The sequence below is a fragment of the Mustela erminea genome, chromosome 14 (assembly GCF_009829155.1).
Source record: "Mustela erminea isolate mMusErm1 chromosome 14, mMusErm1.Pri, whole genome shotgun sequence".
Lineage (NCBI taxonomy): Eukaryota > Metazoa > Chordata > Mammalia > Carnivora > Mustelidae > Mustela > Mustela erminea.
In genome coordinates this window covers 16,908,565-16,969,512 of record NC_045627.1, presented here as the reverse complement: position 1 = coordinate 16,969,512, position 60,948 = coordinate 16,908,565, and the positions used below count along the sequence as shown (strand labels likewise).

Here is a 60,948-nt window from a genome sequence, read left to right as displayed (position 1 = left end):
TGGCCCTGCCAGACTCGCTTTCCTCTTTCCCCACCCAAAGTGTCCCTCAAGCTGACTCAGCCGCTCTAACAGGGAAAGGCCCGTGCCTGGTAGAGGGTTCTCCCAACCCACCCCTGCAGTGCGATGACAACCCCTCCCCCCATGCTATGTGACACCTGGTGTGGCTCCTGATCTTGCCTCCCTTCCAGCCTCCCCCGGGAAGGGCCTGAGGTCCAGACTGCTGCTCTTTCTCCAGCCGTCACCCAAAGCAAACAGAAGCCCCTTCCATTCCCTCAGTCAACTTCTCCAGAAGTACGGTGGCCTAACCACGAGCCGGTGTGGAAAACAATTTCTAGACGCAAGCAGATAAATATTCTATTTCAATAGTTGTAGATTTATTTTTGTGGATCCCGTCTATCTCGGGTAAGGAACACTGATTTTCCATTTATGGTGATATTACAACATAGTGTTTTCTTTTCAAAATAAAATCACTTCAGAAACCAAGGCTGTTGATTTAAAAACGTATATAGTTGGGACGCCTGGGTGGCTCAGTTGGTTAAGCAGCTGCCTTCGGCTCAGGTCATGATCCCAGCGTCCTGGGATCGAGTCCCACATCGGGCTCCTTGCTCAGCGGGGAGCCTGCTTCTCCCTCTGCCTCTGCCTGCCATTCTGTCTGCCTGTGCTCGCTCTCTCCCCTTCTCTCTCTCTGATAAATAAATAAAATATTAAAAAAAAAAAAAAAGTATATAGTTAAATAACAGGACGAGTGAACCCCAGAAACGGCAGAGGATTGAGAACTATTGCCTTCATCTCAGTTTCAGATCACATCACCTTGTCCCCTCTGCCCCCCCAGATCAGCCCCTCTTGGAAAGCAGTCCCTATTTTGCTAGGGGCCAGCAGGAGGTGATCATGCTTCTCATGTGTGTCTTCAGGGAGCCCCATATGCAGAAACAGCAGGAGGGGACTGTCCCCACCCACCACATCAGGAACACAGACAGACCTACAGAAGAGCTCCTTCTCCAACCCTTGTTACCCACATGTTCCCGACGTCATGGCTAGGACTGTCTAAAAGTTCTTTAATCCAGTCTTCGGATTCTGCTCAAGAGGTGGGCTAGGACCCCACTGCCCTCAGTGGGACAGCATGGGAGCTTGAACCCCACGCCCCACATCCCTGCAGGCAAGCTTTCCTGCTCCCTTCCCCCTGGGGCTCCAAGCACTTTGCCTTGAGCCTGCTCTTTCAGGCCCGGGAACACATTCCTACAGGAAGTAGTGTGGGAAAGGTGCTGCGAGGCCTTTAACTTGTCTTTCTTCCCATCTGAACTTTGACCCCAAGTTAGCACCCTGCACACCTCTTCTAGGAAGGGTCAGGACGGAAGTATTAACCAGTATTCACTGAGCCTGCCAGGGGCTGCTCATCTGTTATTTCTTTAACCCTGTAAGACATAATACGTTCTCAGGGAGATGAAAATGTGTCTGTGATCAGATTCACCAATTAACTCTCTCTCCCCTCACCCAAAAACCAAAATACATTTCTATTAATTGACAGAAACAGTGTTCAGGTTTGTCGCTTGACTGATGTGGTATTTGGCGCCCCCTACTGGTAGGAAGTGCTTTGGCGGCGTGGAATGTCTGCATCTTGCGCCATCTCCATAGGCGCCTTTAGGCCATTATCCAGACTTGCAGCTGAAAATGTAACAGTTGATTTCTAACAATCAGTTTGGGTACCCTAGGACTTCTTATGCTGATCATGAGCTCTGATGATACGTCATTCAGGATTCTTTAAGTTGCAAGAATCTGGCTTAAGCAAACATCGAGAAAGTACAGAGTTGGATAACTGGGTATTCCAAGGCTCCATCCGAGGATCAAATCAGTCAAGGATTCAGAGGACACGACTAGGCTCTACCACTCGGCATGGCTTCTGCTCGGCAGGAGTTGGCTCTGCTTGCAGCCGTGGCAGGCCCAAAAGCTCTCTACAATCGTATCAGTCCCAAATGTCACATATTTCCACTTCAAATCCAGTGGAGAATAAAACGTGTTTGTGTCCTACTGTTCTCAGCAAAGGTTACAGGGCTCATGCCAACAGAATGTGATGGGCTGGTTGCTGAACCAAACGGAGTTCCCTATCCTCTCCCTCCTCCCACCTACATACACACGTACAGGACCAAGGATGGTTAATTCTATGTGTCAACCTGGTGAGGCTACAGGACTCAACTATTTGGTGCCATTCTAGATGTTTCTGGGAAGGTATTTTTAGATGCAATTAACACTTAAACTCGCAGACTCTTGGTAAAGCCGAGCTCTCCGCAATGTGGGTGGGTCTCATCCAATCAGTTGAACGTCTTCCCCTGAGAGAGCGAATTCTGCCAGCACACTGCCTTTTGATTCAAACTCCCCTTTTTCCCTGGGTCCCCAGGCTGCCAACCTATCTTCCAGATTTCAGATTTGTTGGGCTTAATAGTCACAAAAACCAGTTCCTTAAAATACATCTCTTTCACTAGACAGTTATCTCCTATTGTTTCTGTTTTTCCTGAGAACTCTGACTAATACAGTCACCCACATCAAATAGTTGAAAAGAAGAAAGAGCTGCAATTTTTCTAGAGACAACTTGGCAGTGCTGTTACTAGGAAGAAGGAGAAAACATGTAGAAAAAGAATCACGGATGATCACTACAGCTAGGAATTATTACAACCAACTGATTGCTACTTACTAAGAGCAAGTTGGTTGACAACAATTTTTAAAACATCAGGTCCATGGGGAGAAAAAATAAAAGTAGTTTTGGTGGGGAAAGGGTATTGAAGGTTTTTTTTTCTCCCAACTTTCTATATAATCAGATACGTGTTTAAATGTTATCAGCTTGGGGCGCCTGTGTGGCTCAGTGGGTTAAAGCTTCTGCCTTTGGCTCAGGTCATGATCCTAGGGTTCTGGGATCAAGCCCCACTTCAAGCCTTCTCCCCCACCCCACCCCCCCACCCACCACCTGCCTTTCTGTCTGCTTGTGACCTCTGTCTGTCAAATAAATAAGTAAAATCTTAAAAAAAAAAATGTTACTCAGCCTGGGATGTTGAGTGGCAAGCCTATCTTTAGAGGAGAAGAACCAAGCTTTAACCTATATGGTGTGGTTTGAGTAAAACCAGGATGATTATCCAAAATATCTCCCATATCTGGTAGAGGGCCTGAAATTCCATTATTAAAATTGTATTTCTTTGCCATGAAGGCTTGGAGGCCCTTAAGATTGTGTTGTTAAAATAAAAATAGCCTTTAGAAACATCCAAACAGTTTTCCCTAGAACACCAGCATTCCTGAGGTGTTCATTCAGCAGGTGTTCCTAAAAGGACCCCCTGAAGAGGACAAACAAGTGTGGCAACAGTCTATATGATAACCCCCTCTTAGACAATACATATTAGCATAGTAAAGGCTCTGAGAAGTCTTGAATGAGAGACCTGTTTAAATTTTAAAGATCTAGAATATTCTAAAATCATTGGCTGTGAAATACATATCTCCCCACAAAGCACCTACTACTATCTCATTGAAGCTGAGGGTACTTGCTGGGGCAGGGGGTGAGGGGAGTGGTGGATGGAAAGAGCAGGGCCCAGGAGCAAAAATACCTAAGTTTAATTCCTGGCTCTGCTATTGATTAACTAACCAACTTTGTCAATGTTGCTTAAGCTTTTTTTGGCTACTGTTTTTTATTTGTAAAGTTAGTTTAATAAGCACCCACGTCTCTGGACTAAAATGATTAATATTAAGTAAGGGAGAGCCATTTGTGAAAGTTGCTGGTTCATAATTCACACTCAGGAGATGCTGATTTTGTCCATTGTCCCCTCTCTCTCTTTCTCTCTCCTTTTTCCCTCCCTCCTTCCTTCTTCTTACCACATTTTTTAATTTCGATGAGTTTTTAATTTAAGAATGGTTTTGGATATACAGAAAAGTTGCTAACAGTCCCCTATATGCCAACTCCCACCAAATTCACTTCTTTTGTGTTTCTTCTGTGTCAGAACAGTGGCAGGAAAGAGCCTGGCCCACCAGGGTCTGGCCAGGACTCATTAACAATAAACTGGAAGGTGAGGCAGAAATGAGCAAATGGGCTGTAAGTGCAGTGCAAACCCTAAGGTGAGTGAAGGCCCCCAAGAGAGTAACCTAACCCAGGCTTTGGGTGCCTGAATAATCTTCCAAAAGAAAATATCAACACATATCAGATAAAGGGTTAGTATCTAAAATCTATAAAGAACTTATCAAACTCAACACCCAAAGAACAAATAATCCAACCAAGAAATGGGCAGGAGACATGAACAGACATTTCTGCAAAGAAGACATCCAGATGGCCAACAGACACATGAAAAAGTGCTCCACATCACTCAGCATCAGGGAAATACAAATCCAAACCACAATGAGATATCACCTCACACCAGTCAGAATGGTTAAAATTAAGAAGTCAGGAAATGACAGATGTTGGCAAGGATGCGGAGAAAGGAGAGCCCTCCTACACCGTTGGCGGGAATGCAAGCTGGTGAAGCCATTCTGGAAAACAATATGGGGGTTCCTCAAAAAGTTGAAAATAGAGCTACTCTATGACCCAGCAATCGCACAACTGGGTACTTACCCTAAAGATACAAATGTAGTGATCTGAAGGGGCACGTGCACCTGAATGTTTATAGTAGCAATGTCCACAATAGCCAAACTATGGAAAGACCCTAGATGTCCATCATCAGCTGAATGGATAAAGAAGATGTGGTATATATACAATGGGATACTATGCAGCCATCAAAAGAAATGAAATCTTGCCATTTGTGATGACGTGGATGGAACTAGAGGGTGTTATGCTGAGTGAAATAAGTCAATAAGAGAAAGACAATTATATGATCTCTCTGACACGAGGAATTTGAGAGGCAGGGTGGGGGAAGGGAGGGAAAAATGAAACAAGATGAATCAGGGAGGGAGACAAACTGTAAGAGACTCAATCTCAGGAAACAGGGTTGCTGGGGGGTGGGGGTGGGGGGTTGGGATAGGGTCGCTGGGTGATGGACACTGCAGAGGGTAGTGCCATGGTATGGTGAGTGCTGTGAATTGTGTTAAGACTGATGATTCACAGACCTGTACCCTTGAAACAAATAATACATTTTATGTTAATTTTAAAAAAATTAAAAAGAAAGAAAATGTCAACAATGAAGAAGCCTGGCTAGAGGAGTGAGCCGGCCAAAGGGAGGAGGCATCGAGTGTTCCTGATGGGATGACCCCAATCTGAAGGAAGAGGGAAGAGAGGCAGCAGACTGAGGCTCAGAACTTGAGTAAGGTTGTCAAGAAATACTGAGTACTTCACTCTTGCCTGGCCTGGGAACTGCTTTCAGAATCACACTCTAGCGGTGTCATTATACAAACTTCCCTTCTGCAAAATTCTTGCAAAACCATCTGAACCCATAGGTCTATTTTTCCAAAACAATAGCGGCTTTGAGCTATTGAGCTTGCCTTAACCCAAGTACCAAAGAATTACAACTTTTTTAAATGCGAAAATTGGCCAGGAAATTATGAGTAACAAGGGAGGAGGAGTCATCGTGAACATTTCGAGGGGCTGGAGCTGCGGGATGGGTCCTAACTAGTTGGTTAGCTTTGTCCCCCTCTTGAGTGATACAGGTGAAGGGATCCCCCCTCTTCTCAATCCCCTGAGCGCCGTATCTGAACCTTTTCTTGGATGAATGTTACCTGGTACAGGGGTTCGGGGCTCTCAGGAGCCTCCCGGCGCAGCCACAGCTCGCGAGCTCAGCGGGGCAGGTCTTCCCGCGACGTTCCCAGCGAGCGGCCCAGGCGCCGGCTGGAGGGGCGTCCCGCAATAGTCCCAGGGTGTCCGAAGGTCAGCCAGCTGCTCCCGGGGTCCTCACCTGAACCCCGCCCGCCAGCCGCCCGCGGAAACGCCTCCGCACGGGGAATGCCCGTTTGTGCAACGAAGCCTGGCCGCGCCCCCCCCCCCCCCCCCCCCGTTCTTCGGCCCCGCGCCCTTCTGCGCCGTCCCAGGGCGCACCTTCCGCCGCTCCCCCCGCCCCGGGCGCTCCCCGGCCGGGCTTCCCCCTGCGTTCCGGCCCCGGGGCCCACCCGCGGAGCCCGCGCAGGTGCCCGGAGACTTCCGGGGAGCGGGAAGAGAGGCCGGGGCGGGCCGCGCGGGGAGCTCACTCCCAGGCCGGCGGGGCTCGGGGAGGGGCCACGCGGCTGTCGCTCCTCCCGGGGCAGGTGGCAGGCGGCGTTCGCAGACGCAGAGGCGCTGGTCCTCCGGCGGAGCGCTCCGCAGCCATGTGGGGGACCTGGGTCGTCCCGTGTCTGGTGAGTCGGCGCCCGCTAGGCGCGGGCGGGCGCCGCGCCTGGGGCGGCGGGCGGGCGGCGGGCCGGCCGCGGTCTGCGGGGCTTCTCCCGGCCCGCGGAGTGAGAGGGCCGCTCCCTCCCGGCGCCCCTCCCCGGGGACCGCTGTGCTGGGCGCGGACCGGGCCGGGAGAGGAGGGGGTCTTTGGGAGCCTCCCGGCGGCCCCGGGGCGGTGGGTGTCCGCGGCCGGGGACGGGAAGGGGGTGCAGCGAGCCCCCTGGGGACCCAGCCCGCGCGCTCCGCGGCCGCTCCGCAGCGCACACTTTGCCCTCGCTCTCAGATCTAGGGAAGAAAGCGGCCCCCGCTCGGTGGGGAAAATTGAGGCTTGAGGCCAAACCCTTTCTTTCTCGAAAAAGTTATGCGGGGGCTGACTGCGTCCCTGGAGGCTTGTTTACCTTCTTACCACCACTCAGAAAAAGAAACTTGTTCTTGTTTCCCTTCCGGGAATACTTCTCCTTAAGACTGTAAGTCACGGTCTCAGGTTTGTCTCTTCTCCTCCTCTCCTCTCCTCGCTTCTCCCCTCCCCTCCCCTCCGCTCCCGTCCGGTCCCGTCCTGTCCTCGCCCTTCCTTTTCTTCTTGCAGTCTTCCTCGCTTGCACCCCCTTGGTGGCTTCTGTTCCCAGGACGCGGGGGAATCCGGACCCCGCGGCTGGAGCGGTGGTACCTGCTCCCGGCGCGCACGCCCCCGCGCGCCTGCACTTAACCTGGAAGCCTGGGCTGCAGCCCTCACTTTGGGAGAGTCCCTAGCGCAGGGCTGCCGGCTTGGTGGCCAATCCAAGAGACTCAGGTCATCTGCGGCGAGCCGAAATCCCGAAAGTCCCAGGATTTTCATTTTATTGGGACTGACCCCAAGTTCTGAGCGCCATGATGGGACGGTGTATCAATGCCACGTCAGGCAGATGTCACAGCAGCCACAGGGTGAAGGAGATGTCTTCTTCACTTCCATTTCACAGCTAAATGGAGGCCAGAAAGCCCCAGTAGATGAGTCAAGGTCATACAGCTACTGTAAGTGGCAGAGCTGGGACTTGGCCAAAGTCCAGGCCAGTTTGTTGGTGGTACCTGGTTTCCAGACTACACCAAAAGTTGAGAGGAAAAAGGCATGTCTGGAACCATCTTATGATTGGGGGAGAAAAACAAAACAAAACCTCACTGGCTCTTTTGGAAGTAATGTGCAATATTTGGGTTCCTTTAGAAACTCTTAGAGAAAACTTAATATTCAAAATCGAACTATTTGTATTGCTCTGACCATGCTCTTTTTTTCCTGCCGGTAACCACTGCATTATTGCAGTGTTGATTGCTTTGGAAAATCTCTCTTAGTTCTTGGGACAGCAGTACTAGTAAGTGCAGCAAAATTATCAAAGCCCAGAGGGAGTTACACTTGTTTAACCTAGCATCTTTGCCAGAGAGTGTATTTAAAGCACGAAGGACACTGTTTCTCTGAAGCAATGCATACACACGCGTGTGTATATATTTATTATATACACTTATTATAACATCTATAATAAATATTTGTGTATTATGTTTACATATAACATATGGCCTAGGAGATTAAGAAATTTAAGATTGATTAAATAAAATTTATAAATGCAGACAAATAATTCTGAAAAAATCTGACATAACCCTGTCCCTTAGATAACCACTGTCTATATTTTATAATGTATATTCCATTTTGCCCCTCTAAACATGACTCTTCAGTTTGGTTACACAGAATCTTGCCTTGCACCGGCCACTTGCCCAATAGCACACCTGTATTCTTAAAGAAAGTTCCAGGCTGTCTGTTGTGTCATCTGGTGTGTCTTCTGCAAACACGTGCTTTTGTGCCTTTGCACTTAGCAGTGCTTACTTAGTAGTAGCAAGAAGATTCAAGTGTGGGTGGGATTGCTAATTACATGGAACACAGAAGCGGATTTTGTTTGACCACATGAATGGGCTATGAGTAGATGGAAAGGAGCTGCCTCATTCTCTCTTGTCCTCTTTGTTGCCCTGGTGCCCTTGTCACTGTTGCTGCCTATCCTCTCTTCTCTTTGTGGTTCTCTTCTTCCTGCCCCCGGGGCGGTCCTTTTTCCTCTCCTCTAGTTTCTAGCTGTTGTGTCTATGATGCCTACAAGAAATAAGTTTGAAATCCCCAAGCAATTCACAGATGTCGAAGGAGACTTTGAAAACGAGTCAGGCCTAATATAGACGTTTGTATAAGAAATAGCTGTAGGCATTGCTTCCTTCCTTCCTCTTCCTTCCTTTCTTCCTTCCTTCCTTCCTGGCACATGGCTCTGATAGGATTTTATTTGTATCGTTGAGGTCTGTGGTGAGGCAGTCAGTTCTATATACTCAATTTCTTCTACATTTCTTAGAACAGTTGTCTTCAAACTACAGTCAAGGGAAAGGAGAGGGCATTTGAAAAGAAACCAGTGTATTTATAAAGAATTCTCTGGAAAATTTTCAATGGAAAAATAAAGAATAGTTTATTTCTTTTTTTTTTTTAAAGATTTTATTTATTTGTCAGGGAGAGAAAGGGAGAGAGAGCAAGCACAGGCAGACAGAATGGCAGGCAGAGGCAGAGGGAGAAGCAGGCTCCCCGCCGAGCAAGGAGCCCGATGTGGGACTCGATCCCAGGACGCTGGGATCATGACCTGAGCCGAAGGCGGCTGCTTAACCAACTGAGCCACCCAGGCGTCCCAAGAATAGTTTATTTCTAATTTAATCATTTTCCTTAAACCGGAGTCAGAAACGTGAAATGGGTTTTTTTTTTTCTTAAAATGAGTTTTACTTATATCACAAAAGACTTGAAAAGTTTTTAGAATGAAACAAAAATATGAAATGTAATTTAAAACAATGACAACCTGGAGGGGAAAATGCCAATTTATAAACAATGGCAAGATGGGGAGGCAGAAATGAAATTGACACACGGAGCCCCGCAGAGCCACTGTGAGACTGTAAGAAGCCTCCTCTTGTCCATCTCTGATGTGCAGTTACCACCCCAGTGGCAAAATTAGAGCTTAATTTAGAAAAAGAGGTTTTATTTCTTGCCCTAAGTTTAGAGGGGGAGGGATGAAAAAGTGAGAGGCAAAGGGGCCTCAGGATTTGGATGTAAGACTCTGGGACACCAGGCAAGTAATTTACTTGTAAATAGCTCTTGCAATGGAAAGGAATTCCTCTGAAGGGTTCTAGAACGCTAAAGGAAAACCAGGTGACTCTAATACCACAGGCAGAAAAATAGCCAACGGTTTAAGAGATGTTTAAAAACCTGAATAAGGAAATCCCCCACTTGAAAACCCCTAGTGAGCAAAGTGCCTCTTGGTAAATTCTCTTGGGTCCCAAAAGTCCCTCACTGAGCACATGTTTTGTAATAGGTACTGAAGACTATTACCTTAGGATGAAAAATAATAAAAGGGCACACTTAAAAAGTGGATCCAGAAATAAAAAGCAAGTCGAAACCAAATTTAGGACAGTGAATCTCTTTCTTCTCTTTAAAGAGATAGGTAGAGAGAAACGGACTAGATGATGTGAAATAAAAAATGATTGAAAAAAGTAAAGTCCTTCCTTATTTTGTCACTTAAAACAAGCATTTTTGCTTGTTTTGTGGCCTCTTAGTTTTGTCTATACCTGTACGTAATTGCATGTTTGTTCAATGCTGTTTGTAGTCTGCTTTCTGTCACTTCTTTGGGACACAATTTTTATCTTATAATTTTTATTGGATGCATTTACAGGGAGGGTATTTATTCAATGAACTAGAATTTCTATTAATCTTATCATTTATTATTTTATTTCTTTTCTTAGTAATCTATTATTTTATTTTATTTTTTTTTTAAGATTTTATTTATTTACTTGAAAGACAGAGCTCACAAGCAGGCAGAGAGAGAGAGAGGGGGAAGCAGGCTTCCCGCTGAGCAGAGAGCCCGATGTGGGGCTTGATCCCAGGACCCTGGGGTCATGACCTGAGCCGAAGGCAGAGGCCTTAACCCACTGAGCCACCCAGGTGCCTGGTAATCTATTATTTTAAAGAAACCATTTCTAATTGTACAGGAATCTGCCTACATATATCTTATTACAAAAAAAAAAAAAAAAGCTATTTGTAGAACCATTGTCAGTATCTCAGTCCATAGTTTGTATTCTTTTTGCTATCTAGGTGTTTCTATTCACAAAAGCAGGAAAACAACATTTAATCACCTAGAAAGTCCTTTTCATTTCCTTTTTGCTTTAAAAGGAGAAATAAAGAAACTTTAGCTTCTTTTGTTTGTTTGTTTGTTTTTTTTTTTTTTAGAGATTTTATTTATTTATTTGACAGAGAGAGATCACAAGTAGGCACAGAAGCAGGCAGAGGGGGAGAGAGAGGAGGAAGCAGGCTCCCTGCTGAGCAGAGAGCCCAATACGGGGCTCGATTCCAGGACCTGAGATCATGACCTGAGCCAAAGGAAGAGGCATAACCCCCTGAGCCACCCAGGCACCCTGCACCTTTAGCTTCTTAAGCAGCTGTATTCCTACCACCAATTATTTCTCTTGAACTCAGTCTTAAACAGGAACAAATAATTGAATCTACTAGCCAACCTCTATTTTCTTTGATATGAGATATCAGTAATATCAGTAGTAAAGCTCCAATTAGAAAGGAACTGATCATTGGAGTGAAAGCTCCACCTTCACCAGAAGGAAATGAGCTGGTTCTCCCCTTTGATCTCTGCTCACTTCTTGTTTTGGTATGGACTTCGGTGCAACCAAGCCACTCCCATCGTGGGTGTTTAGAAACAGCGGTCTATGTTGGACCACTGGCCCGAGTTCCACAAAGTGTAAGGATGATAATGAATTTACTGTGGATTTAGGCATTTTGAGCAAGGCCAGCCTTACAAATTAGCAGATCTGACTGCAGCTCCCCAAGCAGATGCCCTCAGCCCAGAGAGGCTGGCAAGCCTACTGGAGGTTTTGTTAAGCTGCAAACTGGGCAGACTTGTGAAGAATAAACTTGGTCATGGAGTCATTAGTGACAGACTGTCCTTTGGTCAAGTCGTGCAAGAGTCCAGATGTACTCACATCTGTGTTCTGGGAGGCCATAAAAATACAAGATATGAGAAACATCGAAACTTGATTTTGGAGGGCAGAGGTCTTGGAAGAGAGAGAAAATACATACTCAGAGCATTTGCCCCTTGCTGATGACTGAGCTTTGGTTTTTAGCCATCCTCACAAGAGAATCCTTGGCCAAAGTAGACTGTTTTTCGGATGGGTGTCTTAACAGATTTAGGCCTGATTTCAAACACTGAGCAGACACTGCCCTAGACTGTGGGTTTTTTGTTTCGTTTTTAGCCTGCATGGTATTGACACATACAGTAAATATATATATATATAAAATATACACACACATATATATATATGTGTATATATATATATATGTAATACTATTTTTAATATTGGTTGCCACCTAAATGTTGGAGGATTTTGGTTTCTCTTGAAAAATGGAAAACCTAGGACCACTGGCCACATGGCCCCCACTCCCCTGCCCTTTGGTCCAGGTGGCTCTCTCCATTTCCACAAAGCTGTCCTCCCCTATTGCCTATGACATGTGGACACCTCATTCCTGTGCTACTTCTTTGGTCCTTCCGGGGCAGTTAAGGACTCTAGGCTCTAGTTTAGGACTTGGGGGCCCTCCCATTATCTGTTTCCTCCACCAAAGAGGACTTCTCTTCCTTCAGGCCAATTTTTGGGAAGGTTCATTACTTCTCCATGAGAAGTCAACTTCTGATTTGCGAGTGCGGACCCCAGAGGCTATTAGTCTGTTAACCTCTTCGGCTTCTCACATGTAAATACAGTGGTCTGGTGCCCTCAGATCTTCCTGGAGCTCGGTTGTCTCCAGTTGTGTTGAGCATCTCCAGAATTGGGAACTTGCTGAAGATGATCTCAGAGACCCTGATTCCATGTCTGCGGTGGGACCTACACTATTTTTTTTTTTTTTAATGCATCACCCCATGATTCTGAGGTCTACCACAGTTTTGAAGACTATTTTTCTCACTCTAGCACTAAACTCAAAATCTAATCCCAGGTAGAATTTTCTAGATTCCCACGTTTTCTTTTATGTATTGCTTGATAACTCAGAGGTCTAGCCAGTCCCTTATGCCCACTGCCTCAGCTCTCTCTTTCTCTCCTGGTCTCCCCAGAAACTGGCCTTGAGAAAGAAAGAAGACACTCCAGGCATAAGCTTCTCATGCGTATTTTTACTTACATGTTTTGAAAAAATAAGGAGGAATAGACTCTTCACTCAACTTTTTCATGTAGAAATTTTTTTTAATTTCTCTGTATTTCAGTGTTTCAATGATGGACCTACTACAGAAGGTCGCTACTATTTCCTTATATCTTACACCAATATACAAGAGATGTCTTTCATAGTTGGAAATGGCCTTTTTAGAATTTCTTTCTTCTCACATGTTCTAAATAACTGAGTGTCTGAACAGCAAGCAAGCAGAGTTAGTCAGTTGAGTGTCATTTCTTGGGCCATTAATGTCCTCAGCAGCAGAGGACAGAGCTTGATCTTGAAATAATTCACTGACTCTTCAGGCATCTGTTAGTCATTCTTGCCATTCTTGCATTTTTCATTGCCTCGTATCTTCTTTTTTTTTTTTTTTTTTTAAACTTGCTGCTTTTAAAAAATTATTTTCCTGTTTGCTTCGAGCTTCACTAAGAACAGGAAAAAAAAAAAAGTGATTTTTTTTTTTTTAAACTTCCTTTTCAAATCTTAGCTCATCTCTCAGGGCAATCGATTCTTGTAATCCGAAGGTATTCTCAATTTCTTCCCACAGTTCGCTTAATTCAGGCACTAAGATGTTACTGTATTTGAAACTGTCGTGTGAGATCTCCAGTGGTGTGAGTCCGGGCAATGGGTAGACAGCTCGTCAACCCAGGGTGAGGTACGGGGTGGGAGGCGGTCTTCAATTTCTGGGTCTGGCTCTGCCGGCTTCATTTCTTGTATTGAGTGCCCTGGTTGGCTTTGAAAAATGGTCCATCCCTGATGTAGATAACTAATGAATGCCCAGTTATTCTCTTAATTCCTCATCCACTGACACAAGGGACAAACTCTCTTGTAGGCCTGTCACTGAGTTTCAAAGGGAGTCAGTGCCAAGATTCTAGTCTAGGAAGACTTGGGGTTTCTATTTGTACATTTCAGACCCCCACTCCCGCAAGAGACTGCTGTCCCAGCGGGCATCGTGGCCATTCTTAGAAACTCAGCACCCCGAGTTTCTAAGTTCCTTCCCCGAGGAAAGGAAGTGTAAACCCCACTTCTTTCCCAGCTGCAGACCAGGGGTGCGAACTGTCTGCCTCTCTCTCATGCCAGCCAGAACCCCAGCCTTGAGGAGCCCTGCTACAGCCTTCTTACACTGAGACTGACTTCTGGTTCTCAGAGAGTTCCTGCTGGACCCCCTCCCCAATCCAAAATATGCATTTGTTTTGAAGATTTTATTTTTTTAAGACATTTTACTTATTTACTTGACATAGAGAGAGAGAGAGTACAAGCAGGGGGAGAAGCAGGCAGAAGGAGAGGGAGAAGCAGGCTTCCTGCTGAGCAGAGAGCCCAACGTGGGGCTTGACCCCAGGACCCTGGGATCATGACCTGAGCAGAAGTCAAACACTTAACCGACTGAGCCAGCCAGGCGCTCCTGAAGGTTCTTCGTATAATTAATACTTGGGCATTTTGTCAACAGTTATCTTTCTGAAAACAAATTGAGTTGTTGGTGCCCCTAAATGGAGTAGAAATAATTAGGAAGCTGATTTACAAACCTAAAACAGAGGCCAGGTCTGGGTCAGAGGTGCCGGCTTTCCCCCGGCCTCTCCTCACTGTGGATTATTGGACAGGTTGTTTCCCATACTCTGTGCTCAGCTTCCTCAACTGTAAAATAAGACAGTAAGAATTCCTCATGTAGAGGCTTCTTGAAACTACCACGAGAAGACATATATTAAGGAATTTTGTTAACAGGCCTGTCATAGGTCCTGGGGGAAATGGTAAACCGCCCTCCAGGGACTGGAGCTCTCACTTCACATTTTCTTTCTTTCTTCTTCTTCTTCTTCTTCTTTTTTTTTTTTTAAAGATTTTATTTACTTGTTTGACAGACAGAGGTCACAAGTAGGGAGAGAGGCAGGCAGAGAGAGAGAGAGGGGGAAGCAGGCTCCCCGCTGAGCAGAGAGCCCAATGCGATGCGGGGCTCAATCCCAGGACCCTGGGATCATGACCTGAGCCGAAGGCAGAGGCTTTAACCCACTGAGCCTCCCAGGTGCCCCTCACTTCACATTTTCATGGATGAGTCAGGAGAGAGAGAGAGTCGCATTTTCTAGATTTGCAGAAAACATGAACTTCCTGTAGATAACGAAAGACCTAAGACAGTCAATTTTCTGAAATCTGTCTTGCCACTGAACAGGTGCGTATGGTCCCCTTGCTCTGACATTCCAGGAGTCCACGAGACTGCAGCATCTAGGGGTAAAGGTTGACCATATAATCCCGCCATGACTTCCAGCGGCAAAAGCCTGATGACTTGTGTGGCTCAGGAGACGGAGATCTTTATTTATCTTCACACCTAGTTGGTAACGATGGTTTTGCTGAGGACGTGAGTCTCTCCCTCATCTTGATCAGGCCGAGTTCCTCTGGGTATGACCCACCAGGACAGCTCTTTCCTGAAAGCCAGCTCTTACCCACATTTCATTCACCACAGTGAGCACACACCCACTCATTCCGTGGCCTTCCCGGACCATGCTTTCTAACACAGCCCTACCCCACCCTTCAAACTCTCCATGCCCCCCAAGCTTGCTTCATTGCTTTACACAGCACGAATCCCTCCCTGGCAGAGGCCCTGTTTCTCTGGTGATTCATCTCCCTGCATGTGATGCTTCATTTCTCGTGTCCTTGTGACTCAGATGTGAGTTCGGACGTCTACTCCAACCTTAGCCTGGATGTTTTGTGAAGGTGTTTTTTGGTTTTGGTTTTGTTTTCTGCCACTGTCGTTTTTTGACGAGTTGACATTTCAGGTGGTAGACTCTGAGTAAAGCAGATCCCCTTCCCAATGCGGGTGGGTTTCATCCGGTCGGTCGATGGCCTAACAGCATAGAGACTGTGGTCCCCTGAGGAAGAGGAAGTTCTGCCTCCAGATCACCTTTGGACTTGAACTGCGATTCTCTGTGACTTTCCAGCCTGGTAGCCTACCGGATCAGATTTGGGACTTGCTTTTGGTCTCTGGAGAACCCTAACATACCTCACTAACATATAAACCCTATGAGAGCAGAGTTTTTAATCTGTTCACTGGGATGTTTCCAGCTACGTGTCTGGCACCTAGTAGGTGCCCAACAAAGTATTCATTCAATTCATTAATATTCCCAGCAGAATAAACAATCTAGGTTTCTCTGACTTTTTCATCTTTAAGGATGATGGAGATATAAAACTTCTTATTCCTCATTTGTTTCCCATTTGGTGATCACGTGACTTAGTTAATTCCCATTTTCCAGGGCATTCACTTTATCCATTTTCTGGCCTTTTCAGCTCTTCTGAAAATAAGTTCTCTGAGCAGTCAGATCATTTTGTCCTTTGTGGGTTTCCTGCCTTGTCACAGTCAAAAGCAGTTACTGCCTGGACGGTTTGGTTTAATCTTTGCATATTGCAAACTTGAGTTAATGCAATGATTAAAAAGCAAATACAAGCTCTTTGGAGCAGTGCTGGCCTCATCTTGGGCAGCAGCTCCCACATGCTCTTTGAACCAGCTTTCTTTTTCCTACTTGAAGACAGTTTTTGATGCTGAACTAAGTAAGAAACGTTTCCAGAAATTCAGCTCTGTGACCCGGCCGTGATCAGACACGAGCTGAGCTGCGTGCTGGTGTCTGCCCTTTGAGGCCAGTGGTGGTCCTGACTTTCAGTATTCTGCCCCATGCTTCGAATTCCTCAAATTCTGGATGGATTTTGGATGGTGGCTCTTGATTCCCACTGAGAAACTTCAAAACGAAAACAAAATGAGGGAGGGCATACATTTGCTTTAGACGGCTTGAGAAAGTTGACAGATGTGGAGTTTTCCAGAAATAGCATCCATGTCACGACCCATAAATGTGAAATGTGCTGCTGTCCTGAGCGCTTATCAGCTAAGAGAGGAATTGTGGACCTGCCTGTGATATTGTCTCAGGAATCCTGGATGGAATTAGAATACGAAGGAGGCTAGGGCCCCCCAGGGCCATAGGACACACACACACACACACACACACACACACACACACAGAGGATTGGGCATTAACTATCAGTGCTTTTCACTGGTCACTTTTGGCCTGCTCAATCTCTATCAATCACTTCTGAATTTAAGCTTGTACTGGTTTCTTCAATTTCTGGTGAGACACCAGAATCTAAAGAGGAGAGCTCGTGATATCTCCCTGTGAATCCCCCTTCACAGTAGTGGGGGCGGCTGACAGTAGGAAAGAACTGCTTCTACTCAGTCGGGTTGCTTAGGTTCAGTTTTCCATTATCTGTTGCAAACAAGACTCACTGGTCTCTTCCAACTGGGGAGAGATTTTTTTTTTAAGATTATCCCCAAATGCTTCCATACATCTTGGAGGGCTCATTTTTCTAAAGAACTCTAGTCTATAACTCATGAGATAATTCTAAGACAATATCACTTAGACCAACAGACTTTCACCTTCAGAAGAAAGGAAGCCCAAATATGGTTCTCCACTAAAAGAAGTTCATTTGGGCTTCTGGGTGGCTCTGTGGGTTAAGCCGCTGCCTTCGGCTCAGGTCATGATCTCAGGGTCCAGGGATCGATTCCCGCATCGGGCTCTCTGCTCAGCAGGGAGCCTGCTTCCCTCTCTCTCTCTCTGCCTGCCTCTCTGTCTACTTGTGATCTCTGTCTGTCAAATAAACAAATAAAATCTTTTTAAAAAATAAATAAATAAAAGAAGTTCTTTTTTTTTTTTTTTCCCCTGAGCAAAGGTGAAGAAAATCCCATGAGATACATTGTATGGTTGGTGAACCAGACAGGAGTTCATCAAAATTGTTTATTCTGTGGTTATGTATAAAGAGACAAGAAATAGAACATGCTATAAACTAAGAACCAGGCTTGGGAGAAATTATCACTTTTTATCTTCAAGACAGAAAGTGCCATCGTCACCTCCAGGTCAGGCAATGAGGCCACCTGGTTCTATAATTTGCCTAAAGTCAGCAAGCTGACAGTAGAGCTGGGATTCATGCTGCCATCGTTTTGAAATTTCATGGTTTTTTCCTACTTGACTATGTTGTTCCTCACTGGAACTTCATGACGATAACAATAATAGCAATTAATAAATTAATAATGATACCGTTTACTGGACATCTATTTATTATGTGCCAGAAATCACGCTAAGAGCTTTCAGTGCATTGAATGAGCACAACAAACCGTGAAGAGGAAATAATTCCCACTTTACAGATAAAACAGTGGAGAGACAGAAAATTTAAGTGACTTCACAAACCACAGCAACAAGGCTGGTAGGTGAGAGCCAGGGTTCGCTTTCGAGCCCACAGCCCTGGCTCCCACTATCCATGATGCTGTTTCCAGAGTAGTTTGGACCATCCCTTTTCCAGAGATGTGCAAGTAGAAGGATGGAGCCCCCCTATCCCATGCATTTAGTCTCTGCAGCCTCAGACATAGCCCCTTGGAGCAACTTACACCTGTGGTCCAAGTTGTCTAGTTGGGAAGGAAGTCAGTAACATTCTTCTCATGCTTTTCCTTAACAGGTATTTACCTCCATTGCTGGACCATGGCCTAAAGCTGTCAGTGCTCAAGCAACTGCTGTCAACTCCAAGGCATTGAGATTTCGTAAGAACATTACCAAAAGGGAGACGGGGTGCTGGGAAGATCAGCATGGTGAGAAGAGAGTCTGCTGTCAGCCATGTCCTGCCGGTATGTTCCACCCAACAGCCCACAATTAGCTTGACAATCAGGATGAGGAGGAGCAAACAGTGATAATGGAGAGAACGGTTCACAGTGCTTGCTTCTCCCGCATCGTAGCATTACTGGGAAGAAAAAACCACCAGGAAATTACTTTCCGGAGACTACCTGAGTTCAGCTTTACCCTGCTTGTTGGGGAGAGGAGGAAATGGAATTTGCAAATGACCTGTGCCCCTGAAGGGAGAGAATTTCTCTCTTTAACTCCATTTTTGAGGAGAGAGAGAAAAAAAAAAAAAAGACTCCTTTGTGTGTATTAAAGCTTATTGGATGCTCTGAAAGCAAGGGACCTCCCCCGCCTTGAGAGCCGTGTCTAGCCATTCCCTCCCATCAGAAGGTCTCTGAAGCCTGCAAAATACATTTGCATTTTTGCAGCTGAAACTAGATGAGCTAGAAAAGCAATGGACAGAACCCAGCCAATTTTTAACACCACAGTTTTGAAATGCAAACCCATTTCAGATCGGAAATCCTTCAAACACTAGTCGATTAGAAGCTTTGCAAAATGCAATGGCGCAAACCTTTTTTTCAACGTGGAGTAGAGCTGACTACCGTCTCCTATAGAGATCGTTCCCTCATTGTGAAGTACGAGAGGAAGACAAAAGGAAGGAGCTCGTGGGTCGCTGTGGATGAATAGAGCCGGGAGGGACTGTCCGTAGTAGGTTTGGTGGTGAGCATGGCAGGCTTCTAGCATTCCCACAGCTGAACAGGCTTAGACCCTGTTTATAAAGATTCTACCAGTCTCCTTTGGCCTCCTGTCCAGCTTTTAATAACCCTCATGGAAAATCTCCCTATAATCCAACGCATTTATACTTAAGCCTATTTGCATTTACTTTCTCCAAAAGGGAATAGACAATGGCTTTCTGGCCTTCTAATGTCTTGCCAAGCATCATCTATCTGCCCTAGGACTTGAGGTCCTTTGCCCTATTTTTAAAACCTTAAAATGCAAATTCAAACAAAGATAATATGCTTTGCCCTTCAGATGGTCAAGGACTTTTGTCTGTTTGCTTTTCTTCTGTTTTGCTTTGTTTTATTTTCCCCAGAAGAAGTGCTTTCAACCCTGGGGGGTCTGCTTTTGAGATAAGAACTCTCATGAAACTATAATTGGAAGGTAAATTGTTACAGTCTTTTAAGAAAGAAATTCGGATATGTGGGTTGGAAACTTGGAAATGTTCGTGCCTCCTGAAGTAGTAATAAATTGACGGGGAGAATGTCTTTAAAAATAGTCAAAGGAAAATACTGTATGCGTGACGTTCCATTGTGACACTCAGTGATGGGGGATCGGTTAAGCACATTTTGGAGTGTTCAAAAGTTGAATATCTCCATCGGTTATGTCACATTTTCTCATATATTTCTGACATAAGTCTCAATGTAGAAATTCCCTGAAGGATTTTTTTTTTTTTTTAAAGAAAGAAGGAGAGCAGGTGGAGGGAGAGAGAGAATCTCAAGCAGGCTCCACGCCCAGCAGGGAGCCCACAACAGGGCTCCATCTTACAACCCTGAGATCATGACCTGAGCCAAAACCAAGTGTCACATGCTTAATCGCCTGAGCCACCCAGGTGCCCCCTGCAAGGGATTTCTTTTTCTTTTCTTTTTTCTTTTTTTTTTTTTTAAGATTTTATTTATTTATTTGACAGCCAGAGATCACAAGTAGGCAGAGAGGCAGGCAGACAGAGAGAGGGGGAAGCAGGCTCCCCGCCGAGCAGAGAGCCCGATGTGGGGCTCGATCCCAGGACTCTGAGATCATGACCTGAGCCAAAGGCAGAGGCTTTAACCCACTGAGCCACCCAGGCACCCCCTGCAAAGTATTTCTAACTGATCTGCCTGCTGCATTAACTGACTCTGTCTTCTCCATCTCTAAGAATCCTGGGTGGTGTCCGACGCACACTACTTCTCTTTCTGCTTCTGTTCCCTCCTGTTGAATTGTAGGCTTATCACTATTCAAATTGCTTCCGAGTCTTTATGCTTACTGGTGTCATGATATTAACCTGTAATTTAATTAATGAGTGTATAAACCAATGCTGGACAAATGCAGAGAAAAGACAGATTTTACTTCTATATGAGCTTGTACGAATGCTTGGAGGATTTCGTTCCAGGTGAGCAGCTAAAAGCATTGTTGATGAATGAGCTAAGGTCAGAATCAATGGAAAAAAATCACAAAACCCTGGAAAGCCTGCCATACAAATTATTGGTATCTGTGAGGGTTTATTCCCATCAAAAAGAAAGGAAGAAAGGAAAAAAAGGGAGGGAGGGAGAAGGGGAAGGAGGCAGGGAGGGGTGAAGAGAAAGAAAAACAAGAAAGGAGGCCTTTGAAATAGCACCTACGTGAGGAAGAATCTGGAATTCTTACTACCTTTTTTCTTAGGCCATGAGACCGGCCAATAATTACACATTATACTTTGTAAATTAAAATATTTATGGTATTTTTTTTCAATGATGCCCTACAAGAACGGACAGCTTTAACTGATCAAAAAATCGTCATCGCATTAGCTTATGCAATCAGAAGGACTCTGTGGGACACCACATACTATACACGCACACACATGCATATTACATGCACATACGTTCACATGTATGATGGGTATACACGGGTAGGGATGTGCCACAATGAGAACCATGGATTTCTCAGAGTGGTTGACGTACAGCTTCTTTTTATACTTCCCGAACTTTTCCAAATTCTCCACATTGAGCATGGGTCCTATCACACTCAGAAACAATGTATTTTAAAATCTTACTTTCACGAAAACAACCACTCATGGATGCCTGGGCGGCTTAGCCGGTTAAGCTGCAACTCGTGATTTTGGCTCAAGTCAGGATCTCAGGGTCGTGGGATTGAGTCCTGCCTCGGGCTCTGTGCTCAGCAGGGAGTCTGCTTGAGACTCTCTGTCTCTCCTTCTCTGCCCCTGCCCTGCTCACTCTTTCTTTAATAATAATTTTTTAAAAAAGGAATTAAAAAGCAAAAGAAAATAACCATATGTTTTGATAAATACTTGATACATTGACGTTGCACACTTGGGAGGAGAGAAAACCCTGTTTACTCTCATTTCATAGGCATTGTGCTAGACTTTGTTCTGCAAAGTAATTCATTAAGGGGGCCAGTTCGTTTAGAAACCAGTATAATACCACTGGCTAGCCAACAAAATTGTACTTTGTTTTTATATTTATTTATTTATTTATTTATTTAAAGATCTTATTTATTTATTTGACAGAGAGAAATCACAAGTAGACGGAGAGGCAGGCAGAGAGAGAGAGAGGGAAGCAGGCTCCCCGCTGAGCAGAGAGCCCGATGCGGGACTCGATCCCAGGACCCTGAGATCATGACCTGAGCCGAAGGCAGCAGCTTAACCCACTGAGCCACCCAGGCGCCCCCAAAATTGTACTTTGGCTCGGTGTCCTTAAACACTGCTATGATGTTACACAGCCCCGATGTTCAATGATGTTCGATATTTGAATTTGGTTCTGGGTTTTCACAACTTACTTTGTGCTTTTGACACACTATCACCTTTGCTGACTACAATATCACATCTGTTTCAGTTTCATCACTTGCTTATGTCATATTTTGTTTTCTCGGAAAGAATGCGACGAGGTTGTTAAGAAAGTCATGTACCCAGGAGAGAGTGTAAATTGTTTTTGCCCGTGCCCACACGTGCGGGTCAATTCTTTTCAATTAGTTACACCATGAATAATGAGAGCCACGAGACTGGCTTTCCTCTTTGATTTTCCTTCATATCTTCTGTCTCTTTCTTCTTCGGCCTCTCTCGCCTTGCCCTAATCCAGTTTCCCCAAGGCACTTACCACCGTTTGACATCATACACTGATCTGGGCATGACCTGCTTCTTCCCCAGCAACTTGAAGCCCTTGCAGACCTAGGCTTTGTCTTACTTCCTATAGGATCTCTGGGCCCTAGAAAATGCCTGACACACACTAGACATTTAATAAACCCTTTCTAAATCAATGAATTTTCAGTAGAAAGCATTGTTGCCTACAGCTTACGAACACCAATACAGTGCCTCGCTTTATTTGATTAGTGAAGTGAATGCGAATATTATTTACAATCGTGTGGATTACGATAAACCATCTGATGATAAAAGTTGGCATTTATGTTCACACCTTCCCATCAAAACATGCTCTGTCCCTTAAAAGCAAAGGAATAGAAAGAGGAATGAATACAAACCCTTGCCTCCTTGCAAACCAAGTTGCTAGACGCATTTCTACCAGCACATTTGGTCGTTCTAACCCTTTAAAAGATATGTATTCCTATTGCTAATCATCCGATGTCTGTAGTCATATTCTTTGAGTCACTCTCTGAGCTTTTGTCTTGGGAGACTTTCTGTCTGGCGACATGACTTCTACACCAGCCTTCTCTTCCACTGTATTTCTGTATCATTAGTCTGACCGTCCTGACTCCCGTTTCTTTGCCATCCCCACGTATCTCCCACGCTGTTGCCTGTCGCTTGTGTTCCTCGTGTTCCAACGCTTGCTGTGTTTTTTTCTGGGGCAGGCACACGGAAGGAGGGTGACTGCGAATCTGCGGGGGGTGAGTCAAAATGTGTGCCCTGCCAGGACGGGATGGAGTACATGGAAGAGAAGCATTTTTCGGATAAATGCAGAAGATGTCGAATTTGTGATGGAGAGCATGGTAAGCATCTTAAAAATCGATCCAAAATACTGGTGTGGTACTCCAAATAGAGCCATTTATAATACAGTCTGAAATGGGACAACTTTCTCGGCTACTCTGGGCTGGGTTGGAATGGAGGAAGGGACAGGATGGAGCTGGCTGGAGCGAAGCAGGATAGGGAACCGCGCTCATCACCAGTCTAGACATTTCTGGGTCAAATCTAGGCATTTCTCCCAAGATGACTGAATATGAACCTGGTGAATAGGGTTCATCAGCTGTAATCAAAATTGGAGGAGGTTTTTTTTTCCCCACCTTGATCGGTGCCCTTGTTATAGCCAGCAAGAGCTCAGAAGCCTTCTGATACAAGGACAGAGCAATCCAAGTGGTAGGTGGGGTGCTTCCCCTCCCCCTGCTTTGGAGGTTGGTTTTCTCCTGATCATTCCAACTGGGGGCCTGAATTTTTATGCAGGTCTTCTATTGTGAGAGCCCAGATTCAAATGTAACAGAAACACTCCCAGTGTCATGTGATATCAAGAAATGTCTGGACATGAAATTTTCTTTCTGCTCTGACTGACTAGGTCAAGAGTAGGGTCTGATATTCTGCATTTTTTTTTTAAGATTTTGTTCATTTATTTGAGAGAGAGAGCAGGCATGAGTTGGGGGAGTGCAGAGGGAGAAAGAAAAGATACTCCCCACTGAGCAGGGAGGCCAGTGCAGGGCTTGATTCCAGAGCCCTAAGATCATGATCCCAGCCGATGTCAGATGCTTCAACAAGGTGCCACTGATATTCTGCATTTCTAATAGGCTTCCGACTGAGGCCAAGGCTGCTGGTCCACCAGCCATGCCCTAAGCAGCCAGGCTCTAGAGGAACAGGGGAACTCTTTAAGCAGAAGTGGGGTTGTGTTGGCTGCTGGACTGTCTGTCCACTTAAAACTCTGCTGGGATCTCTGATTTGGCATGTGAAGGCTCCCCGCATTGCAAAAAGTGTGCTGATGGAAGCAGGAGATCTCAAAACCTCAGGCAGCCCCTGCTCACGAGCTGCGAGAATTAATAGTCTGCAAACTGGTTTTCTAGGGTTGGAAGTGGAGAGAAACTGTACCCGGAGCCAGAACACCAAGTGCAGATGTAAACCAAACTTTTTTTGTAACATCTCTGGATGCGAACATTGTACCCCATGCACCACGTAAGTTTTCATCTTTCTTTGATCACGGTGCTAGATACACCTGGACAGACCACGTCTTCCCAGGGGGAAGCAACGCTGGTCGAGAGTCCAGAATTTGGGTTCTAGTCTTACTTTGCCTCTGAGCTGCTAGATAACTAGACGTCCAGTCTCCAAACGTTTATCGAACACCTCCTATGTGCTTGAAACTGCGCGCTGCTGAAGTTACAAGCAAGCCCCATTCCTGGCATCAAGGGTCCCAGGCGAGAGGCAGAGAGAGAGTCAAGAAAAGCAATGGTTATGGGGACAAAAACCAGAAAAGACATGTGTCAGGCTGTTATGAGTTCTACAGAGAACCTTCCAGCCCTGCCCGATGGGACGGGTGAAGGTAGGACACATGGTGGGAGTCTTGAGACAGGTGTGCCAACATGGACAGGACATTTCAGGTAGCAGAGGAGCATCTGCGGAAAGACAGATGGCCACTCCAGAGAGCAGAGTACCCGGCTGGAGGGTAGCAAGAAGCACCTAGGGCCAGACCACAAAGGGCCATGCCTGTTACACAGAAGAGCTTGGTTTGGACTCAAAGTTAGAAAACCTGATGGTACATCTCACTTTTCTTCTGATTAGTTGGGTGATTTTGAGCAGGTCACTGAACCTCTCTCTCTGAGCATCTGATCCCTCTGTCAGGGGAAGCAAATGGTATTCACTTCTCATTTCTGTGAAGCATGGACTAGGTGGTGTGTGCTGGAATGTAGCTTTTGCTCTGTAAGATATTGTGTGGTACCAATATAAACATTTAGGATTATATTCACGTGCCTCTCCTTAAACTTGTATTTTGCCTCGGGAAACGTTTAGGAGTTCACCTAGTTGACTTGAGAAGTAGGGACATGACAGGTTATGTCTTCTATTGACTAGAAATTTAAAATTACCTGCAGTTCACCTAGTCTTTCCCTTCTAGCCCTCCCATGGCTGAGAGTGCCCCGTGATGACGGCAGAAGTGGGGACTGCAGGGGAGGGACGGATGCACTTAAATAATAATGCTTTGGCCCATCAACAGCGTGGGTTTGAACTATGTGGGTCCACTTATATGCAATTTCTTTCCACCTATAAGTACAGTATAGCACTGTAAATGTATTTTCTCTTCCTTAGGATTTTATTGTTTTTATTTATTTATTTTTTTAAAGAGAGAGCATGAGCAGGGTGGGGAGGTAAGGGCAGAATGAGAGGGAGAGAGACTCCCAAGCAGGCTCCATGCCCAGCATGGAGCCTAGCATAGGACTCGATCTTCCAACCCTGAGATCGTGACCTAAGCCAAAATCAAGGGTCAGATGCTTCTCTGACTGAGCCACCCAGGTGCCTCTTCCTCGCGATTTTTAAGTAACATTTTCTTTTCTCTAGCTTACTTCATTGAAAGAATACAGTCTAGAATGCATGTAATATACGAAATGTGTTAATCGATCGTTTATGTTATCAGTCAGTCTTCTGATCAACAGCAGGCTGTTAGTAGTTAAGTTTTGAGGGAGTAAAAACTTATACGAGGATATTAAGCTATGCATTGGGGGCGTGAGTGCCCCAACCCCCACGAGTCAAGAGTCAACTGTAATAGTAGTTCTAAATACCTCATAATCTCAGTTCAATTTTCTTCTTGCCATAACCCTCCTTGGTATTGTAATGTAATCTCCTTGTTATTGAGGAGAAAACAGGATCAGGGTAGTTAAGCGACTCACCCAAGGGCATGGAGTTAAGGAATGGGCTGAACCAGGCTGTCATTCAGTCTGGCAATCTGACCGTCTGAAGGAAATCCCAAGGATTTTCCTCTCGAGGGTCCTGATCACCACTTGTTGGTGAGAGGCGAAACTTCTGAGGGCTGACTGGGTAGGCTTTTTAGGCAGCATCACAGGCAAGGGCTGTTGTCCGGTCATTTTATTGTTCAGTGGGACTGTTTTGAAATAGCAGTTTATGATTTTAAGACCACAATTTACTACCAATTTTAAATCTTTGTCTATTTCATCCTTTCTCCTATTTGTCAATATTTGATTACTTTCCTTTAACTCTTGGTATTTTTTGTTAAGATTTTATTTATTTAATTGAGAGAGAGAAAGCACAAGCAGGGGAAGGGGCTCAAGGAGAGGGAGAAGCAGGCTCTCTGCTGAGCGCAGAGCCCAGTGTGGGACTCAATCCCAGGACCCCAGGATCATGACCAGAACTGAAGGCAGACGCTTAACTGACTAAGCCACCCAGGTGCCCCAACTCTTGGTATTTTAAAGTATAGTTACTCTTTAGGATATTTTTCATCCAACATCCAAATTATGTTATGAATTTGTACTGGCTTTAGATGCTAATTTGTCAGTATTTGAGGGATGGTGTCTGCTAGAGATGCAAAGATGAATAAAATGGCCCTAGATTTAGAGTGTGTCATTGCAGATGATCAAGGAGTCAGTCTGTCCGGCTTTTTAAATTTCTTCTTTGTTTTCTTAAAGACTTTATTTATTTTGTGACACACACACACACACACACACACACACACACACACGCGCATCCAAGTGGTGGGGGAAGGGGCGCAGGCAGAGAGAGAGAGAGAATCTCAAGCAGACTCCACGCTGAGCACGGGAGCCGTATGTGGGGCTCGATCCCACGCCCCTGAGGTCACGACCTAAGCCGAAATCAAGAGTTGAACGCTTAAGCGACTGAGTCACCTAGATGCCCCTGTTAGTTTTTCTTTCTTTTTTTTTTTCTTTTAGGTGTGAACATGGAGTCCTTGAGAATTGCACACCAACCAGCAACACCAAATGTAAAGAAGGTTATTATTCCTTTTTTATGATTACATTCCCCTTTCTCTCATCCCTACTGTAAAATACGAAGAAAAGCCAATCCCTTTCGATTCTTTGAGAGTACTCTGTGTAATCTTAAAGAGGGCTTATTTTCACATTCAGTGTTCTGTTTCTACCCACAGGAGCCAGCTCCAGCTTTCTGTGGTTTTGTGTCCTAATCCCGATTCTAATCGTTGCGCTAATATGTTGGTGTAAGTTCTTACTTTGTTCAAACAACTGCAGATCGAAATAACTTGGGAAGTAGTGATGCACAAGAATTCCCCTCTGTCTCCTCCCCATAAGAAAGCTCATCCCAGGGAGGTGGCCCTGTGATACTGCTAAATTCCCGCCACTAAATGAACCCCGGAGAGCTGATAAGAACAAGATGATATCATCCCTTGGCTACTGTTTTTGAGCAATCATTCTGGAGCTCAGAATGGATATTCCCATTCTCCGTATGAACAAGGGTAGGTTATCACTCTGGCAGCAGCGGAGCCAGTCAGGGATCCGAAGGAATCCTTGCCGGCTCGTAGAGATGGCCCCATAGAGAGCACGAGAAGCAAGGATCTTCCTGGGAAAGACTGCTGGGAACACTTGCTGAATTCGCCTTCTCTGTGCCTCCTCGCTCTTGTTCAGTCAGACTCCATGGTTTTTGCCTTTTTACTGTTATTTCTCCACCTTAACTTCAAATACTGTGGCTATAGGGCTTATGCTAGGGTTACTTAGGAAAGTCAACAGGTGAGCCTAAATGGAGCATAACCATGATGAAAAATCCCCAGAAATCACTCCGAAAACACAGAGGGGTGTCAAGTCTTAGTAACTCGGAAGCTTCCAATTTTCCTTCTCTGTTGCAACCCATCACTGTTTCTGCAGACCAAGTGAGGATAAAGAAGTCACCTTGCCTTCAGAGGCTAAAAATACATGCTCAGTGCTTCAACACGATCTCTGTGCTCAGAGACGCGTCCACTCCTTTTCTTTGATTTCATACTGACTTCAAGGCACACACACGCTGTGTATACTGTAGGGATTTGTGGGTGTATGCCCTTGAATTTCTGAACTTTCAGTGCCAACTTTCCATATCCTGGGGCTTCTGAGTCCGGCCGCGGGCACACCCTCCACCCACTGCCCCCAGTTCTATTCTGGTGACAGGGAGTAGTGGTGACCATAGGGTAAGACAAAAGCCAGCTTCAGGCTAGGCCAGCGTGTGACCATTGGATGGCTCACTTACAATGGGACGTATCTCTAGAAGATTTGACCTCGTGGGGTGGGATTTCAGGACAAGGCTGCTTCTTGGGGTGTTGGTCACTTGAAGTTTCACTGAGTTTCTCCTTCCTTCTCCCACTTCTCTTCATGTGAGAGTTTGTTCTCCCAGGCTTGCTGTGAGGCTGAGACTGAAGTCTGACAGAAATGTCTTTGATTTTCCAGGGTGGTTGAGAAGGCACCGGAATAAAAAGACTGAAGACCTGGAATCCAAACCTTCAATTACTGTAGGTATCGGAACAAACATCTGCTTTCTTAAGAAAATGGAGAAAGTAGTAATTCGGTTTTTTATTTGCTCCTTGTTTTAAGACCTACATTTCGTGTAAGTGCATGTGCATGGGTTAGAGGGGCGACAAGAACGGACGAAGATTTGGTGCCCCGTTTATAGGAACACGAACAGCCTGAGAATTAATTAACAAAGAGTATGAGAGAGCTAAGTGAATGTTCCTTAATTTCTGGCAAGGCTGGAATTTTGCAGAATAAACTGAATAGGAAAAGCATCCTTAATCACGTCACCTAGCTAATTTTATACATCAAGCTACTGATTGTACTTCCTTCAGTTTTAAGGGAGAATTTGACAATTACATTTAGAAGGTCACAAATATATTTTTATTTATCTTGCTCCTTCCCTCTATTTTGGTCTCCCCCCAGGAAATGATGCCAATACAATGCGCAGGTAAGTCTACTATCATTGTATTTCCCAGGGATGGCTTCCTTGGGAGTTAACAGGCCAATTTCAGAGTAAAATAATGTTGCTAATTTCAGTGACACGTGGGGTCTTGCTGTTCTTTGAGCTTCTAGCTCACTCTGCTCACTGTCAAGGGTGTATCAGACAGTGTGTTTGAATGTATAACTAATACTCATCGTTAAGAATAAATCAGGTAGCAATGAAACACTATAGTCTGAGACTTAAGAGAATTTTCCTTCACAAACAGATATATTATAGAACTCCTGCTTAAACTGATTTCCCTAAACCAAATAAACTCATCTGTAGACTTGGTTATTACTGGTATATTCCTGGCCCCGGTATTTTCCACGATTCTCTACAGTTCTGCTTCTCTTTGCCTGAGAGTCAGAGAGAAGATCATAAAGTCTTTGCCTGCCTTTTAGGTTTGTGGGTCATAGATCATTAGATCCATAAAGAACATTGGAGGTGATCTTTTCCAACCCTCTTACTTTATAGACGAGAAAAGAAGATAGAGCTATGTCATAGATCTTGCCCATGTCATGGAGCAAATTACTGGTGACCTAGGAGGGGTTAGGGTTAGAACTTGATGGGGGGGGCGGTTTCTGTTTTCATTTTCCCCAACCAGTCTTTCAATCTCTAGGACTTAACCAGTATTCTTACTACTATTAGAAAAGAAATAAACATAGTTTTCAGAATTAGAATTTCATTTAGAAAAACAAATCTTCAGAGACTGCCTTCTATTTTTCAGACGTCGACCTGAATACATATATAAGTATTATTGCTGAACAAATGAAAATAACTGAAGTCAGAGAATTTGTTCGGAAGAATGGGATCAACGAAGCCAAGATAGATGAGATTAAGAATGATAACCTCCAAGACACAGCAGAACAAAAAGTCCAACTGCTGCGTAATTGGTACCAACTCCACGGGAGGAAAGATGCTTATTACGATTTACTTAGAGGCCTCAGAAAAGCCCATCTTTGTGAACTAGCAGAGAGAATTCAAGAAATGATCCAGGACAGTACTAGCTAACTTGAAAATGGAAACTTCAAACTATGAAAAGAAAAGATAAACCTTGGCCAAAAGCAAAAAGAATGTAGTATAACTCAGCCCTGAGCAGAGAGAAGTCGATAGAAAGAAAAATTAGGGTTTTAGTAGCTGTGGACTGTGAACATTGCTTGGCTTTTTATAGCGTGTGTGTTTCATTTGTTAGATTTGTAGAGCTAGTATGTTTGCAGGTTCTGAGGGTCTCAGGATTCTGACCTCAAGGGTGTTGGGAAGACAGAAATGGTTCAAAGTAAATTCAGTGTCACATGAAGAGTACAGGTTGTGTGCAAAGGACAGAAGATGAGGAACACACTCTAGTATCTAAGGGGAGGGTGTGGGTATGACCGGCATCGGTGTGTGTGAGTACAAATGTCTGCCGGCAGATTGACTCCATTCCACGAATCAACAGGAGCTGTGACTTTTGGTTGCCACGTCTCAATCGTTGGAAAGCCCACTTGGTTTCTGCATTAGCTCTCCGGCTCCACGACCGACTCTAGAGGCGGTACTACTTTCGCGAATTTTGCAACTCCAGAGGAGAGAATCTGAGACAAGTTTGCATGCACCTCTGAATAAAGAATTTGATAAGGGTCTATCTCAAAGATCTTTGCACAGATTATTGGCATTTCGGTGTGAAAACTTTCCGTTTTGAATTCACTCACGAAATGCGGACCTGACTTCTAATGCTTGAATATTTTCTACTTGAATGCCGTTTTACTGGATTGAGATAATCTACTTTTTTCTCAGGTGTCTGGACATTCTCATCAGGGAAGTACTCCTGGGGTGTTGTTGCCTCTCTGTTTTCTCTCTGATATGTATCTTGACTGTACACCCTCACAGCACCCAAAAGTGCTGCGTGAGAAACACTTCATGATCCCCTAAAACCATGGCTGCCCGTAGAAACTGCTAGCCTGCTTTGGGGAGACTTAACCGCTCTTCCGGAAGGTAGCTCTGTGATGTTATCAGGAACCCACAAACCCACCAAAGTCTTATTTTGTCCTGTTCCTCAGTGCTCAGTCACTCCCCTTGTGTCCTCTGAGGAGAGAAATGCCATTCGTACACAGCAAGGGGGAAATCGTCTTCAGGTTTTAGGGTTGTCTCTTGTGGTTCCCGGTCGCTTCTGGGGCAAACAAACCCCTCTCCCCACTGCTCCTTCCTCACTTTTTCATTTAAACACTTCCAGAAGTTTGCATTAAATATGGAGCTTAATAAATGCTATTTATATTTATATGGATGGAAACGGACGCTTGCTCCAAACTGACGCAGGCATTTAGAACTACCTAAAGAACTTCTGTGGTTGGAAGATATTTTTTCCTTATGTTTGGAAATACAAAATATTTAATTAAAATCACGTTTCAGACATTTATGTCTTTTCTGGTGGGGCCTTGCTTTTTATTTTTGTTTCCCTGTTCTCTAATGACAGCTTAATGTAAACTGTTTATGAATCTCGAATTCTCTCTTGGGTCTCTCAGAAAGTACCTCCTTTGTAAAGTCCTCTCAGTAGTTACATAATTCTCTCCATGGGCTGTTCTGGCCAAGAACACCTCTCCCAAATAGCACATAATTATTCGCTGTGGCAGGATACATTACAAAAGGATTATATTTATTTGAGAAAGAGAAAGAGCATCAGTAGGGGGAAGGGCAGAGGGAGAAGGACAATCTGGCTCCCTGCTGAGTGGGGAGCCTATCCTGGGGCTCGATCCCAGGACCCCGAGATCATGACCTGAGCTGAAGTCAGTTGCTTAACTGACTGAGCCACCCAGTTGCCCCAAATTTAATTTTAATAATAGATTCTATTTAACCTATTATTCCTGAAGCATTCTCATTTGAAGGTGTAACCATTATAAAAGTACTAATGAGGTAGCTAACATTCATTTTTTTCATACGAAGGCCTTCCAAATCTGGTATGTGTCTTATTTATATGAAAAGGCACATTTCAGTTTGGACAAGTCAGCCATTTCACGGGTTTGGTAGCTACCCATGGCTAGTGCTCTTGTATTAGATAGCTCAGATCATATCTCTGTGAGGGCAGGTTGAAAAGCCCTTGACCCCATGGCTGGTCCAGTCCTGCTACTTCCTGGGTCTCTGCGTCAAAGTCTCTTCATTTTTGTTTTGATTGACCTGAACGCTGACATCTTCCACCCCTATGGAATGAGGCTTTTAGGAATTATGCTATTTACAGTGCCCAGTACTTGGTCTTTGCCCACCTCTTGGAGACTTAACCCCTCTTGGGCACACAGTGATTAGCCTAAGACTCCAGAGAACCATGGTACAGATCTCCGGGGCCCTTGTTTCTGCGTAGCTCCCTTTTTTCCAGCGCCCGATACTGTCAGGCCAGCTAGCAGCCTCCTGAGCTCCAATCTCTTCTCAACTCAAGGAGGTGACTGTGTTCTGCTTTCAGTGTCCTCCAGGGCTGGAGAGTGCCCCTGGACAGAAATTCTGAGCCCTCAAAGGGCTCACCCCATCAGACTTGAGGCCACCTGTTGTCCAGTTTTCTAGTTGCAGACAGACAGCAGAAGGGCAAGTCTGAACCTCGTTAGCCTTTGTGGCCAGAAGCGGAAGCTTCCCTTTGCAAGGTGAAGTCCAGTTAGAGAGCATCGCGTGCCCACTCAGTGAGTCCCAGCCAAGAGCTCTGGGTTCCTTTGGGAGAGAGGGGGAAGCTGGAACAGTCCTTGGTGTTGGTGTGATGGCTCTTTGTCCCAGGGTCTCAACCCAGCATGACGGCTCACATGTCCACAATCACGGGAGCCATGTTTCCAAGTCTGACATGATGCCTCGGTTCCAAATCACCCTCATTCGGGTGAACCTGGTCTGGTCCTCTCTGGGATGGGCATCCTGGGGAAGAGTGTCAGTCACATGCTGCAGAGAGCAGGTTTTTTAGAAGGAGAGGTCAGACCGTAGGGCAAGCCTTACTTACTCAGTGAGGACCTGCCATGTACCTGGAGTTCGCTTGTGTCTGATTGCACCAGACCCTTCTTTGCTGTTGAACCATCATATTCTGTACAACTGTCTGGATAAGGCATACGGTCAACACAATCTGGAGAATTTTCCACCCTCACTTCCAAGTGGTGATTTATCTGGTTATAGAAATTTATACTAGCGGATTTGCAGTTTTCCCTCAGCACTTTGAAAATACTAATCCACTGTCTTCTTACATCTATGGCTGCTGAAGAGATGTTTGCTGTGGGTCTAAATATCCCTCCTCCGTAGGCAATCATTGTTTTTCTAACTGAAAACTTTCAAAGCTTCCCCTGCCCTTGTCCTTGGGACTGTGCAGTCTCACTGTGACGAGCTTCAGTGAGGACTTATCTTCATGTGGGGAAATCTTCCATGAGAGAGAGAAGTGTGAAATGTTTCACGATTTCTAGAAAATTCCCAGCTCTTTTCTCCTTCAGAAGGGTTTCTTCTGAAACTCTTAGCATCATCTGCCAAAGTTTCTTGAGTTATTCTTCCTATCTCTCCATTTTTATTTTTACTTCTTAATACAGTTGTCTCTCTAGGCGCATTTTGGGGAATTCCTCACTACTCTTTCCCAGTTAACTTTTTTTTTTTCATACTCAGTTATTCTAGAATATTCTACCCACTGAAGTATCTATTCTGTTGCCTGTGTCTTTTCATTCTGAATATTTCTGATGGTTTCACATTTCCCGCTGTACTTGTTCATTTCTACTTTTCTTCACAGACGATGTATTATAGTTGAACAGATCTTAGCACACCATTCATGTCCTTGGGGATCTTACGCACCGTCATTTCAGAGTCCTTTTCAGGAGTCCTTTGATACCTTTGATATCTCCACTTTAACTGTGCTGATATCCATGCTGCTCTTGCGGTTTGGCTTTTCCTGTGCGATTTTCCTCATGCATTTCTGAACTTTGTAGGTTCATCTTGAGTGGCCCACCCCGCATTGCCTGCCCTGACCTCTCCTTGGCCGCGCTCTTTCCTTGAATTATTGCAACACCTTCCTGAAGGGTCTCACTTTCACTCTTGCCCCTCCAAATCCACGCTCCAAACAGCAGCCACCACAATCTGATTATATCGCTTCCCGGCTCAAAATGCTCCACGACTCCCATTGTTTCTCGAATAGTCTACACTCGGGTACGAGTCCTATGTGATGCGGGCACGTGTGCCTTTCTAGCACCCTCCCTAACACCTTTCCCGCTCTAGTCTAACGCCTCAACCAGACCAGACCATCTATTGTTCCTCAGAGCTGCTGTTTGTCTTTGCCTCTGGGTTTTTGCCTTTCTGCTCCTTCCCCGTTTTGTCCCCCTACTTTCGGTTTTCTCCTCAGGTCTCAGCTTTAAATGCCACCTGCTATGGAATTCCCCTGCGCCTCGGAGGTATTCGCAAATGATGCCCTCTAGGCAGCCGTTTGTCTCTTCCTCGCTGGCCCACAGGGCACCTGAGGACAGAAATCACGATCGACACAGAGTAGGTATGCATTCAATCAATATTCTTTGACTGAATCAGCGAAAGAAGGCGTAAATATCTACCTAGTCAGTTGTGTTGGTTTGTAACTGCATTTTGGTAGAAAAATTATAATGAATGGCTGGTCACTCCCTCTACAGGGAGACATTTTTCTTTAAAAAAAAAGATCATGTCGTTATGTTATCACATGTAGCCGAGGCCCTTCGAGATGCTCCCCCCGTCCGATGCCTTCCAGCCTCATCTCCCACTGTCTCCACAACACCCCGCCAACGCCCCACCCATTCTCACAGCAGCGCTCAGTCAAAACGCTGCACCCTGCACTATGCCCCTGCCTCCGAGAAACGTCTCGCCGAATCCCTCCCCTACTCAAAGCTCCAGGGAAAATGCTAGCTCCACCAAGGGGCAGTCACCAACTCCCCCACAGCCTCACGTCTCCTGAAGTCACAGTGACTGCCTTCAGGACGTCCCCGGCCACCCCGGCGGGTGCCCTGAAATATCTGACTTGCGGTATGTATGCATCCGTCAGGTCCTTCGGGACAGAAACGGAGCATCTAGAAGGGCTTACGAGAGCAGGCTCTGAGGACAGGGCATTTGGATCTCTGCCATTCCTGTGTTTGGGACCGGGCCCCCTTGGACAAGCCAATTAACCTCCCTCGGCCCGAGTGTCCTCACCTCTAGAAGGAGAAGCGGATCCACCGCTCTGGAGTGAGCTTACCGCACCCGGAGTGCGTAGCCCAGTGTCCAGCACTGGTAAGTGCTGAACGGAGCTCTGCTATACAGACCTCAAGCTCCAGGGTTCCACGGGCCCTGCCAGCACTGATGCATCAGTAAGGTCGCCACGGGACCCTTGACATGGATGCTCCAGGAGACCACACGCAAAGCTAGTGATGTTTGGCCGTGCCTCGGCTGTCACACAGAGCCAGGACTTGGCCGCCAGCCCTGGGATTCTTGGCGCCACCGCTTTAGAGTAGAAAACACGTCTACTGCAGAAGACTGCCAAGTGGCCACTGGGAGGCAGTCAAGGAATATGACAGGGCAGTGGGTACAGGTGAGGTGAAAGAAGGTGCCTCCTTTCTCATCCCAACTCCCTGAGGCTGCAGCTAGGGCGACCAGACAGCAGAGCCCGGGATGCGGGAGACCTGTGCTTGCCAACCAGCAAGTAGCAGCCGAGGATTTCTTGTCCTCCGTGGCATCCTCGCATGTCCGCTGCCCTCCGTGCTGAGTGTACACCTCCCTCTCTCGATGGAAGGAACTTTTTTTTTTAAGTTTTATTTATTTAAATAATGTCTGCACCCAACATGGGGCTTGAATTCACGACCCCGAGATCGAGAGTCACCTGCTCTTCCATCTGAGCCAGCCAGGTAGCCCTAGATGGCAGGAACTTCAGATCTGTCTCCAAAACCTGGCACCTGGGTCCTCCTCAGCTTCATCCCAGCCCGGCCGATCACATCTGAAAAGTCTCCCCAGCAAAGCCAAGAAACACAGCTGTCTAGCACCAGGTCGAATGCCTGACCCTCCCGCGCACCTCTTCTTAGACCGCTTCGGAGGTAGGATTCTCTCTTCCGTCTTCGAAGGTCAAACATCACACTCTTCCGAGGCTTTGATGAAGGCCACGTGTCTGATGAAGCCCTCCCCGGGGTGTCGGGCTCAAGATGCCTTTTTGACTCTGCCATTCTCAGAGCTTGGGCCCCCGCCACTCATCAGGGCTGATATGCTTCCTCCCCTTTGGTAGAGCGGACAGGAGACCACTGCAAAAAGAGCCCACAGCGCCTGGCTCACGCCACCATGAAATCTGCTTTTCCAGCGATCACTTTCATCGGAACTGACACACAGTTACACAGCTTATCACCATAAAAGCAGGAAGGTAGGAGTTCTGCCTGGCCAGTCTCCCACATGTAGGGATTTATGAAAAATTTGCTGCACAAATGACCACGCAAATTAGAGAGCCAGTCAATCCCTAATTCATCGTGGAAGCAACATAAGGAGCAAAAGTGTGGGTTTTTTTGTTTTCTTTTGAAATTATGATTGTGAAGTACAAGGCAGCAAATGCATTCATTGTTTTTTCCCCTTAATTCTGAAGCCAGTGTAGTCACTTAGAAAATTCAAGTAATACAGGTAAGAGTAAGGAGGAAAGTGCAAGGTAACCTGATCCCACCGACCAGAGAAAACCACTCCCATGAATCTGTGGGTATCTACACACACAGAGAGTTCAATAAAAGTGACCTGCTGCCGACTATGCTTATAGTCTGGTTGTTATTCAACGATGGGTTATGCATGCTGTTCCATATTAATAAATATGAAACTCTCTTTTTAATATTTAAAAATATATAACATCCACTTAGGTGGCACAGGATTCTACCACTTTGAGGTATTGTGCTTTCTTAAGATACAAATGTTATCGTTTGCTTTGCTAAAATACGAGTGTTGCATAGGAATATGAAGATATTTAGTCACTACGGGCATTCACCCTTAAGTTCCTATTTGACTTACTTAACCTTGAACTAAAAGCTTGGTGGGGCGGGGTGCCACCTAGGGGGCTCAGTTGGTTAAGGGACCAACTCTTGGTTTTAGCTCAGGTCATGATCTCAGGGTCCTGAGATCGAGCCCCACATCAGGCTCCGTGCTCAGGGGACTCTGCTTGGGATTCTCTCTCTCTCCCTCTGCCCCCTGCCCTGCTTGCGTTCTCTCCCTATCTCTCCAATAAATAAATAAATCTTTAAAAAAGGAAAAAGAAAAGAAAGAAAAGACTTGGTGGGGAAGTGCAAGGAGACAGGGCCCTAGAACATGGGCACTGTGGAGGCGGTACCCTGGGAGTGAGGGTGGTTTGTGGGGATCTCACAGTGCGTCCGTCTCCTTTAGCTCCTGGGACACTCATTGCTGCCACAGTAAGGCAGGACACTGGCTCTGGGCACCACGAAGAAGCCACGGCTTATGGTCTCCCTGGAAGCCAACAAGAAAAGCCCAGAATTTATAAACATGCAAAAAGTTAGCCTTTGCTTCATACTACCACCCCCGGGCAGCTCAAAATGGATACAGAGATACTATTCTTACACGTAACAATACCCACTCATTTTTAAACACACACACACACACACACACACACACACACGCGCGTGCCTTGTTGTGCATCCTGTTTAGAATGGATCTGGTATGGAAAAGGAGTCCGTGCCTTGGGATTAGAAGTCCAGAACAAGAATCTTCTAGTAGTATTTACAAACCTCAGCTAATCCTGGCTTCTCCTCTGGTCTTTCACCTGGTTCAGACCCTCCTTGCTTTCCTACACCAACTGTTCCTCTTCAGACCAATTTTCAGTCTCTCAGTAGAAGGAGATCCAGTCAGGGGGCAACTGAGTTCAAGCCTAATTTCCCACGGACCCTGCAGGTGAGGGCTCTCGAGAGGACGCTATGGCCAATAAGCCAGCTCTTACCTGCAAAAATGGGACCTTTCCTAGGCTCCGCTCTCCAAACAGTTGTCCCTACCCCCACACGTCCCCACCCCCTCCCCCGGCTGATCAACGGGTATACCTGAGTGTAAACCTGAGCTCACTGGCCTTCTCAGAACATGGTGCAGGAAGCAGAGCCTTGGGACTCACATATACAAAAATAGGAACCCGGAATCTTGATGTTACAGGGGAAAAAAAAAAAAGTAAAATGCAAGATTGGTCACTTGCACACAGCCACTGCAGCTGGCATCCTGGAGAAAGTGGGGCCGAGGTGCTGTCCTCCAAGGGACATGCGGCCAGAATGGAGTGGGGGTCCGCTCCGGGGCAGCGGGCCTCCTGCCGTTCCCCCATAGGCCCTTTGCCTGCTGTCGCAACCCACAGCTGGGGGCAGTTCTCGGCACCTATCCCCGGAGCGGGTTATGACAAGAGGTGGAAAAACCCTGCCGTCCCCCTGGGAGATTCCCTCCCACAGAATGTGCTGGCCCGTGGGTTGGGCCCATCAATCTGGTCTCCTGCTTGGTCTTTTCACTCTGGCCCGGGGGGAAATTATGAGTACACAGCCTTCTTGAGAGGAAAACAACTTCCCTATCCAGGCCACTTTCAAGAGCTGGAGACCAGGGGCCGGAGACTTCAAGAAAGCCCAGTGCGGAGGGACTTTCCCCCTGGAGGCTGGCTCCTGCTCGTTCGCGGGCGCCCACCCCCCACCCCAGGTGAGCCAGGGGCCTTCCCTGCGTGGTGGCCTAGACCTCCACGGGTTGCCGCCCCTGACCCCCTTCGATCTGTTTTTCTGCACATCCTTCCCTTTTGGGGGGCCCTCACTCCCGATACAGAAGTCCCCACCCAGGGGTGCCCTGATTGATGCCAGGCCCTTAGCGGGGTCTGGAAGGTGCGCGCCACCGGCTCACCCTCCTGCCGGCTTCGGAAGCCGCCCCCGGGCAGCTTGCTCTGGGCATGGAGACATCCGGGGAGGAGTGGGTGGGGTCTACCGCAGGGGGTCATGGACAGGAAGCCGAAGCCCGAGTGCACTGCGCAGCAGCTGCGCCCCGGGCCGGGTCTCCTCCGGCAGCTGGGGGCAGCACCCTGTCAAACTGCTGGGACACAGAGCCCTTGGTAGCTGGCTGAGCCCCGTCTCCTCCTCCCCGCCCGCCATCGCCATCGTTCTGTTATCCCCAATTTGCAGATGAAGGAGGCAAGGGTTTAAAAGCTGCATGAGCTCATCCAAAGTTGCAATCAGTAAGAGTCAGAATATTCTCAAGAAATCAGCAGGGGGTTGTGAAGCAAAATCGCCATCTTTCACGATCTCTCCAGGACTCCACGTGTGTCTGACCTCTCCCTGCCCTTGAGGTTGGGGTTTTAGGGCAACAGGGCCTAGGCATCAAGTTTTTCGATCTCCAGCACCAAACAATCTCACAGAGACGCAGCTTGGGACATGGGATCTGAGGGGGTAAGGCTGAGGCTGTTGGGACAGGATGGGCCTCGCTTGCATGCTCAGGGAGGGAGGGAGTGCGTCAGTGCTTACCGCTCTCCCCCTGTGTGCCAGGCACCATGAGAGGCTCTGGCTTACAAACGCTAATCCTTCCTGGGGGCTCCTGTCTAGGGGCAGACATGACTGAGAGGGAACCACAGTTAGATGGCCAAGTGCAACTTTGACAGATGCTGTTGGAAGAAAAGGATGAAGGGCAGCAGGACAGGAGGGTGTGATCTCGTGTGTGAGGTCAAGAAAATGACCGTGGACCTGAGATCTGGAGGAAGGAAGAGGATATGAAAGGTTCCTGCGGCAGCAATGAGTAAGAGCAGTGGGAGGCAGAGGGGTGAGCAGGGCTGCTGAGCTTGGGGTGGAGCTCAGGGCTGGTGGGGGGCAAGGGCGGGGTGGGGGGGAGCAAGGGGATCCCTGTGGGTCTACCACCCCCAGCTTGCAAGTTCACCATCTGAAGCGAGATAAGCACATGTGAAGATTTCCAGAAACGAGGACTGAGAATTTGCACAGCTGCCTGGGGTGGCTTAAGCAGATTTTGTGTTATCTTGGAGGTAGACGGTTTCGTTTACCTGGCCAGATAATCCTGGCTGCTTTAGGGGATGTCTGGATAGTTCTGTGGTCCACTTGACAGCTCCCCATAGTGACTTCCACAGAAGTTGCAGAGGTCCGCATGCTGGGAGTGGAGGGGGGCAGAGGGGCGCCTCATCTCCATGTTCTCCTGGGGGTGGGGTTTGGGGGTCCTCTTCCTTAATACTCAGATGACACGCTGGTTTTGTCAAAAAGATTTTGTAACTATGGTAAAAAACAAAACAAAACAAAAACAACAAACCCAAACCACTTTTGAATAAAAATATTTTTAATGAAAACTAAACTTCTAGAGATACAGTATGTTGGCTCCAGAAAGTATTTCACTAGGGTCCCTTGGATCTACTGATTTTTACGTGGCCCTAAAGACCTTGCAGTGTCCTGCCCTGTATGAGTAAATTAACTTCAGCTAGGAGAAGAAAAGTTCTCGGTTACAAAAGCAAAGCACAAAACACCAGTCAGCGGGTCCTCCAGATGAGTGAGGCCAGCTCAACCCAAATCCATCCATGAAAGGTGCACCAAAGTGAGCAAGAGGAAATGATCCCCGGCTCAATTTAAAAAAAATAATAATTAATTTTCCCCCTCTGTCACGTCTCTCAAAAATGGCCACCAGATGGCACTGTTTCTCCAGTCCTAACTCCCTAACTGGGCCTCTGTGGCCCGGTTATCCCATAGATACACAAATCCCAGGGATTTGTTATCCCTGTGGAAATATATCCCAGTGGTTTCATAGTTTGATTCCCCGCTCCCCCCCGCCGCCTTTTTTTTTTTTTTTTTTTGCCAGCGTGGGGTAAGTCAAAGGTGAGATCTGAAATCAAGCAAATCCAGGTTCAAATTTTAGCCCTGCCACAAATTAACTGTATTGCCTTGGATTTAACATCTCTTGAGTTTCCCTTTTCTTATCTACAAAATGAAGACACATTTCACCTGTCCTTCTGATAATTATGTAGAACAAGAAGAAAATACGTCTTAACCATTAATGTGCATAAGAATGGCCTGAGGAACATTTTTAAATGCCTATTTGCAGGTTCCGCTCCCAGAGATATTTCAGTAAAGTCCAGTGTTGGGCCTGGGAATTTGCACATTACCAACTACTTTCAATAACTGTGATGCCGAAGGACCACAAGGCAAGGAACTGTCCTTTGCAAATAGGCTCCAATGGGAGGAGAAAGGCTAAGGCATAGAAGTTATTCTTATCTTCCCTTATAATGGCATTTATGATTTTCTATTGTAAATAAAAGTTCCACAGTCTCCACTGCACACAGATTAACGAATGAGGGCAGAAATCTCTATTTTGTTCATTCTCCTAGGTTCATAGCCAGTGTTTGAAATATTTCTCTGATGATTAACAGACCTGGGACAGCCTGTAGAGTAACTCTAGAAGTTTTACCCCATTTATTGGTGTGTTTGGGTCATAGGATTTGGCAGACTCAACAGAATTGTTTTGAGCTCTGCCTTTGGACCCCCACAGGATCCTTTTTGCTTCCAGATAAATGACCGAGTGCCTAGTGGTAATGGCTGAATCACGGCTTCATTCACCCTGCAGAAGCAGGCAAGAAGTTTAGCAATGAAGTTTCACAAACCTGGAATTTTCTATCCCTGTGGCTTTGGAAGACCACCAGAACTTCGGACAGTGCCGGCAAGGTTTTCACAATTTCTAAGCAAAGACCCAGGCTCCCCCTCCTTGGAGGGTGCACCCCTACTGTACTATGGCTCCAGCAGAGAAGGTCTGATTCAAAGTGTGAAGAAGCTGGCGAGAGACGCAGTCCGGTCCTTTGGCAACAGCCGAGGAGGAACAGCTCAGATTTGGATTCCGTAACCACAGCACGAGGAGGTGACTCCTTCTACTCTCCTCTTAGGCAAGAGCGGACAGGACGGTTAGCAAAGGACTGTGTTCAGACTTCACACTGATGGAGACAAGAAGGGGCTCACACACAGCTAGGGGATTTTGTCTCAGCAACTATTTGCTGAACAACTAGCATTTCTGAGCCGGGCATCATTCCAAGCTTCCCACGAGAAGCTTAATGCAATAGCTCAGGACTCTGCCGGGGTAGGGCTGAGATTCCAGCACCAGGAAGCAAGAAATAATCCGTGGGCTTGATTGCCCTTTGGAGGGCCCGCGAAGACCGTTTGTGGGATTGGCAGAACCCTGAATCCGGGTGGGAAGGGCACTCAGCGCGGCACGGTCTACACCCATCTTGCCAAGTGTGTGTTGTGCACGTTGTACTCTGCTCTGGGGCATTCTCTCCCCTCCTCCTCCAACTCTTGGCTTTTCCTATGCATCATACCTTACTCATTTTTCCATCGAGAAAGGATTTTCTTAACAACTTGGAATTTGGAAAGTCCCTTCCTTCCCTCCACCACCTGTTGTTTTTAAATGAGGTGAAATTCACAAGGCATAAAATGACCCACTTTGAAATATACGACTCTGTGGCATGCCTTATACTCCACACTGCGAGTTGTGCAACCAGCCACCTCCTTGTTCCAAAACATCTCGCTACTCCCAGGAAAACCCTGCACCTGTTCAGAAGCCCCTACTTCACTCTCCCTTCCATCTAGCCTCTGGAAACCACCACTCTGTTTTCTGCCTCTGAGGATTTAAAACTATTCCTTGTCATTCATACAACGTGTGGTTTTATATGCTTATATGGGTTTTTTTTTTAAGATTTTATTTATTTATTTGACAGAGAGATAGAGATCACAAGTAGACAGAACAGTAGGCAGAGAGAGAGGAGAAAGCAGGCTCCCTGCTGAGCAGAAAGCCCGATGCGGGGCTCGATCCCAGGACCCTGAGATCATGACCTGAGCTAAAGGCAAAGGCTTAACCCACTGAGCCACCCAGGTGCCCCTGCTTATATAGTTTTATTTGGTTTTATACATATGGTTTATATTTGCTCGCTGAAGTATACTACTCAGCACTACAAACATTCTAGTGAAGGTGCGGGTTTTAATCCCCGCACAGCCCCATGAGCAGATACAGTAGTAGCAAGTTACTGTCTGAGAGTAGCGATCTCAAAGGCTTTCCACTGTCTTCAGTGTCAAAGGGGGGTACATATATAATGTTGTCAGACTTGTAGATCCCAGAGCTAGTTTGCTTTGGATAAAGATCCAGAAATCAGATGATAACAGGCATAGCTCGCTTCCTGGCAATGAGAGCCAGTGTTAGAATAGGGAAGTTTACTGAGACGGTCTCCCGCGGGGAATGGGGATGGGGTGGAGGGTCTCGGGGGCACAGGGGTTTGAGATGGTCTCATGCTTCCGTGTACGGAGTATTATCACTGGTCCATGCAAGCACCCTTTCTACTTTTATTTTCGCTGCTGCATTTTACTCTCCAACTTTGAGGCAGATGTTATTACCCCTGTTTCATTTTGTTTAAAGATATATTTATTTATATGAGAGAGAGCACACGAGTGGGAAAAGAGGCAGAGGGAGAGAGAGAATCTCAAGCAGATTCTCCACGTTCAATCCCAGGATGCCCCCAAGATCATGACCTGAGCCAAAATCAAGAGTCAGTCACTTAACCAACTGGGCCACCCGGGCGCCCTATCTCCATTTTAAGAAGAAATGGAGGTTCCAAGAAGAAAAAATTTGTGCACATTCATACATCTTTCTGCTGACAATGCAGACTCCGTTTTTATACCCAAGAGAGATTCCTAAGTCATGAGCAATGTCATTTGTAGGAACGCTTAGTCACACCCTCACTGGAAGCCTACTGAGCTTTCGCTGCCAGCCAGCACAGCTCGAGATCTGGCATTAGGTGAGCAGTGACTGTCTCTTCCAGGAGAAGGTTCCCAACTGGCACTTAGTACAGATGACCAGACCAGGCTCGGTTCAGCCAGAAACCTCTGGCTATCCATTTTCATCGATCGCATGTGAGTGCACACACGTGTGCACGTGTATGAATTCTTTACTCTGTTTCAAATCGACAAAATGCAGTGGCTCCCAGTGAGAGCTAAAGTGGCCTTTTTTGTGTCCACGTGATTCTTTCATGATTGCCCTTGACACAGTGTTTGAGGTTGCTGCTGGCTGGCTTTAGAAGCACAAGTCCATACACATGCATACAGACCCTCAGTATTAGTTGGCGAATTCTAAAACTATGTGTTGAGTAGATATCCAGTGATATCCCTGGTACTCAAATTCTAGGGATACAATAATGAGTAGGACAGACACTTGAGTTTATCTCAGGGTGGAAATATATAGCAGGAAACATCTATGGTAATTAACTAAATAATGTATTCTCTAATAAGGAATATCAAGAAAAAATCCATGTACTATGAACTGGTATAACAGAGAATTTCATCTAGAATGAGGTGGGGGTAGGAGATCAGGAAAACGCTTCTCAAGAAAATGACATTCAACCTGTGTCCTTCCATATCTAAATGTAGCTCTACGTAGATATGAACAGATATTCACGAAAACTCAAAGATGACTGTCTCCAGGGAGTGGGCATTGGAATTATGTGGGATTATTCTTTTTTCTTCCATAGAAAGTACATTTTATTTTATTGAAGATTTTCTTTATTTTTGTGAAAGCGAGAGGGAGGTGGAGTGGAGGGGGAGGGGCAGAGGGAGAAGGTGACTCCCACCTGAGGATGTGGGGCTCGATCCCAGGACCCTGAGATCATGACCTGAGCCGAAGGCAGCTGGTTAACCGACTGGGCCACCCAGGCGCCCCCACAAAAGGTATATTTTAAAGGCGGTTCCTATGCAGATAATGGTACACGCACATTTGTTGAGAGCTATAGTCAAGAATAATTAAGTCATATCCATCACCGGCTTAAACCATCCTGATTTTGTGCCTCTGGAGCTATTTGATGTTCACAGAGGCACTTAGGTAATCTCAAGTTTCACTCCTCTAAGAAACGGATTGCAAAATATCCACTACCGACTCGAAAGTGGACAGTGTCTGCTGGGCACAACCTGAAGCCATCACATGAGGCCAGTTTTCCTGCACCACCAGGGAGCTGGCCTCTTCTATGAAGCACCCACACTGGCCAGAGCACCCCTCCTGCGTGGGGATGCAAGGGACGATACTGGCTAGAGTTTCCGCTGCTTGGAAGCTTGCTAGCTAGTGGACAAGGCGAGCCAGGTGCCTAGAATCCCATTCTGAGGACACGCGGTCTGAATCCTCTTATTTCTGCAAATGGCCCGGAATTTAACGTTGGTGGAAGTGAGTGTGTAAGAATCACATGGCAGGGTACATTTAAATTTTAGAGGACTGTTCTCTTGCCAGAGTGTGTAAAATAGAGGCTCAGTACAAAAATCTGAGCCCCTGGGGCACCTGGGTGGCTCAGTGGGTTAAGCCTCTGCCTTAGGTTCAGGTCATGATCTCAGGGACCTGGGATCGAGACCCGCATCTAGCTCTCTGCTCAACAGGGAGTCTGCTTCCCCCTCTCTCTCTGCCTGCTTCTCTGCCTACTTGTGATCTCTGTCTGTCAAATAAATAAATAAAATCTTAAAAAAAAAAAAAGTCTGTGCCCCTAACATAGTTCTCCAGGAATGAGTTGAGGATTCTCTCCCCCTCCATCTGCCCCTCGCCTCCCCACACACTCCCATTCTCTCTCTCTCTCTCTTTCGAATAGATAAATAACTTTTAAAATCCATGTCGAAAATGGATTAAATGTCACCTCCTTGGACAGCTGACACTGCTGTGCACCTTCCCAAGTGCCACGTCCTCATCCGGGGACTTTACAGACATCATTTCATTTCCACAAAAACCTGTAAACTAAGTATTGTACAAACAATGAAACTGAGGCTCAGAGAAATCAAATATCCTCCCCTCTCCTGAAAGCCCCTGTGCAATTCACGCATTTAAAATGTATAGTCCTTTTTCCCCCAATATATTCACAGAGTCGTGCAGCTATTACCATAATCTAAATGTAGAACATTTTCATCACCTCCCCCCAAAACCCATACTCACTAGCAGTGAGTCCCCGTTTCCTCCCCCGGGACCACTAATCGATTTCCTGTCTGTATTCAGGACATTGTATACCAGCGTAATCATGTACTATCTTGCCTCTCTCCACTGGCTGTTTTCACCTGGTACATTATTGTCAAGGTTCATCATGTTGTATCATGTATCAGAACTGTGTATCAAAACTTCCTTTTTCTTTTTTTTAAAGAGCTTATTTATTTATTTGACAGAGATCACAAGTAGGCAGGGAGCCAGGCAGAGAGAGAGAGGGGAGGCAGGCTCCCCACTGAGCAGAGAGCCCAATGCGGGACTTGATCCCAGGACCCTGAGATCACGACCTGAGCCTAAGGCAGAGGCTTAACCCACTGAGCCACCCAGGTGCCCCCAGAACTTCCTTTTTATGGATGGGTGATAATGCACTATGTGGATATATCCCCTTATTTATCAGTTGATGAACATTTCGTTGTTTACACTCTGTGGTGATTATGAATAACACTGCAACAAACATGCATATGCTAGTTTTCTGCAGATAAATGTTTTCATTTCTTTATCTCAGGTATATACCTAGGAGTAAGCAGAATTGCCAGATTATGTGGTAACTATCTCTGTTTCACATTTCAATAAACTGCCAAACTCATCTGCATAGCACTTTACAGCAAAGAATGCATTCCCAATCACCCCACATTATCCCTAACACTTGTTACCGTCTGTCTTTTTGATGAGCGCGAACTTAAGTGGATTTGAAGTGGTATCTCACTGAGGTTTTGATTTGCAGTTCCTTAATGACTAAGAATGTTGAAAATGCTTTTATGAGTGCATCGGCTGTTTGTACATCTCCGTTGGAGAGATTTCTATGCAAATTCACCACCATTTTTCATCTCCTTTCTTTTTATTATTGAATTTTAAGAGCTCTTTACATACTGTGACTGTGAGTTATTTATCAAGTATGTGATCTCCAATATTTCTCCCATTCTGTGGGCTGTCTTTTCACTTCTTTTTTTTTTTTTTTAAGATTTTTATTTATTTATTTGTCAGAGAGAGAGCAGAAGCATGGAGAGCTACAGGCAGAACAGGCAAAGGAGGCATAGGGAGAAGCAGGCTTCCCGCTGAGCAAGGAGCCCGATGTAGGACTTGATCCCAGAACCCTGGGATCATGACCCGAGCTGAAGGCAGATGCTTAACCAACTGAGCCATGCAGGCATCCCTATTTTTTCCACTTTGTTGAAAATAACATTTGCAGCATAAAAGTTATTAATTTAAAGCAGTTCACTTTGTTTCCTTCTCTTGTCATTTGTGCTTTTGATATTTTATCTAAGAACCCATTGTTTAACCCAGGGTCCCAAAGACTTGTTTCTATGCTTTCCTCTAAGGATCTCACAGTTTTATATCTTGCACTTAGGTCTGTGTTCTATTTTGAATTAATTTGGGGATATTGCATGAGATAGGAGTCCAATTTGATGTATTTGCACATAGAGATCCAGTGGTCTCAGTACAATTTGTGGAGACAATGATTCCTTCTCCTTCGACTTGTCCTGGCACCTTTGTCAAAAAATCAACTGATGATAAATGCAAGGGTGTACGTACGGACTCTGAATCCTATTCCATCGATCTATATATCTATCGTATGCCAGTACCACACAATCTTTATCACAGTATGTTCTGAAACAAGCAAGTATGCATACTCAACGTTGTTCTTCTTTAAAGATTACTTTGGTCATTTGGGGTCTTTTGTATTTCCGCATAAATGTTAATATAAGTTTGTCAATTTCTGGGGGGGAAAAAAGCCATGCAACTGCAAAGCAAATTTATACTTTATCTTCCTTTTCTTGGTTGATATTAGACTCCGAATATATAGCTTATTGGCAGACAGATATATTACTCAAGCTGCTGTGTTACTGAATAATGTTTCCAGAGTCGATTTTCACCACAGTATCATCACAACGAAAACCTAACTGTACCAATCAAAGATGGAAAATATCTGTAATATTATGGATTTCCAAAGCTCCTGGAGCCTAACACCTTACTTAGTGCTATACTTCAAAGAGTTTTATACCATCTTGGTGACTGACCACTGCATGGGAGTGAAGGTTACTGCTTAGAGTCTAACATTTGTGGTAAGAAAGCTAGCTGTTTTATTTTTAAAATTTTAATAGGTTGGGGCGCCTGGGTGGCTCAGTGGGTTAAAGCCTCTGCCTTCGGCTCAGGTCATGATCCCAGGGTCTGGGATCGAGCCCCGCATCGGGCTCTCTGCTCAGCAGGGAGCCTGCTTCCCTTCCTCTCTCTCTGCCTGCCTCTCTGCCTACTTGTGATCTCTGTCTAATAAATAAATAAAATCTTTAAAAAAAAATTTAATAGGTTGTTTCTAACTGGTGAGGTGAGTTTTTTCCAGTCTGCTTTCAGTGAGCACGTCTTCATAAATAACATATTCAGGTGAGAAGAGTTTTCCTACCAATAAAAAAAAAATCAAGGTGTCCATAATTGAGGCTCCTTTTTTTTTTTTCCTTTTAAACTATATTTTTTAGCACTCAAAGGTGTCCAGGGTCCTGTGATTTTGAATAATTACACAACAGGAAAGTTGAGAAGGAAGAATTGCTTATGTAATATTGCTTTCCTACTAATGGAGCATCTCATTTCCTAAATTCAATGCAGACATACCATGAGGTGGAGAATGCGGGGTCGGGGGAGGGGAGCCAAGCAGACAGGGACTCACCCCACGAAGCCAACAGTCAGGTGGGTGAGATCTTCCTCCAAGCCTGCTGATTTCATGCTGTGACTTGGAAGTTCTTCCCAAACCTCACTGCAGTCCCAGCGGCGTGACGGTTGCCAGCACATGGAGCCTCACATTTAAGACGGATATGGGCCCTGAGGATTGGATGGTGTGAATGAAGCAGCTGGATTTTATACATCCTTTCAGACTCCTTCATCTCCACTATCTCCCAGGACCCGAGCTATCAGTCCAGATCCCTAAACTCTGCATGTGCCCCCCACTCCAGATCCCAAGGCCAACCCCTAGCTTGCCCTGAGCGCGCTCACTCAGCTCTGACTGAGCACCTGCACACTAGGGAGTTTCCAGTTCTGGTCACCATTTCCAGCAGGGACCATCCCATACCTGGGGTGGGATCTAGCATCCCAGGGGGTCCATGGAAGGGCTGCGCTGACGTACTCAGAAGTCCAAGGGGCATTATCTCCTTGTGGGGAGAAATCTGACCACTGGGAAACATCAGTCAAGAGGAATCTGGGCAGAGAAACTCTCTCTCCTTCCTCTTTTCTCAAGGGATAGCTTTTCCTGGCCCCTCCAAAGGAGAAACCCAAGTAGATACGCCTGCTGAGTAGCCCTCCATGTCTCTCGCGTCTCTTGGCAACTTGTCACGGAGCAGGGAGCGGTAGACAGCATCATTTGAAGTGACTTCACCTCCTTCCTTGCCAAGAGTTCACAGACACACCTCAGCAAAGTTCAAGAAGAAATTTTCTTGCCGTTACTGTCTTTCTTGGTCTAAGCCTTTTCTCATGTAGTTTTGGGTTAAGAACTGGTTAAGACCAGGGAGAGAAGCTGTGATAAATTAACCAAAAACTCAGCCCTTGAGCAACCGCCCAATGTTCCCGGACAAGTCTTCGTTCATTAGGCTCTCTGGGAAGCAGGAAATGGTTAACACAACAAAGGAACACCCTCTGTTCTACTCTGCTGAGGAATGCTTTCAGCTGCAAAGTTCAAGCATCCTCCCCCTTTTCTTCTATTTTCCACATCCTATCTATCACCTATGCTGGTCCCAGGATTTACTCATGTGTTTTTAACCACTTCTGAGCTCTTTGTCCCATTATCAACTTCTTCAGACTCCAGCCACCACTGCTCTAGACAAAAATCCTCAGAAATGCTGGTCAACCAGCCTCCGGGGTCACCCTACTTGAACCCATCCTCCAAATTGCCCCCAGATCAGTCTGTCTAAAATATAAAGCAGATTGATTTCTCCTCTGCTCACAAAATCTCAAGAACTTCTCACTGCCTTGAGGGAGAGCCTTCAGGTTAGACCCATCCCATGACCGACCACCCCTCCTCCAGTAGCAGAAAATTACAAAACCGTATGATAAAGATTGAGGAGGGACAGAGGAACAGAGAGATAGCCTTGCACTCAGGTTGAGAAGTAGTCACCATAAGCAGATCAGTGTCTTTTCTGAAATCTACAAAGAACTTATCGAACGCAACACCCAAAGAACCAATATTCCAATCAAGAAATAGGCAGAAGACAGGAGAAGACATTTCTGCAAAGAAGATACCTAAATGGCGAACGGATACGTGAAAAAGTGCTCAACTTCACTCAGCATCAGGGAAATACAAATCAAAACCACAATGAGATACCACCTCACACCAGTCAGAATGGCTAAAATTAACCAGTCAGGAAACGACAGATGCTGGCGAGAATGTGGAGAAAGCGGAACCCTCCTACACTGTTGATGGGAAAGCAAGCTGGTGCAGCCACTCTGGAAAACAGTATGAAGGTTCCTTAAAAAGTTAAAAATAGAGCCACCCTACAAGACTCAGCAATCACACTACTGGGTATTTACCCTAAAGATACAAACGTAGTGATCCGAAGGGGCACATACACCCAAATGTTTATGGCAGCAATGTCCACAATAGCCAAACTACGGAAAAAAATCTAGATGTCCATCAACAGATGAATGGATAAAGACGAATGGATAAAGAAGATGTGGTCCATAGATACACTGCAATACTATGCAGCCATCAAAAATGAAATCTTGCCATTTGCAACGATAGACAGAACTACAGGGTATTATGCCAAGCAAAATAAGTCAGTTGGAGAAAGGCAATTATCACATGATCTGACTGCTATGTGGAATTTGAGAAACAAGGCAGAGGATCATAGGGGAAAGGAGGGAAAAGTGAAAGAAGATGAAACCAGAGAGGGAGACAAACCATAAGAGACTCTTAACCTCATGAACCAAACTGAGAGTGACAGGAGGGGAGGAGAGTGCAGGGTTGGGGTCACTGGATGATGGACACTGAGGAGGGCTTGTGTTGTAAGGAACACTGGGTATTCTATAAAACAGATGAATCACAGACCTGTACTCCTGAAGCACATAATCATTATGTGTCAATTTTTTTAAAAAAAGACTAAGCCTTTTTTATTAAAACAAAACAAAACAAGGGCACCTGAGTGGCTCAGCGGATTAGGCCTCTGCCTTCGGCTTGTGTGGTGGTCTCTGGGTCCTGGGATCCAACCTCGCGTCAGGGTCTCTGCTGGGTGGGGGAGCCTGCTTCCTCCTCTCTCTCTCTGCCTGCCTCTCTGCCTACTTGTGGTTTCTCTGTGTCAAATAAACAAATAAAATATTAAAAAAAAAAAAAAAGAAAAGAAAGAAAGAAAGAGTCCAAACCATGGACACTTTGACTCTTCTCTTTCTCCATAAGGATGTTCCCTCCTGTAGGTCACCAGAGTGCTCACCCCCACCCCTCCATGTGCGTGCCCCAGGGGTGGACTGGCCATGTGACTCATGCTCCTCTCCTCTGGGCAGAATGATAATTTCCTGTACCTTTGAATTGTCGTCAGCCTCGCCTCCAGACTTCTTTGTCCAGTGAAGTGTGAGCGGAAACGTGTACCTCTTCCAAGTAGGGCCTTTAAGAGCCCCACGGGTTCCTTCACTGCCTCGTCCACCCCAGTTGACTATGAGAGCATCAGGGTGCAGACAGAGGCTGCTCTTCCGGTCCGAGTCCAGAGCAGAGACCGTGGAGCAGAGCGGCGGTGGCCCCGCAGCCGACAAGCAACAGGACTGAGAAGTCAACCTCTGCTCTTGTAAGTCACCGTGGCTTGTGGGCTGATCGTGTTCGGGCTGGGACCCAGTCTCACCTAATCCATACCTTCCTTTACGGAGTGTTTCACCCCGAAACGAGTGGCTGAAACGTCCGCTTACAGGTGTGCAGCTGCAGCAGGGCCTGGGGAGGCGGGGCGCGGGGAGCTGGGAGGGGCTCGTCTCCGCTGCGGGAGCAGAAACCCGAGCAGCTCCACCGCTGAGGCCTGGAAGGGAAGACCACTCGCTCTGGAACAGAAGATCGCTCGCTCGCTTACATGCCTGGGGCTCGAGGCTGCTCGTCACGCCATCTCTGCTGGACTGTGACCACAGCACCATCATGCAGAGTTTTCGTTTGGCTCCTCGCCATCCTCCTAGCCTGGTGGCCGGGTCTCGACCACAAGCACCAAAAAGGAGCAAGAGAAAGGTCTACAAGCTTTTCTCCACCCGGCCTTGGAAGTCTTACAGAGTCATTTCTGTGTCGCCTCAAAACACACACACACACACACACACACACACACACACACACACACACACACTGGATTATTCAGGGCTCTCTAGAGAAGCAGGATTCCTGTAACAGCAGTATTTCTTCTGCGCAGCGGACAATACCTGACTTCAATCTGAAAGAGCGCTGTACCTGACCCGCTGTGGACTCAGAACGACAGCATAGATGCCTGCCGGCCTGCCTTGCCTTCCCTTCCTGCCCTGCTGATCTCAGACATGCCAGCCTTACCCCTGCACCAGCCAATTCCTTAGACCTCTTTCAGACTCAGCTTGGGATGCTCTCTCTCTCCTGTCCCTCCCCACCATGCTTCCCTCTCTCTCTTTCTTAAAATAATAAATAAGTACATCTTTTTAAAAAATGGAATCCACTCATGAGGTATTAAGGAAAAGTGGCTATTATACCAAAAAAAAATTTTTGTAGGGTTATAATGCGCATTTATTTTAAGATACTCTGATTATAAAGAAAAAAAAATCAAATCCATTTCATGGGAAAGAACCAAATTCTCACAGAACATTGAGATAAAGGGAAAGAAATAATTAGGAAGAGTTAAAAGGAGATGACACATCTTGGTCATTAAAATGGCTGTAGAATTGTAGAGAATATATTCTGACATAAAATAGCTTTATTTAACCCAATCAGCTAATAAAACGCCCTTTGTAGGAGCCGGAGTATCATCTAATCACCTCATGGGACGTATTTGAAAGACGTTAAGTTAGGAATTCAGAGGACAAGTTTGAAAAAACTAACAGCTTGTGATGAATATTAACTTGGACTCTTCCATTACCTTCGTAATTACCCAAACAGAAGGTGCATGTGGGTGTGCGGAAAGTCTAGCATTTCTGTGCCTGGGGCTCAGCTGGGGCTGAGTGGCCCTCAGCTCTGCATGCCGGTCCAACTTTTGACGGAGAGGTAGCTGTATTAAAGTCTTCAACTGTCAACCCAGAAACCGCAGTCTGTTGACATGGTAACTTCAGTTCCCTGGAAGGTAACCTCTGCTCATCTTCTAGGTAACCTCACCTTAACAGAATAACTCGTTTCTTTCCCTTCTTCCTTCCTTCCTTCAATCCTCCTTTCCTCCCTTCCTCCCTTGCTCTCTCCCTTCCTCTCCTCCTCTCTTCTCCCCTTCCTTCGTTGATAGATCCTGCCTTAGGCTTTTTTATAAAATGCCCCAGGAGGACCCCAGCCCCATGCAGACAGCGGCCCAAGGTCACTCCAGCCGTTCCTCGTCTCATCAGCAGACAGAGGCCTCTACTCAGGAGCTTTGGCAGAGGCCTGGCCCCTTCTTGATCTTGCTCTTGCACTGGAGCTGGGCCAGAGCTAAAGGGCAGCTTGGGTCTTGGTTTGAGCCTTGGCCTCAGATTTTGACTTGCAGAGCCCGAAACTCCTGGGATGGAGGCACGAGCATCAAGAGCTGCTGCCCAAGCTTGCGGTAGGCGGCGCCGGCGAGTCGAACGAGCTTGTGGCTGACACCCTCTGCGTGGTGGGCTTGACCTCTATGGGCTTTGTGAACCCCCTAGTCTCGGCATGCACACACTCATGGTCGTGGCATTGTATCTTCTTCAGACCCTCTTCTGTGGCCCTTAATGGTTGGTATAAATGGTTTTCAACCCAGTACAATTAATACTAAAGTATAAATAGAATATGAAGATTTACCATGTGTGAACTAGGCTTAAGAATAAGTTTTGTCATCCATGGACTAGCCTCCCAGTATGCAGAGGGCACCTGGGTGGCTCAGTGGGTTAAGCCTCTGCCTTCGGCTCAGGTCATGATCCCAGGGTCCTGGGATCAAGCCCTACATCGGGCTCTCCACTCAGCAGAGAGCCTGCTTCCCTACCTCTCTTTCTGCCTGCCTCTCTGCCTACTTGTGATCTCTGCCCAAAAAATAAATAATAATAAATAAATAATAAATAAATCTCTGTCTAATAAATAAATAAAGTGTTTGCAGAGATGGTCATACTTATGTAAAATTCTATGACCTGCAGGAACCAATAAAGGGCTCTCCATGGCCAAAGCTGGAACAAACTTGAGCAACAGAATAGCGGAGCATTGGATTAGAACCCAAAGTATAAAACAAATATCCACGAGTCCATACTGATACAACGAATGATGGAGTAAAAAGAACTAGAGGAGAAAAGACAACCCCTCTCTGCAGAAAAATTCCAAATAATTGATGTAGCTGCTCCCTACTTCTTACGTGTGAGCTGCGCATGGTAAGTTCCTTCCAAAGGGGAGGGTGTGGAAGTAAAGCTAGGAAATTGGACAAACACTACTTCGGCCAAGTGATCAAAGTCAACATCATGTTGACTTTGTTGTCATTAAGTCATTAAGCATGTTGATAGTGTGTAACTTGGATATGATGTGATCAAAAGGCACTTTACCTATGTGATCTTCCTTGCCCCCCCCGGTCTAATCTGGAGGCAGCATCAGAAAAATCCCACGTGAGAGACATCCTACAAAACACCTCACTAGCTGTCCTCAAAACTGTGAAAAGTCATCAACACATAAGGAAGTCCTGATAAACTGTCATAGCCAAGAGGAGCCCATGGAAACCCGTGACTGAATGCGGGATGGTGTTCTGGGTCGAGTCTTCGAACAGAATAGGGACAGTAGGTGAAAATTAAAGAAATATGAATAAAACATGAACTTCAGTTAATACTAATGTGTGACTCTTGCTTCATTAATTATAACAAGTGTGCCATACTGATTAATAATTGGAGAAACTGGGTGCTAGGTATATGAGAACTTCCTGTAAGATCTTCTCATTTTTTCCATAAATCTGTTCTAAAAACAAACAAACAAACAACAAAAAAACCCCATCTCTTTAAAAAAAATGTTTCAGGCGCCTGAGTGGCTTATTCCGTTAAGGCTCAGGTCATGATCATAGGGTCCTGAGATCGAGCCCCACCTCGGGCTCCCTACCAGGCAGAAGTCTGCTTTTCCCTCTGCCCCTCCCCACTGCTTGTGCTCGCTGTCTCTCTCTTTCCCCCCAAAAAATAAATAAAATATTTTAAAATATAAAATAAAAAAATAAAATATTTCACTGTCTTTCAAACATGAAACTCCCCAAAATGGAAACCTGAGGGCTGTCCCAGTCCAGCTTCTCCAAAAAAAGAATGTGTGGGTGAAAAAATTCGAGAGAAATGCCCACATGGGCTGTGCCCCCAAACTATTCTGCAGAGAGCCAGTCACCTCATTTCTTGAGTTCCTAACGGCTTTTCTGAACTTGAGATAGAAATGCCCCTTTGAGGATCTAAGCCTTATGTAATGGAAGCCTTAGAGGAAAGTAAGGAAGAGAGAGATGGAAAAATAAGGAATTATACAATTTCTTCTTCTTGTTCTCTGGCTGGTGTGTCTTACCTGTACGGCAACTTGTTTCTGCTAATGAAGTAGAGCTTTGCTTTTCCTTTTATGTTAAGACAGTTTTGTAACCATCAGACCAAACTAATCTTATTCCTTCTTCTCTCTTGCTGTGCTGGGTTTAGATTTTTGGGGGGTTTGCCTCACTGTTTCATGCTGGATTTTGGATTGTGATCTTAAGTGGTGTTCCTGATGCCAAGAATTTAAGAGTGCTGCAACTGGGCAAAAAGTTTGTTTCTATTTTGGAAAATGTAAATGTAACACAAGACCCTATATATTCTGTATATGTCATTATACAGATAATGTACATATAACACAACACTGCCCAGGACAATACAATAATAAAGCATTTATGTACTTGCTCCACAAGTATACAAATATCAGCCGTTTGTCATATGTGTCTTGGATATTTCAATAAAAGAAAAAAAGTTTAAAAATAAATGTCCGGCGGGGACCCTATAAAAATACTCTTAACACAAAAATTCCATTCTAAGAATTTTCACTTTACCTTGAATCAAGTAGGAAGTTAACATGTAGAGCTCCAGGAAACAAGAAATGAATATTATAGTGCAAAGCTCTGAGAAATAAAAAAATTAATAGAAATCTGTACTCTTAAAAGGAGGGCCAACAGATCACACACACATTTCCCCTTACAGTATCAGGAAGTAATTTACTACAAAAGAATAGGGAAAAACTACAACACAGCCTTGGCGCCGTCTTTCCTGGAAAAATACAATTGTGCACACACACACACACACACACATTTGTCCCAGTGTTAATCTTCCTGGAACTTCCCACATGACTGAGAAGTCGGATTTACTTTGCTTCTAATGCCTTTGGCTCTTACTATCTAAACACCACTACCTTATCATTTATTATCATATTCCTTTATGTAGACAACGGAGGGGTCTATTTCATAACTCCACAGTGAGGTTAGATCTCTTAACAAATCTTTTCAGACCAACTGGGTTGGAAATTCTTTAATAAGGGTTCAGGTGTCCTTATGACATTGGAGCCCCAGAGTCCCCAGATTTGCGAAGTTGTGCACACCCTAATCTTCAATAAAGACACGTTGCTTGATTGAGTGAACTGGTATTTTTAATGTGTAATCAGTGGTTTGTTTGCATTTTAAACTTCTCACATCAACTCAGAGCAAATGTCTTCTATTTTTGATATCTTCACTAAATTCTATTAATATTTAAAAGCCCACAGGTGCCTGGGTTTCTCAGTCACTTAAGTGGCTGCCTTTGGCTCAGGTCATGATAACAGGGTCCTGGGATTGAGCCCCACATCGGGCTCTCTGCTCAGCCGGGAGCCTGCTTCTCCCTCTCCCTCTGCCTGCTGCCCTGTCTACTTGTAATCTGTGTGTGTGTGTGTGTGTGTGTGTGTGTGTGTGTTTACAACAAATAAAACCTTTAAAAATTATTTTAAAAATTATTTAAAAGAGCATCTTAAGTCAATAATTCTGGAAGAAGCCTTCTCTGGCCCTCCAAAACACAGACACTGACATTTCTAATCCATGCAATTCCTTTGGGAATTCACCATGTATTTATGTTGAAATCGCGCTATAACTTACATGCTCCCATTTGTGCATTTTGTAGCCATACTATCGGCAATTCGATAGCAGACATCCCATGAAGCCTGCATTCTGAAGTGAGAGGCCAGCCCCGGGCCTGTTATGGGACCTCGATGCTGTGCTGGCGGGGGCGGGGGAGGGTCCCGTAAATCTTTGTGGAACAAATAAATAACTTAAAACTTCCTATTCTCGGTTTCTTCATCTATGAACCAGCTGTAGTTTATCTCACCTAGGGAAATAGTGGGAAGACCAAAACCAAAATGTATCAAATGTAATCCTATATAATATAAAATGTTTATTTCAGGGTACCTTATTGGCATTCGCCTGCCTTTTCGTCGGCCACAGATCGAGTGGATTTCCTTCCTGGGGATCCCCAAGATATCTTACCCTTTGCCTTTGAAAGGAAATAAACCTAAATCACTTTGAATTTCTTCCTTCACTGTGCCCCATGTACTTCTTCATGGTTCTTGCCATGAGGCATGGTTTTTGCTATGCCCATTGTGGCTTGATGGTGTTCTCCCCTAGATGCTCAAGCATGTCCCCGTCATGTTTACTGGTGTGACTCACGCTCACCGCTCACCTCACTGTGAACCTGACAACCTGTTTGCACCCTCTTCTGAGAATTATCACCTTGGAGCCATGACCTATAGGGCTGCACTCCTGGGTCACTTGTGGGAGTCACCCTCAAGACAAAAGGAGGCACTCTTTGCCCCCCACAGGCGCTTGTAATGGTGACTTCTTCCTCTCCCCTTCCCCCCACCCAGAGATGTTGAAGTGACACTGGCAGCGGTAGGTGGGAAATTCCTCTCTCCCCGAGGAACTGGAAAGTGACTGACTCCTTGGGGGCGTCTATTAACTCCTTCAGGACAGAACGCAATTCTAAAGGACCTTCTTCAGCTGGAGTTTTCTAATATTGAAGCCCATATGAATATTCGAGTGCATAAAAGTCTGTTGCAAATGCGGATTTCCCAAGCCCTCTTGCTGGAAGACTGATTTGTTAGGGGCTGTGCACAGGAATCTGCATTTTAATGCTATTCCCTCCCCATTCTGTTGTTGCTGAGGGCCCTTGGGCCCCAATTCAGGAAGAATCATTAGACCAGAGTCCCTTTCTCCAAACTGGTCCTCACCTTCTTGGGCCAAGTCAGTCTGAGAGCCGCATGGAAGACTAACAGGGCCAGAAGGATGACCCCTTCACGGTTTGGCTGGTTCTCGGGCAACACTGATTCTAGCAGAACAAGAGGCAAACAATAGATTTCATCATTCAGATCCCTGGGAGTTTACAAGATGGGCTCGGGACTCAAATATTCTGTCCAGTTCTGCACCACTTTTCGAGTGGTGTCCCAAGATCTGTCCCAGAGAAAAGAAGATCCAGATGGTGAAGGATTTAGAAACCACAACCCACGTGGCAGGTGCTGAAAGACCCGAAGGCTCTGGGGCCACGGGGAGGGGGACAGTTAGCTGTCACATTTCCCATGTAGCTTGTGTGGGCAGAGGGGTACTCAACCTGTGTGGTTCTGGAAAACAAAATGTATTTAGCCCAGCAGACCGTCCCCTCCCCGGATCCACAGCTCAATGATTTGTCACAAACATCACTGTGATCATGAAGACATCAATCTGTAGAAAAAATAAATTGAAATGATGATCACAATTTGGTTGAATCTTTGAAGGTGAGAATAATTCTTTCCTCTCTAGCATTTCCAAATTGCACTCGTCCTTTCCTCCTTCTGTCTCCAGGTCTTTGCTCACACAGTTTCCACTCTCTGGAGTGTCTTCCCTCCTACTTCTCCACTCTGTAACCTCCCATTTATTCTCTAAGTTAGACACCTCCTCTAGAAAGCCGTCCTTGATTTCCAGGCAGAATTAATTCTCTACGGCGTTCTTGCAGTTCTACATGTCTTGGGAGGGAGGCATTAGCTGTCCTTTTGTTTTGGATGATCTTTCAGAAGAGGCACATACAGAAAGAAGCCTTGGAAGATAGATACAATGTCTCCATCTGAAGAACTTGCTGCTTACTGTGTAGTAGAAAAAACTCAGAGTCCCTGAGCTGGAGGGACCTTGACTGTGAAGCAAGCCCCTCCTCGTGCAGCACCCACATCCCAGATCCCTCTGTGTCACGCTGGTGGGAATCACTGGACAAGGGGAAGTGATACAAACATGACATTCATATTTGTGTCATGAGTAATAGGGTGATAGAGTTCTTTATCTTTGACCCCGAAGTCTTCTGGGAGCTTCCACAAAACTGTCAGACTAATGTGTTAGCTTACAAGGAGGGCAAAATCTCAGACCCCTCATGGTTCTTGGTAAGTGGTCCCCCAGCTGACAGCTTTTACCATATATTATTCATCTCCTATTTTGAAATAATCAGTATATATTACGATAACTTCCAGGAAAATACCGTTTCCTTACTCAGCTTTGCCCTTCCAGGATCTGGTGCACGGCAAGTGCTCTCCTTGGAGAAGGGCTTACTATTTCAGGACAAGTAAGCTACACAATCTTGTATACATAAAGCTACTTACTTGCTTCCAAGTGTGAAGTGACCCTATTGAGCAAATAACGCAATCCATTAGCAGTGGGAAGATTTAAAGTGGTTTTGCTAGTGCTGTGTGCCGTATGTGAATCAGTGAAAGTTTGTAAATTTAAAATTGCATAGTTAGAAGAATTTGGTTGACTTCAGCTGAACTGAGCACCCAGTAAGTTGCACTGAATTAAATTATTATTGTTTGCAATTTCTCCCTCTAAATGTACTTGTTGAAAGTAAAAAATAAATAAATAAATAAATAAAATAAAATAAAATAAAAATTCCTGGAGGGGAGAAGAGTAGGACAGGTAAAAATGCGGATGAAGACATCAAGGGCAATTTAAGGACTTGTATTTAGGGTTAGGAAAAAGGTCCCTCAGGATGTGAGAAACACTGTCATCCAGGAAAGGCGCCCATTGGGTCTTCCCCACCACTATTTTCCAACTAACTTTTACTTCTAGATGTTTCATAACTGTCATTATCATGAACTTCCCATGTCTTCTCCAATTTAGCACGGCGAGCCACAAGAACACGTGACCCAGGACCAGAAGTACACTTCCTCCAACACACATCCCCAGTGAATATCAACCAACTAACATTCTTTCCTGCTAAACCAGGAGTCTGTTTCCCCACCTAGTTCTCTAGTTTTTCATTACCAATGAAGACGAGTTGATACACACATTAAATCTACTTGCCACTGCAGACAAATCCTTCTGGAATAATTTTTTGGAATGAGCTATTGCTCAGTGATAAATCCCCCGTGAAGATTAGCCCTGAATGGATGAGATTTATTTATTCTAGAAAGAGAGAGAGCACATGAACTGGAGGAGGGGCAGAGGGAGAGAGAGAATCCTCAAACCGACTCCCCACTGAGCAAGGAGCCGGAGCCAGGGTTCAATCTCACGACCCTGGGATCATGACCTGAGCAGAAATCAAGAGGCAGATGCCTCACCAACCAAGCCACCTAGGAGCCCCAGACAGTAACTTCTTAAATCAAGAATCAAACTCCCACAGAGGTGAGAAGCAGTTTCTATGCAAAGCCAGACTTACTTGACCACAGCTGCCCTCATCTCTTTGGCTCATCCATTCCCTTTGCCCTCCTCACTGCTTTTTCCTCTCAGAGAAAGGAGGAAAGGCAAAAAGGAGGGAGGGGGACAGGGGAAGGATGTTCCTATAATCTCAGAAACTCCCTAGTGAAGAACTTACTGGAAAGTAATGTTTCCTAACAACCTCCGTGGCACAGTGTATACCGCTTCTGACGCTTCCGAGCATCTTGGGAAAAATGCATTGTATATTCCATTGTATATTCCTGGGGAAGCTCTCAGATGGGTTGACCACCATTGGGTGTTAGTGAAGATAGAGAAATGGGGGGAGCTGGGGTGTTTTCCAGATGTCCTCGCTGGCCTTGCAGACATGCTGCTCTCACCGATCTGGAGGGACACGGGGATGGGCTGCATCTTGGACCCTATACTGTCTGCTCCCAGAACCTCATAGGTGGGTGACCTTAAGGAAGGAAACAGACCTCCGG

The 60,948-nt window shown here is 45.7% G+C and overlaps 1 protein-coding gene across 2 annotated transcripts; it reads left to right on the top strand.

Annotated features, from left to right (window-relative positions):
- Positions 1 to 5,650: 5,650 nt before the first annotated feature.
- On the top strand, positions 5,651 to 29,923 carry FAS (Fas cell surface death receptor). Of its 2 annotated transcripts, none has more exons than XM_032313060.1 (9): positions 5,651 to 5,824; positions 18,033 to 18,198; positions 22,742 to 22,879; positions 23,933 to 24,041; positions 26,759 to 26,817; positions 26,971 to 27,039; positions 28,253 to 28,314; positions 28,739 to 28,763; positions 29,524 to 29,923. In XM_032313060.1, exons 1-9 carry the CDS (start codon positions 5,666 to 5,668, stop codon positions 29,805 to 29,807), a joined length of 1,071 nt encoding a protein of 356 aa, XP_032168951.1. In that variant the 5' UTR covers positions 5,651 to 5,665; the 3' UTR covers positions 29,808 to 29,923. The 2 variants fall into 2 exon arrangements, with proteins under 2 accessions (XP_032168951.1, XP_032168952.1); XM_032313061.1 differs by having other exon boundaries at positions 28,253 to 28,318; positions 29,524 to 29,655.
- Positions 29,924 to 60,948: the final 31,025 nt, after the last annotated feature.

Excerpts from the sequence above, each read along its gene's own strand:
- FAS (XM_032313060.1), top strand. The coding sequence starts at position 5,666 with ATGAATGTTACCTGGTACAGGGGTTCGGGGCTCTCAGGAGCCTCCCGG. Across the intron at positions 5,825-18,032 it reads TAGTCCCAGGGTGTCCGAAG|GTATTTACCTCCATTGCTGG; the intron begins GTCAGCCAGCTG and ends TTTCCTTAACAG. Across the intron at positions 18,199-22,741 it reads CTGTCAGCCATGTCCTGCCG|GCACACGGAAGGAGGGTGAC; the intron begins GTATGTTCCACC and ends TTTCTGGGGCAG.